Here is a 72,089-nt window from a genome sequence, read left to right as displayed (position 1 = left end):
TGGGAGCCTAGAATGAATTTGATTACCAATGAACTTGATTATCAAACAGTAGTTTTTTGAGGTAGTGTAGATCCTAGGTTGACTTCAAGGGTATCCTTGCTAACCCCTTTGTACTTGTACCATCTTGCACATACTAGAAAGTAGCCAAAGTTCAATACCCCCAGAGCAGTTATTGTGTAATAAAAGTAATCCAATCTTCCCTTGTTAAGATCTTCTGGTAACCAATTTCCGGTTGCAGCGTCCCTTGTCGTCCGATGAATTATTGATATCAGGAAACTACTCAAATAACTTGAACCTGCCATGCCACAGTAGAAAAGAGACCCTCCAATGCTTCTCATGTTCTCGGGGAATTGCTTGTAGTAGAATTCAACTTGGCCAACTGAAGCAAATGCTTCAGTTAATCCGGCTAGTACGAATTGAGGAACCAACCATAGAGCTGACATTGAGGAAATTGCACCTTTTCTTGGTACAATTCCTATTGTTGGCTTGGTTAGAGCTATGGTCCTTCGACGCTCTTCTACCAGGGCAGATACTATCATGGTAATTACGGAGAGAAATATGCCAATGCCTATCCTCTGGAGGATTGTGATGCCGCCTTCTTTTCCTGTGATCTTTCGGAGGAACGGAACAACTATTCTGTCATAGATGGGTATCCAAAAGGTCAAGCTCAGCATCAAGAAGACAACATAGGATGCAGCTGGGATCTGGAAATTGGTGTTTCCAAAGTGTCTGTCGGATTGAACGGCTTGAAAGACTGCAAAAGTATTCTGTTGGACTATAGCGATATAGTATATGATGGCTGCAGCCCATATGGGAATCACTCTCACCACGCATTTCACTTCTTCCACTTGCTGCATCGTGCAAAGTTTCCAAGGATTGGCAGAAGATCCATCTGGGTTAATTTGGTCTTGGGGGGTCACAGTTGCTGCTTTGTCAAGGAATCTGCAAAAGTTATCAATTTGACTGGTTAATTTTTACACCCAATTGGTCCAAATGACCATCAAATGCAAAATTCTTAAAGTTGGTTACCTGAATTGGTCTGTGTAAGAAAGCTTGGCGTTGATAGAACTAGTTGGCAGATGGTTGAAGAGGGACAGCCACGGTTGTTCTGGTGGATTTAACCCCCTTCTCTTAACAGCAACCACTAAAACCTGTACCACACTGGTCATGGGACTGCCAGTGGCTTTCACTTTCACATACATTTTTGAACCCATGAAGAAGAGTGCACATGCAATGAGCATCAGAATTGCTGGAATTCCTAAACCTATAGCCCAGCTCACATTGGACTGCACATACACAATGAGTGTAACAGATACCATCTGGGCAAAGGTAAAGGTAAAGAAGTACCAATTGAAAAAGCTATTGATTCCCCTCTTTCCAGATTCTGTTTTGGGGTTGAACTGGTCTGCTCCAAAGGCCAAGTTGCATGGCCTGATGCCAGCAGCTCCTATTATAAGTAGTCCAAACCCAGTAAGCAAAAATGCCATTTGTCCTGCTGTTGGCCCTCTGCATGTGTTCTCTGCTGATCCACAGTGGGGTGGGTGGAGCTTCTTGATTGCTGCTGTTAGTTGTATTACTAGCAATCCCTTTACAGAAACAAACAGATCAGACACATTATGAGAAAAGTTATACGAGATAAAAACTGGTATATAACTTGCAGTTGATGCAAGAAAAGGTACTTTGGTATGTAACATACAAAAACTGTTCATAATAATGAATTCTAATTTTACATTTTTTAAATTGTCAATTCAGCCTAGTAGAGACTTTAGTTCTCCTAAGACCTCAGTTCTTGGTATTTAACTATTTATAACAACTAAGCTTTAGCAGAAGACAATTTTGGTTATACACTAGTGTCATCTCTTACTGCATACAACTTGATGAAAATTTTCAGAATGAATGATGATAGTAAAATTAGTACCATAAAAGAGGCAATTGTTGCAAATCCCAAAGTCTTGTAGCGACCAAAGTAAGTGTCACAAAGGTAAGCTCCAAGCAAGGTGGAAAAATTGGTTGTGCCATTGAAGATGTTAATAATATTTGTAGCTGTAATGCTTTTCATGTTGAAGACAGTAGTAAGATAGATCAAGAGGTTGGATAAGGTGCCAATGGCTCCCAGCTTCTCAAAAGTTTCATTTCCTGAAATTTTATCCAAATGGGTCACGGAGGATTAGAAGATTAACAAACCAAAAATGAAAAAGGAAAGAAAGAAAGAAAGAACCAAGAAGGGTATGAAGCAAAAGACAAGCTTCCACCTATGATAAATGGCATGGATTTCCATCCTCTGTAGTTAATCTCAGGCTTATCAGTTGTAACATCTTTCGGGTTTTCCTCCATGGTTTCTTTATCATTCTTCTCCATTCTCGCTCTCTTTCTCTCTGGTATCTGAGGTGACTTAATACTCCTATATATTAACCAGTCAAGTGAACAAGTAGGAACAGGGAACTGAAGTGCTGAACAATTTTATTTTTGTATACAGTGACAAACTTTTTGACAATTTTATCACAATTTTACTATGCGGTAAAAATATAATAGTTGATTTATGATTTTATTAATAATTATTATGTGATTTTATCACAATTTTATTTATTAATAATTACTTGCTACATTAGTTATTTATAAAAAAAATTTATTAAATAATTTGTATCCAGTGTTATTTGAAAAAGTTTATGCGACTTTTTTTTTAATGCCACCAGACTTACTATTATTACTGGCCCGTTTAGTAGAGGAGTTTGAGTAGTATTGGTTGTAGTTTTTTAAAATATATATGAGTGAAAAAGTATGTAAAAAAAGGGTGTAATGTTGTTTAAAAACTGAAAATAATTGTTTGAAATGCCCTACCAAAAGGGTCTTAGTGTACGTTTGGTTTGTGCGTTTTGCGTTCACGTTTGGACGCAAACGTGTTTCAACTCTTTTTTTTTTTTCTTTGTGCGGTGATTGTAAATTTCACTTTTTGACAATTTTTTTATTAAAAATAGGTCCCATAATATTATTTACATATTTAAAAATTATTTTTTTAAATATCTAAAATTAATTTTTAATTTTCAGTTACATCCAAACGATCCTTAATATTTTAGTCCTTTCAAGTTCCAACCAATTATTTTTTTTTGGTAGAAAGTTCCAACCATTCCCAATCTCCCAACTATATTGTTCCTGCTCCGCTACTGTTTGGCTCACCTAGACTAATGTTTTCTCTTTCAAAGACCACTTTTTGTTTGAGTCTTGTTAGGTGCATGTGAATGCAAATTTGAATGTCTTCTGACGACAGCAAAGTCGTCATTGCTGACCTAAAGTCCACAGGTTTCCGATTTTTATGAACGGTTGAGAAAGTCCTATAGAGTTAGGATTATATTTAGTCATGCTGGCGGGTGTCTTAAGGTAATTATTTAATAATTCATTTAAAAAAAATTTTAATATCATTTTTATGAGAAATAAAAAAGTTGTCAAAATATTAATTACATTTTTTTTTTCATTTCTCATAAAAACTTTCTTTAAATGGATTATTAATTAATACCCTAAGGGTACTCATTAGCATTTCCCTTATATATATGCATGCCTCCGACACACATTAACTATTCATTTTAGGAATTTTTTTAATAAAAAATTAAAAAAATTATCAAATTAATTAGTTATTTTTTCATTTTTCTATTTAACTTTTTTTTTTTTGGGGTTAACAAGGTAGATATTATATTTACAACCAGCAAAAAAACATTACAACCTGCCCACAGAGGCTAGAGTATTGGCAACATGCCTTTAAAGTACAACCTATTTTTATTACAGTCAATCAATATACACATATCAGCAAAGGGGGGAAAATCAAACACAACAAAATTTTCCAACATAGTACAGTCCCTTTTAGCCAAAAAGTTGGCGCATTGATTCACCTCTCTATATACATGCCCCACCCGGACCTGCACAAGTCTTGCTATGAGGGACTTGCAATCATTTAACAAAGGCGAGTAACTTCGGTTAGGACAATTAGCACCATTGAGCTACTCTACAATCACCTTAGCATCAAGTTCCACCTCTAGCTGGTTTATGCCCAATTGAATGGCCATGATCAGCCCATCCCACAATGCCCAAATTTAACTTTCCACTTAAGTAAATCTTTGAGAGGGAAATGAGTACTATAATATTTGTTTAATATTCCACGGTACCTAAGCAAATGTTATAATGTATCTGTATGTTTTTAGACCCCTTAAAACACAATCGGATTAACCTAGTAAATTAACCAAGTGATTACTTAGTCCAAATTTCAGATCTAGGTTATCACAATCAAAAAATCATATCAAGTATAGCAGCAGAAAAATAAATAACACAAAAATATGATCACCTAGGAAAACCAAACTGATAAAAAACCTAGGGAGGATTTAACCTAGCTATCCTCAAGATAAACTTGAACCCACTATAGAAAGAATTGAAGTTTTATAATAAAACTAGCCGCGAACCCGCGCGTTGCGCGTGATAATTATTTTTATGGTGGTTTTATTAAAAAAAATTTTACAATTTAAACTAATCTAATAATGAGTAATGTATTTCGTAATTATATTTTTATTTATTATAGGAACAATCATAAATGTAATATAGGAACAATTCAAAACACCAAAAAAACGTAAACTAAAAAAAAATTAATAAAACTTAACAATGATTAATTGAACCAATATTAGGATAAAATTTTGTTTTCGATAATCTATTAAGGTTATTTTCTTTGTAGAAATTATAATTTCGGCCGCCCAAAACATATTATCAAATAAACAATTATTAGCAAAATCTAAGAATTAAATTTCTATACATGCATTGTTATAAAATAATAATAATTAAAATAAAATTGCAAAAGTTAAAATTTGTCACCTATCCGATTATTTTTGTTTGGCTAACTTTTGTTTTCTTTAAATAAATGACATTATAGAGTACTTCTAATACAACTATTAAGAGTACTTTGTCCACCACAAAGGATTAAAAAATAAACAAAAATTAGTAAAGTCTCATAGTTTAACAAATAAATTAAACACTATAAAAAATCATGCTATGTAACAGAATAAATACCAAATTATCCAAATCATGCTATGTAATAGAATAATATTATATTTTTATATGTTATATTTAATTCTTTAGAACGCAATAGGATAACATTTAATAATCAAAGAGAAATAAATATAAAATAAAAAAAAAAAAAAACAACAACAACAACAACAACTACAATTTAAAAAACAAAACAAAATCACATTAACCCAAAATAGAGTTTTAAAGAATATAAAATATTATCAACCTAAAGTAGAGATGGAAGAAAAATAAAAAAAATCCACCAAAAAATTTAGAGAGAGAGAGAGAGAGGGAGAGAGAGGGAACCTTTTTTTTTTTTTTTTTTGTGAGGGAAAACTATGCATAGAATAGAAGAGATGATGACAAATTTATAGTAAGATGGTGTGAATAAGAAGAGACAAAAATAAAGGAAGATGAAGGGAAAGGGAAGAATGATATTAATGTAGAGGGTAGTGGGGAGATGAAAAAGTAAGGGAATGAGAAAGATTAAAGAAGTAGTGGGATATGAAATGGTAAGGGAGAGAGAAAGGTTGGAGAAGTGTAAATATTAAAAAATAAATGTTAAAAACAATTATAGGAAAATTGGGGGAAAAAAAAACCTTAAAACTTAAAAGGCTTCAACGTTGTTGTTGTTGTTGTTGTTGTTGTTGTTGTTGTTGTTGTTTTTTTTTTTTTTTTTTTTTTTTTTTTTTTTTTTTTTTTTTTTTTAAAGCTAAAAAGGCTCACACAAAATCCTAAAGCTGAACTGAAAAGGCTTTGGGTTGGGTTTGATAGTGGAACTAAATAAATAAGAGGTGGGCTGGATTAATTATATAGATTTATTATAAGGTGATAGTGGAAATAAATAAATAAGTAGTGGGCTGGATTTATTATAAGGTGATAGTGGAAGTAAATAAATAAGTAGTGGGCTGCATTTATAGGGCTGAAAATTGTAAAAACTATTTTAAAATTGTAGGAAAATTATATTTTAAAAAAGAAAAGAAAAAAAAATGACATGGCAGCTGATGTGGCGCAACGTGAGAGCAGCATCATTAAATGCTATGCTTCAGCTTTTAGTAATATATAGATTTAGACCACTAACATTCTATTGCTACCCACAAGTAGAAACTTACTGATATGACCACGTGCAAACTCCGAGACAACGGACTCCTTTCCTGGGTTCTCTAGCAAGTACAAGCACTCCCGCTTTGATATCTTTAAGCTCTTATGGCAGCAACTGAATGATCATCAAGCTCTTGAAGAAATCTTCTCTTGATAATCCTAAACTTGTGTGAAGGAAAGCTTCTCACAAATCTCACAAGAGATTCACACAAACAGCAATATGAGCAACCTTTAGAGAGCCTTTGGGTACAAAACCCTAAAAATAAAAAGAGGCACACACGACACTTTAATCTCTCTAAAAACTCTCAAAAACATTTTAGGATTTCCCTTATATATATGAGTGTTTTACTTGAACCCCAAGACGTTTTAGTAGAGTTTGGGCTGTGTTGGAATTTTGCAGAAAAATGCATTCTGCCCGATTTTGGATTGATCGAGCCTAAGTTTCGATCAATCGAGCTAGGCCGAAATGCATAGTAATTTCTGCATCAGCTCGATTCCAACTTTACATAAAAGATACAACTTTGAGCAAGCCTAAACAAGACTAAACAACTTGTTTTGATCATGGTTTGCCAACATTACACATTAAAGTTATAAATATATAAATTCCTAAATCTTTAGAACCTAACAGTATCCGTCCATATAACCTTCCACTTAAGCAAATAAATATTATCTTATATTTATAACATTCAATTGTAAATATTTTTATTTCTCTAATATTTCAATTTTAATAAAATTTTTAGCAACTACTATCAAGAGCCATAGAAAGTTTGCCAAATGTGTAAATACCAAATATGTAACTAATGTGTTTGCTGATAAATATTTAAAATACAAAGTGTCCAGTATATGTTATCTTAAGTTTCCAACTAATAATTTTGTTCCATCCAAATCAAAATAGTTTAAAATTTTTTCATGTGGCTCATTCTTTGAAAAAAAAGAAAATACTTTTCATTTGGCTCTAATATAATACTACCTAGAGCATCCACAACAGTGGAGCTAAAAATTTAGCTATTTGCCACCACAAAAGGTTACTTTATCTATTTTACCTACACACATGCTGCAGCAGTGGATCTATTTTAGCTTTCAACACAATAAAATAAGATATCTCTTACAATAAAATAATATATCCACTACACACAACCATTACAGCCACACACACAACCGGGCAGGGAATAAATTTTTTTTAGCTCTAAGCTACAGTGCACAACCATTTATGGCTGTGCACTATAGCAATGAAGTTAAAAAAAAAAAATAGTTTTAACTCCACTGCTGTATGGTTATTTTTATGTTTTAGTGGAGCTAAAATAGCTATATAGTTTTTTAACTCCACTGCTATAAGTGCTCTAATGAGTATTATATATGAATTATAAAGGTGATTTTTTTACAAAATCTTTTTATATGAATTTATAATGTATTTGCACATCGCAAAGCACATCTGCTAATTTTTCTCAAATGATCACCCAATCAACCAAAAAAATAAGAAAAAAAAGAAAAAAAGGAAGAAAAAAAAAAAAAGATTCCACCTCACTTTCATTGATGCCTGATGGAGCACTATCTATTAAATTATACATATGGATATACAGTAAATCCAAAGTTGTTGTTTATTTTTATTTTTAATGCTTTATTTAGATACTTAGGCCACGTTTAGTACGTAAGTTTAAATACATGTTTTTAGTTTTTAAACAACATTACACAAATTTCTATACATTTTTTTTACCCATACATATTTTTAAAAAAACTGAAAATTATTATTTAAACATACGTATCAAACAAGCCCTTAGCATGAGATGTTTGTATGAATCAATCCAGAACAAAAAGTTTTTCATATGTTAATTGAGAACATATTGACAACTCCAAAACATCTCATGGATTATTATCTTCCCCGACATCCCTTTTAGGTTATCAAGCATTTTAGTATTCCACTTTATTTTTAATATATATATATATATATTTATAATTTTTATTTATGTGGCTGGCTAGCTTGTGAGATATCTGACATGTGGATTGCATGATCGTGGAGTAGGTGATCTGTGCATGTGTCCTTCTCTTCACACTTGTCGCATGCTTTTGGGATGGGATTATTAAATCAGACACGAAAATTTTCAAAACGTTTTTTATTAGTGAGACTCTAGAAATTTTGTTTAGAGGGTCATTAAGAAATTTAAATTAATAAAAGAGAAATTGAATATATTAAGTTATAGACCAATTTTTTTTTTTTGAATTTTTACAATTTCATTTTACAAGTTTTCAAATTTTGAATTGTTACACGATAGTTCATTATGAGTATTTATTGCAAATATGGGCAGCTATGACCATTTTATTTTGTTAAGTTTGTCTAAATTTGTATTTTTATCCAATTAATATTATATATTTGTCATTGTTTTTATAAAAATATTTAAATTAAATGACTAAACTCAACTCATTGGCTCTACATTAATTATTGATGCACACAATCATACTAATTTATATATAAAATAATCCACTACGCGTTTACTTAACCAATCAAATACTTGAATAATCATTAACTTTGCAATTTTTTTCTTGAATTTTTCTAACTTTATGACAAAAAGTTATTATAACATAATAACTATACACATTCATGTAACAAATCATCTCTATTTTCTAATTATCAAATTATATAAAGTTATATTATATTTATATTTTACACACAAACATCCATGTACACGTCATTATTCACACAAATGACATTATAAAAATAAAAGAAAGTAATACACAAAATCAATATTAGACGCACTTATACACATATAATAAGAAATTTATAATAAAGAGTGATACTTACAATTCACAAACATTTACTCTTTTTTTAGAGTTAGAAATAATTATAATAAGGGTGCATAAGATTTAAGTCAGGGTGTGCAAAAATATTTTTAAGAAAAAATTTATGTATTAAACTAACAAAAAAAATATTAAATATATATATATATTTTTATTTGAAGTCAGGGGGTTCATTTGAACCCCTAACCAAAGAGTAACGCCGCCCCTGTTTTTTATATATATATTTGCAAGATTTGTAGTGATTGGTGTATAAGAAAAATGGCAACAATAGTGGATCAAATTTTGTAAAAGTCATATTATATCTTTGTGGTGTTTTGTGTATATGTGTTGTGACTGGCGTATAAGAAAAATTGCAACAGTAGTGAATCGTCTTTTGTGAATGTCATTTTATATCTTTGTTGTATTTTGCGTGTATATATATATATATATATGTTGTGATTGGCGTATAAGAAAAATGGCAGCAATAGTGAATCGACTTTTGTGAAAGTCATTTTATATCTTTGTGGTATTTCGCGCGCGCATGTGTGTATATATATATATATATATATGCGTATAAGAAAAATGGCAACAATAGTTAACTGACTTTTGTGAAAGTCATATTCTATCTTTGTGGTGTTTCATGTATATGGTTCATAATACTCTAATCGAAATTATCATTTTAATTGATGTTATTGATTTCGTGTCGGAACGGCTAGAATATTTCATATCGGTATGCAAACTGGTATGAGAATAACTTATGTTCCACCTCGGCTCAGATTTCGGCCTATTTCGGGTCATTCTGGCCCATTTTGGCCGAGATGAGGATTACGGCTAGTACTAGATTTTGCCTATTTAAAGAAGGGAGAAAAAAAAAAAAAAAAAACCCCTGAGACCTCATCTACGCTGTTTTGGGCTTCAGTGTTTCTCATTCAGCTTCAACATTGTCTCTTTGAGCCACCACACTTTTCTATTGTTAACATTTCCTTTGTTAGAGAACACTTACTTGTTGGGCGTGTTGGGGTCCAGCCTTGATTGTGCGAGGATACGTTAAAACCAAAGAAAGCATTCAAAAAAAAAAAAAGCAGAGAAGTTTGTGGGGACTGGAGAAGAAGAATGGAGGAGATCAAATGGAAAGGACACGGTAAGTGAAAATGGAAAATACGTGTGGAGTAATGGAGATTGTAAGGAAACTTCTAGGAAATTTCCTAGTTCAAAAACTAATCCTAGATTCTTATTTATTTACAATAATGCCACAAGTAAAAAGTTAAAAAATATTCTCATAAATTTTTTATCAACTTTACTTCATTTGATTTTATTTTTAAGGTGAAAGAGTATACACTATATATTTATTAATTTGTTTACAATTATTCGGAATGTGAATTTTATTTGTAGAAGATTAAATTTTTGTTAATCCCACTTTATTTAAGATTTAAAAAAAATATTAAATTCATTATTTTATATAATAATAATATATATTATATTTTTTAAGGAACTTGAAACGCCTAAAAACGATATGCCGAAATAGATCGGTACTGAAATATTCTTTTTTATTGGACAAAATGAAACGAATTCCAAAACAGAATTAATAACATTAATTTTAATTAGTAAATTGTGCAAAAGATTATAAAAAGAAAAGGTTGAGTAGATAGGATAGCATTGCTGAAAGTACATTAGGCATTAATCCTTTTGATCTTTGTAAAACTCATTACTGAATTGCAAGTTTGCAACACGGTAATTTTATAATTGCTCAATATATTCTAGAAGTCGTGTACTTCTAAGGTTGACATAGAATTTAACACCTAACGACTTCATTCACTACTCAGCACTCAATAGTCAATACGACAATACCCACTATCTTCAAATTAATTCTTTTAGGATTTAACACCTAACGACTTTATTCACTACTCAATACTCAATAATCAATACCTACCATCTTCAAGTTATTTATTTATTTATTTTTTTTGGAGTCAATTCATCAAATTAATTAGTAATAAAAGAAAGAAAGAAAAAACCCTATAAAGCAGTATTATTATTATATTAATTGTCTGTGGAAGATGGCAAACCGCGTACGTGTCTCCTGGTTGAGCAAAGACAAAGTTAGGTCATTTCCATTATATTATGTAGTACCTACTTGCCTCAAACCCTTGCTTTCAATGCCAACGAGGATGTGTGTATATATATACACACAAAGTTACAATAGATTGATAATCTTGCTGTTCGAACGCTTTTCTTTTCAAATACTTTGTGTACGAGAATGTGCCAATAAAACTATAAGACCATTAACAAGAAAATAAACATTTGAATTCAAAATCATAAGAGTTTGTGACTAAAGTTTATTTATAATAACACGTCATTGGTTTACAAATAAGTCGAATATTAAAAGAAATGATTATGATACACTTGTTATTGTACTACACATTATCATTTTAAATACAAACATTTTGCATGAACTTGTGGACATGGTATGTAAGAGTGTCCAATCATAAATGTGTGGAAACGTCCATTGTTATCTTAAAGTTGGCTAGAAAATGAAAGAAAGTCTAGAGGGACATAATAATCAGATATTTTTTAAACAATTAGTCAGAGCCCCAAATCCGACTGGTAGCTAGCCTAGGTTATCCTAACTACCAAATTGTAGCATGATTGCAGTAGTGAACACTATCATGTGGACCTTTATGACTTTTTTTTCATGTGGACCTTTAGACTTGATTCATAATCTTTGTGAGTTTGTTTGCAATTATTTGAGCCAATGCCGTCATGGTTTTAACACACTTTTGGACTTTGTGTCTGGTTTTTTTGCTGAATTGTGGACTGTCTGTTTTGAATACGCGTTTACAAGGATAATGTTCTTTCTTTAGAAGGTCGGAAACCATATTCTCACGAGAACTATAACTCACATCATGGAGCTGGCATTTTGTGCGCCGAAAAAATGGAATGGGCTTCTCATAGGCATGTGAGCCCATGGACGTAAGGAGTGCAGCTCTCATAAGCATGTGGTCCACATTGGACCACATTCTTGTGAGAGGTGTGCTTCATATATGTTTGACGCATATGATCATTTTCCTGCATCATGAGTCAGTAAGTACTTAAACTTATGCAGATCAGTGCCAGATGTGGTTAAAGCTCGATTTCTAAGAATTGTATAATATGCATATCAAGTTATCCACAGTTCTTTTTTTATTTTTTATTTTATTTTTTATAATAATTTTTATTATAACGTGTATATAACAAGATAATTATTGAATGTCATATAATCTAAGTTTATTCATGATAATGGAGAAAATATTATATGTGGCTGACTCAAACTAAATTGTTGAGGATATATAGCTAACCCCAAAAAATTTGAGATTAAGGCATTCTTGTTGTTGTACATCCCTTATTAATTTGTTAAACGTGTGACTTTTTATGTCTGCGAGCAGCAGTAGAACCATGAATTTTTGTTTGAGAGGCTGAGATTAAACTTTCGTATTAGTTTCTAATTTAAGAAAAACTCAAAGTCCCATATTTGTGCACACATACATACAAGTCTATGTATGCATGTATTTCTCAATGCATAAGTATTTTTAGTAATAAATTTTTAATTCCAAGGTAAGTCATAACTCGTATATATACAAAAGTTATATGCCTAAAAAATTATTTTATATGAAAACTTTATCTAAACTCTATTGAATATACAAAAGTTTTCTAATTTGCTATAGACATGTATAACAAATATTCAAGAATTGTTTTTCCAAGTATCAAATACAAAGACAAATTTGAGTAGAAGCCAATATGGAATTCAAAATAGTGAATAAAACCTATCAATTGGTTAAAATAAATTAAAGGAAAGGAAAAAAAAAAAAAACCATAAGATAAGAAAATAGAAATTAAAAATGAGAGAGTTTTGTGCCTCCCAAAAGAATATTATGGTGACCGACCTGTTAATCATGTTAGAGAACACTATGCTACTAATACCATCTTTATTCTAGTCTCTTTTAAAGGGCATTGGTAGCCAAAGGTAGATATCAAAGAGAGCTTAAGCTAATATGGGAAGAGTAGAGCACCACGTGATGATGATTTGAGATTTTTTTTTAGTGGCTAGAACAGTGGCAACTCCAGGATTTTTTTTTTCTTTTTTTCTTTTAGGAGTCAATAAGAAGATAAGTCTTAGATAGAAAATGAATCTTATGGTCTACGATGTTTCTTTATTACAAATTTGTTCATAGTACTAGCAAGAAAATAAAATATAAACTATTAGTTTATTTGACATATAGTTTCATAATATAATGAACATAGTAATTATTATTGCTAAGATGAAATCTTGAAAATTATCCATAGTTTTCAAATACAATAAAATTATTAATTACCATTGCTCAGAATACTTCTATTTATTAGTTTGTTTTTAACTCTTTACAATTCTTGTATTTAACAATTCAACTCAACTTTGACAACTATTGTTCTTTGTAACTGTATAGTCTCTATTTAGTGTGTTTGGGTCTTGATTATAAGCCAACTTATTACTTCATATTTTTTCCTACTATTTGCGGGTCTCTTGTGATTTCTTACTTATTTTATACTTTAAGAGAAAAATTATATAAACTGTTCTCAAATAGATGCTAAGAAAATTTTTGTTGTGTTAATATTTACTTTTGTCTTCATTTAATCACTCTTGGCCTATCCCACGCCCCTAATCCCTACTCAACAAATAACAAATAAAAAGCACTTCAGATTCAGTAACTAATTTTTATTTTCAAGGTTTTAGATTAAATTAGCTTGTTGTTGGACCTTTTTTTTTTTTTTTTGGTTTAAAAATGTCAAAATATTAGTAAGAGGACTATATTTAAGGTTATTTTAGTTGTGATTAACAAAAATTTGGGTCAAAGTGTTCCAATTTTTATTTTAGAGGGTCAAAACAAAATAAATATTTTATATTTTATATTTTATATTTTATATATTCATTCTTGCCAAATCAGGGGTTCATTTGAACACCCTGGAACATGGCTAGCGCCGCCCGTGGCCTAGAAAGGAAAATGAAGTTGTAAAAAGATGTAGAAAGGGGATGAAGTTTCTAAAGAAAGCTATTGCTAAAAAACCAAAACTAACCAGTACTTACTGACCTGTTGGAACTTGGGAGGGGGATGGAGAAAGTTTTAAAAACTTGGGTCTAATTGGGAAGGAGACATGGACAAGTCACAGGTGAGGGGTTCGGACTTCGGGGTCCAATTTTATGGTTGGGGCCCAGATCTTAAAAACTAAGTTTGTGTCTCACATTTTGCCTATTAAAAATCTTGTTTTAAAATTTTTTAGAGGGGTCATGGCCCCCCCCCCTACTATCTACTTAGTTCTGCCCCTGCTTGCCTGCGAGATACTCTCTCCATACAAGTCCTAGACATAAATTAGCAACAAACCAGAATGAAAACCAGAAAGACATACATTGTGAACTGTCATTAATTTTGTTTGTTTTGACAACAAACACAAAATACAGAATTAATATGATGGAAAGTTGAAGTCTTCTTTTCAGTGCAAACGGGAGGAAATTGGTGAAGAATGAGTATCCACCTCCTTTTGAATCATGCATTATTGCACGACGCCTACAAGCTACAACAGATTGCTGTTAACTTTCCATTTCTATGCCCTATTTCATAAAGATATGTTCCTCCTATAAAGTGAAAATCCCTGTATTATCGTGAGTGTTCTATCTTATGTTCCACCAACTATAACTTAACACATGATTTATTATAATTGATGGAGTATAAAGTAGAACTCTGATAAGACAGTGCATTTTTTATTCTAGGTGTTTAACATTCCTTATTCTACTTCCATATTTTGGGGGGCCTATTCTTTATTCCCTCATATTTTATGATTCAAACAAGAGGTTTTTCTTTTTCAGACTGCATTTTTCCCATGTCAACTTCTTGAACACTGGTGTCGCTTCCTTTGTACTTGTACCACTTTGCACATATTAAAAAGTAACCCAAATTTAAGACCTCTATTGCAGCAATCAAGTAATAGAAGTAATCCAATCTCCCCTTGTTAAGATCTTCAGGCAACCATTGCCCAGTTGCAGCTCCAGAAGTAGTCCTGTGAATCACTGACACCAAGAAACTACTAAAGTAACTGGACAAAGCAATACCAACAAATAAGAAAGACCCGCCAATGCTTCTCATGTTTTCTGGGAATTGCTTGTAGTAGAATTCAACTTCACCAACGAGAGTAAATGCTTCAGAAAGTCCTACTAGTGATAGCTGTGGTAGCAACCACATGCCAGAAAGGGAAGAGATTGCACCTCTTCTTGGGTCTATACCCACAGGTTTAGTTATAGCCAAAGTTCTTCTCCTTTCTTCAATAAGTGCTGACACAAGCATGGTGATGATAGCAAGAACCATGCCAACACCCATCTTTTGCAGGACTGTGATGCCACCTTCTTTGCCTGTGAACCTTCTTAGTGTTGGGACTATGATACGGTCATAAACAGGTATCCAGATAGTGAGGGCAAGCATGGTGAAGATAATGTAGGAGGCAGCAGGGATGGTGAAATTGGTATTGCCAAGGCGTCTGTCAAATTGGAGGGCTTGGAATACTACGTATGTTTGTTGTTGGACTATGACAACATAGTATATACTGGCTGAAACCCATATGGGAATCACTCTCATCAAGCATTTTACTTGTTCCACTTGCTGCATACTGCAAAGTCTCCATGGATTGGCTGCTGATCCGTCAGATTTTACTTGGTCATCGGGGGTTATGATTGCAGCTTTGTCTAGAAACCTGAGAAAATCATTGCTTTGGTTAGTTAATGCATATCTCGTGGGCTATGCCAACTAAATAAAAAAGAATTTCTGTGTGATTGGACTTTTTTGAGTGTGTCCTAATCCTAAAGGTAGAATAGTCTTAATCAACACAAAACACCAGTACCACACGTCTCTCTCTCTCGCTTTCCTTTTTGAAATACTCACTTTCATTTTTTTTTTTTGGTTTTCTTATAAAGTAATAAAAATTTAAAATGGAATAAAGAAATTAGCATATGCGCATGATAGAATATGAAGTTGAACACTCAGAGTGGGAACAATGATTTTTGTTACACGTGTGATATATAATCAATTTTTAAGGTACGACACTCATAAAAAATGGCAAGAGGCATAGAGTTTTAAAGAATAAAATTTACTTTAGTAGATGAGTAGTTTATGTTACCTAAATTGATCGGTGTAAGGAAGCTTGGAGTTGATGGTACTGGTGGAAATATGGTTAAAAAGGGAGAGCCATGGTTGCTCTGGTAACTTCAATTGCCTCTTCTTGACTGCGGCCACTATAACCTGCACCATGCTTGCCAAAGGACTACCCTCGGGTTTTAGAATCACATAAATTCGTGTACCAACAAAGAAGAGTACACATGACAAGAGCATAAGGAAAGTAGGAATCGCCAACCCCCAGGCCCAGCTCAAATTGGATTGCACGTATACAATGAATGTTAAAGATACCATCATGGCAAACGTATAGGTGAAGTAGTACCAATTGAAGAAGCTGCTGGTTCCCCTCTTTCCAGATTCAGTGTTGGGATTGAATTGGTCAGCACCAAAGGCCAAGTTACACGGTCTAATGCCACCAGCCCCAACAACAAGTAGTCCCAGGCTGCTTAATAGAAATGCCATTTGCCATGGTGTTGGTCCAGGGCAATTCCCTATCTCCTTAGTTCCACAGTGGGGAGGATGCAGTTTTGCAATCGCTGCTGTTAAACACAGTACAAGCATCCCCTTTAAAGAAGAAGAAGAAGGAAAAAAAAAAAAAAAAAAAGAGATTAGAGATGTAAGGTATCAAATGGACAGAGTCATAAATGAAAAGCTAACATGGATACTCTATTTGAATTTCTTCAATTTCATGGTTCATATTAGGCATTACAATTATAAAGGTGTATTTACTGCCACGTCAAAATTTAAAATAACATGTCAGTTTGTACATTATTAAATCCAGGAAACATAGTTTAGTGAAGTGAAGCTATTATGACTTGGATCCAGTTGGAGGTCCAATATGTATTTAATGGTTTATCAAATGGGAAAATCGAATTCAGTACTCTGATGCTCAACTTAGTTTGGCATCGGTTATGGTTGTTTTCAATTCCTTAAAGGAGCATGCACACATGCTCATCTAAAACTATGTTTAAATTTCATATGAAAGATTGTGAATATATAATAGTGCTATAGCAGTACCAAAAAGGAGGCGACTGAGGCAAAACCCAATGTGTTGTAACGACCAAAGTAAGTATCACAGAGGAAAGCTCCAAGTAAGGTAGCAAAGTTGGTGGTACCATTGAAGATGTTGATAAGAAGTGTAGCAGTGATGCTGCTCATGTTGAACACGGTGGTGAGATAGACCAATAGGTTTGTTGAGGTGCCAATGGTCCCTAGCTTCTCAAAAGTCTCATTGCCTGCATTTTTGGTCATCAAACATAAGAAAGAAAAAAAAAAAAACGTACTTATGTTTTAGAATTATGCTGTGTCCCTCTCTCTCTCTCTCTCTTTTCTTTTCTTACCTATAACAAATGGCATGGCCTTAATTCCTCTGTAGTTTAACTGGGGCTCATCTGTTGTAGCGGCCTTGTCATTCTTCTCCATATCTCCCTGCTCCATCCTTTTGCTGGTTTTGTTATATGTTTGATTGTTGCACAAAATATGCTTGCTATAATGAGGATATATATAGCTGAGAGGATAGACATTAAATTTCATTATGCTTTTCAATTGTTTAAGTTCCTCCTCAATGGAGAGTCATTTCTTTCACTTTCGGTATTACTTGTCAGCAAGTAAGAGTTTTGGAATTATTGCTGTATTTCAAGGTTGTCAATCTTGACCGCAGTAGTATTATTGCAGGTGCATACAAAATATTTCCAATGTGTTCACGGCCGACTTTCTTTTATAAAAATGAGTTTAGAAAAATAAAATGAAAGTAAGGTAATAGCAATAACAGAAAATTAAGGCCACTCTAAGTAATCAACAACATTAATGAAATCACAAATAATTTTTTGAGTTCATGCGTAGAGCAGCTAAAATTTATGCTGTTTGATGTAGAATTTCAACTTTTATTGTTGGCCACTCTTATTAAAAACCATTTCATATGTCGATGTAAATTTCAATTAACAATCATAAATTTTATCAATAGGGAAAAAAAAAAAAATTGCCCCCCTTATACTTTATTGAAGTCATTTTAAGTTAAGAATTCTAAATTCAAATCTTTCTTTTTAATGCCTTGTTGAGATAGATGAATCCTTAATACTTATTTGTTATCAGTGTAGTAAACAATAATGAGTTTATACAAAATAGAAATAGAGAATGGAAAATAAAAGAAGCAATTACACAATAAAAAGATAAAGATTTTCGTGGTTCAATTTTAGGCCAAAGCTCATGGGCCATGTTTAAGACAAAGTTTTGCTAAGAAAATAGGGTGATTATAAAAGTAGCATAAAGCACTCTCACAAAACCAAAACTCTAAATATACTTGGAACACCATAAGATCTAAAGCTTGTGTGCAGTTTACTAGATGTAAAAATCTAGGTAAAAATGTGACTCAATGTCCCTTTTTTTTTTTTTTTCAATGAGTTGGCCTCCTCAAGGAAATTGACTGGTCTTACCTGGATTCAGCGTTTGCGTGTTTCACGTCTGCGCGTTTCTTTTTTTTTTGATGCACGGAGACAAAGTGCACTGTTCACGGGACCCACAACCATTTTATTAAAAAAAAATAAAAATGGGTTTCACGGCACTATTCACTCATTTAAAAATTATTTTGTTACAGTGTTTTCAGTTTTCAATTTTCAGTTTTTAGCAAAATAAGTTATATCAAACGAACCCTATTTTCCCTTTCCCTGTACTTTACTTCAGCCATGAACCACTCAATTCTAAAAGACTCTCAATTTGGTGTAATTTTTCTAGTCTCACACTTCATTGGCTTCCATCCATTTAATGGTCTCATAGTCACATTCTTATTCAATTACTTTCTTTTTCTTAATAAGGAGTTTTCTTACTTGAAGTTAAGGGAAAATAGTTTTAAAATCCTGAGAGGTTCAAAATTTTTCTTATCTTTATTATTTATATTTCAATTCAATTTCTATTTATTTATCTTGTGGCTTATGATTTTAATTTTTTTTTCTTTTTAATTTATAAAGGTAATTGATCATCTGTTGATTAATACACTTTTCTTGTTATATTGGTATGTTTAGTCATTCGATTCTTTAAAGAGGAGCTAAATTTGATGGCAAATGTTTTACTCTTGTAGCATAATGCCACATTGCCACTTTAAGGTCAAGATGCTGAGTCCTTCTATAAAAAAAAAAATATATATATATTATACATGTGTATTGCAAAATAGAAAATTTTTGTATACTTAAAAAGATTTGGAAAGATATAATGCTCTCATAGTGCTTTGATTTTTTACTTGAATGGTGATTCAAAATAATAATTTAATCTTGGCTCCATTAAAAAAATTTCTAGTTCCGCCCTTGTGTATATATATATATATATAATGTCGTTGGTAGTTACACGTACGTCTGTAGCTTACTTTTAAACTAAAAGTTTAATCTATGTTTAATACGGCTAACATTATATTAGTAGTGAAATACGTGTCTGTTTCTATGCTAAATAATCGTTTGAAGGATGAAGTAATTATTGGCTAGACGTCAAAAAGTCCGTTTGGATAGCACTTATTGTTGCTGAAAGTTGATAAAAACTGATTGTTGCTGAAAACACTGTAGCAAAATAATTTTTAAATGTGTGAATAGTATTGTGGGACTCACTTTTAATATTAAATATTGCGTGAACAGTGCGTGAACAGTGCACGCACAGTGAATTTTGTCCTCCAAAGTCAAAAAAGCCGGCAAAAAAAAAAAAGGAAGAAAACGCAACAAATAAAACGCAACGCAACTTTACTAGCTATCCAAACCGGCACAAAGACTCAAAAATTCACAAAGTTCAAAAAGTTTAGAAAGCTAGCAGTGTTGGAGAAGTCAAAAGCTGCCATTTATCTCTTCACCCCCAAAAAAAAAAAAATGACAATCATTAAATTTCTTTTACTTTCTCCCAATTTAATATAAAAATAGGTTACGTTCACAGTAAAATAAATTTTAGATACTCTCGAAATATAATGAATGGTAATTCTTCTTCTCATATTTATGATGAGGTCTACTTATTAAATTTATAGTAAAGTTCACTATTAATGTGAAAGGAGGGAACGCCATTTTATTATACTTTGGGAATACCTAAGAATTTTCCTTCATAATAAATCATAGGTGATAAGTTATTATTGATTCTAATTTAAATTTACAATTTAAATTACCTTTTTATCCATTTGTAACAAGCAATAACAATTAGCCACTTTGAATTTGTTATGAAAATATTTTAGACATAGCATTTCTCTTTTTAATATATCTTATTATTTTACACCCCCCCCCCCCAACTCTTTTATTAAGTAGATTATTTCAATTAAATTGTTGAGAATTTTCTATATATTGAATTATTTCATTTATCTTCTCTCTCTCTCTCTCTCTCTCTCTCTCTCTCTCTCTCTCTCTCTCTCTCTCTCTCTCTCTCTCTCTCTCTCTCTATATATATATATATATATTTTGGTCCCCAAACCTATGAGAGCTGTTGTCTTGGGCAAAGGATTTGGGCCCCCAATTTATTTATTAGTGGGTTTCCTAACAATCCTATGGGTATGGCTCCAAACACTAACTAGATAGTCCAATTTGTATCTTTTCTGTGAACTTTTGGACCTACACGCCTCACCCTCTAGTAGTTCTTCTTCTTCCTTCTTTACTCACACCCCCTCTCTCTGTTTCCACTCTTTTCCTAATTTTTTCCAGTTATTCTAGTTTTTTTTTTCAACCAACCCCCCTTGTTTGCCTTCCCTTTCCTTATATAGCCTCTCTTTAGTGGGATACTAATCATTATTGTTTCACCAATTCTCATGCATCTCCACTTTTGCCAGAATCCCAAGAAACCATCATGCCTTCTGAGGATTCTCTTGAAACTTGTTCCAAACGTTAAAGAGCGTTTGGTAGTGAGTTCCCTAAAGGCACTAACAACTCTTGGAAATTGACTTTGGTTTAATCATTTCTTCATCGATTTCCCACCACCTCATCAATTAGTAGTAGGCTGAGCACTATGGGATTCCCTCGAATGATAATTGTACGTTTTTAGACCTCTTAAACATAACCAGATTAACCTAGTTATTTAGCTAAGTGATTAACTTATGTAAATTATGCAGATCTAGGTTAACATAGATAAATCATATCATTGACACAGTGCAGAAAATAAAGAACACAATGATATGATAACTTAGGAAAACCAAACCAGTAAAAAACTTGGGGAGGATTTAACCTAACTATCTTCAAGGTAAAACAAATCCACTATGAAAGAATTGAAGTTTACACAATAGCGATTTAGACCACTAACAACCTATTGCTACCTCGTGTAGGAAACTTACTATCACGACCACGTGACGGCTCCGAGTCTACAGACTACTTCTTTCTTGAATTCACAGCAAGCACAAGTACTTCCACTTGTATATCTTTAAGCTCTTTTTGCAGCAACTGAATTGATCATCAAGCTTTTGACATAATCTTGATTGTTGATAACCCTAAGTATATGTGAAGGCAAACACCTCGAGATCTCACAAGAGATTCACATACACAGCATAAACAACATCACTAAAACGTGGTTAAGGTTTTTCTTTTTATACTTAAGGCAAAACATAAAACCCTACACGTCAAACGGGCTTGGGCTGAGTTGAAAAATTCTGCAGAAAAACAATTTGCATAAGTTTCGATTGATCGAGCCAGGAAGATTTACACAGTAAATTATGGAGTTTACTCGATTCCAACTTTACACATAAACATACTTTGAGTAAGTCTAAAAACAAGATTAAACGTTTTGATCATGGTTTGCCAACATTACAAAATGAAGTTCTAATACATTTAAACCTAAAGTTTTAAAACCCAACAAACTCCTCTTTTGGCAATCCGTGACAAAACACAAACTAGATAAAGTGCTCAAAGTTACAAAAATAGCCCATCACAAAAACATTGCCCAACAAAAATATATTCAACCTAACTACTATCTATTAGTTGCAAGTGTAGATAGTGGCACGACCGAATCAATCTGTATATTCTTGTAACACTTAATAAACACATAAACGCATGTGTGGAAAATACAAGTAAAACAAAATAAATTCTTGATTTCACATAACATAAACTACAAGACATATATCATAAATAACCTCATAAATATAAATCAATAATCAATGTAGCACAATGTGAAACAAGAAACAGAAACAAACACATCATAGTATCTCCTCCTATCATAGACACTCAAATAAAACACAATACAACATGAGCCAAAAAATATAAATACAAGATGAAGCACCTAGATACAATCTAAATCCACAGCTCTAAAACAACAAAAAGCTCCCCCTATCAACAAAATCTCCTATCCATGAGTTTGAAGTCGTTACCTTGTAGGAGGAAGCAAAATATGTTTTGCATTATTTTTCTTGGATTTGAAATCAAGGTTGGCCATACTATCTTTACGTAACATGTGTATGTACCTTGTTTAGCTTGGATGAGCTTATTTATTGCACTTTACTAGTTTGAGCTTTGTAATGCATATTGTGTGGGAAGATGGTTATAGTTTTTGATCACTTGATCTTGATCTTGAAATTACATGCCTTTGATTGTTGGACTTGAACTTATTAAGAAATGCATAAATAACCATCTCACCATTGTTTACTAGCCAATCATGAACATCTTAGTGCATATCATAAGATTTTGTACTCGAGAAAGTGTAGCATATGCACAAAAAGAACATAAGGTGTAGCCTCGGTTTAAATGCTAAGATTGGTGTGTACATTATTGGACTATGATTAATTCAATCAAATAAAATTGGTGTGTACATTATCTTGGCTAATTTAATAAGTTTCTGATCAAATAAAATTGGTATGTACATTATGGGGCAAATCAAGAAACTTACAAGATTGCAAGCTTGTTTTCTAGGAGATGTGGGAGTTATATAATGTAACTCTTTAGGCGATAGTCTCTATCAAATGTATGTGATGAATTTTGTAGAAATTGTGATTACTTACTATTCACATATTACCTCACATGTATCTTAAGTTTTTGCTAATTGCACATACTACACAAGTTACTCTATGCTAAACTTTGTACATGCTATTGTGTGTGATTTTGTTGTGGCCATCTAAGATTGAAAATTCCTTGATTTTAATGCAAAACGTGTTTGAAGTTTGAGATTTAAGGAAAAATTAATTGAAAATCTTATTTTTGGGAGATCTGGGTTCAATATAAGTGTTTTTGAAAAGCATTTCATCTCATACTTATGCATTTTATTCATAAAATACTATGTTTTGAGGAGTTTCTTCATAAAATTGTTTTGTTTTTCAAAAATTTGTTTTTTCTAAATTTTGAATCGATCAAACATATTTCTCGACCGATTGAGATTACGATTAAAAATTGGTTTGAATCTACCTGGCTCGATTGATGCTCGATCACTGTTGGATCGATCGAATTTAATTTTCAATTGATCAAATCTGTTTTTCAATCAATCGAAATTGTTCAGAGAGTTTTTTAAAAACAAGTTTTCTTCACGTGTTCTTCACTATTCAAACTTTTTCAAAAAAACGTTTTGGCTCTCTCTCTTCGACCGATCCAAGTCAAGCCAACTTTTGTCGTTTTCTCTCAAAAATTTTCAAAGGTTTTTTGTCTTCTAAGGCCGGTAAGACTCTTTTACCCTTCCTTTTTCAATTATTTTCTTTTTCCATGCATTTTTTTATGCATTTTGGGTAAATTTCAAACCTAAGGAAAATTGGGGTTTTTGTTGATTTCAATCATTTCATTCAAAATTGATCATTGGGATTTTGTTATGGGATGTTATTAAATTGTTCCTTGGTAATTAATTTGATCAATTTGTTGAATTGGGAAAATTTGAATTTTCTAGGGCTTGAAACCACCCAAATTGGGGATTTTGTCCAATTAAGCATTAATTTATGAAATTGGCTTCTTTGATTGGTTGATTTGGTCATTATATTCCATTATCTATCTTGTGTAATGATCAATTGGTCAATTTGTTGGGATTTTTGAAAGTGAATTTTCAAAATTTTGAGGTTTTTAATATAAACTCTATGCTCAAGCTAATTTGTGCTTTTAAAAGTATAATTGAACTTTTCTTACTGTATTAGAGCATGCATCATATGTTAATTTTGTTCATGCATCATATAGATTGTTATTTTCTATAATTGTTTTTGCTCTAACTGTGTCTGATACAGTCTGCCCTTAGGTTTTTCTTGTTTTTTTCTTTTGTCTCTTTTCTGTCTATCTTTTCTGATCTTTAGAATCCTGGTTAGGAAGACTAGAGCTCATAAGACATCCACCTCCTCTTCTGCTCCATCTTTTGATAGTGGGAGGTTCCTTAGTGAGAAAAACCAGGAAACTTATGAGAAGTTGAACATTCGTAGGAATGTATGGGCTGAGAGGAAAGTAGTTTTAGATGAGCTTGAACTGGAAATTAGGAGAAACTTTGAGCGTAGGGGCCGGTTGCCTTTGTTGGATGTTGATCATCCTCCTCCGGCTACCTTAATCAGAGAGTTCTACTCGAAACTCTCTGTCCACTCCTATGATTCCAACACTCTGGTGAGAAGTTGGGTACAGGGTGAAGAGTACACCATTACTCCTATGGTAATGGCCTTTGCTCTTGGGGTGCCTATGGTCTAGCATCTTGTTTATCTTTACAATGAGTCTTCTCCCCTTGATGACATCATGTCATATCTTACTAAGACATCTATCTAGTGGGGTTTTGATCCTTGGATCACCTCTCACGAGTTGACCAAGATTCATTATGTCTTTTTTCGGATTTCTTGCCATTCGATCTGGCCCTTCTCTCATTTGCATACTATACCTTTAGAGAGATGTGCATTTTTGTATGCTCTTGTCACAGACACTTCTATGAGTTTTCCTCATATTTTCATTCGTTCTTTGATTGAGGTTCATAGGAGTAGTTCTACTGCTCATGGTTTGTTTTTCCCCATTTTTATTCATCGAATTTTGTTATATTTAGGATTAGAGGAGTTTCCAGCTTCTAAACCTGTTCATATTATAGCTCCTATAGGTGCCACCTTCCTTAGGCAGAGGGCTACTCAGATGTGAGCTAACTCTAAACGTCCTATAGTAGATTCTTCCTCTGGTGCACCTCCTCCTCCTCCTCCTTCTTCAAGTGATCCAGTTGCTGATGCGTTCGTTGATCCGACTGCTACTGCTGATCCTCCACCTTTTACTTCAGATGTTTCTAGCATTCGTCGTGATTTGGACACTATCATAACCATTCAGGTGACTCATGGTTAACTTTTGGTGGACCTGCTTACCGAGCTTCAAGCCTTGAGAGCAAATTTGGTGAGCATTAGACGATCACCTCTACCGCCTCCTTTTAATGATGAGTGATTACCCTTTGACAATTTGTCACAAAAAAGAGGAGTACATATGGATAGGAGATTTTGTTGATAGGGGAAGCTTTTTGTTGTTTTAGAGCTGTGGATTTAGATTGTATCTAGGTGCTTCATCTTGTATTTATATTTTTTGGCTCATGTTGTATTTTGTTTTATTTGAGTTGTCTATGATAGGAGGAGATACTATGATGTGTTTGTTTCTGTTTCTTGTTTCACATTGTGCTACATTGATTATTGATTTATATTTATGAGGTTATTCATGATATATGTCTACTGCTGCTGCGTTCGTTGATCCAACTGCTACTGCTGATCCTCCACCTTCTGCTTCGGATGTTTCTAGCATTTGTCGTGATTTGGACACTGTCATAACCGTTCAGGCGGCTCATGGTCAACTTTTGGTGGACGTGCTTACCGAGCTTCAAGCCTTAAAAGCAGATCTGGTGAGCAATAGACAATCACCTCTACCACCTCCTTTTAATGATGAGTGATTATCCCATTGTATTCGAGGAGTCAAGGATTTGCTGGGAATTCCGGATCGAAGAAGAGGCAGATCAAAATATGGTGCGGAAAAACCCAAATCGATATGAATGGAAGATGCCTCTGGAACTTGTTTTTCTCGGTCAATTAAGGGAACAACCACAACGTTACGCCCCAAAATAGAACTATACAGAGCCCTTCCGAATGACCTATACCTATAATGGAGTCTACTACACTCTTTCTTGGCTAGTGTAATAGACTTCATTCGCTCGTGGAGGTGAGTGGAGGAAGAATCAAAAAATAGAAAGGTATTGCTTATAACAGTTGCTCGTTCATAAATTCACTCGACCACTTGTAAGTCTTGCTACATACACTACACGACACGAGTCTAGGGTGAAGTTGAAGTAGACACACTCAAGTGAAGTCGACTTCACAAGTGATTCAACATACCATATGGAAATAATAAAGGAGAAAAGGGTCTCACCCAGGTGGCTTTTTTTTTTTTTTTTTTTTTTTGAAAAAAAAAAAAAAACTTAGAATGAAATGCATGAATGTTATGCAATGCAAATCCTAGTAAAGCAAAAGCAAAAGCAAAAGCAAAAAAAAAATAAAAAAAAAAAAATAAAAAAACAAAGAAGAATGGTCACAAAGAGTAGAGCAATAAAGCATAAGGACCATGTCAGAAGGATTGAATTAGATTGAGCCTTTTGCATCCAAAATTTTTTAGTTGCAATTGTAGCATTGGAGTTATTATTCACATTAGAATGCTGAGCAATTCCAGGATTGGAATAAAGGTTTAAAGCCTTTACCAATTCACCAATAAGTACTATAGGATCATGTGCTTGAGGCATATGTACTTTTGGTTTATTTGCTTGCTTAGCAGCTTGTAACTTGAAACAGTTTGGACGAATATGCCCAGACTTTCTACAAAAATGACAAACCCATGCAAGTCTATCATGCAACTTGCCTTTAGGAGGGTTAGAAGTCTTAGGTTTAGATTCTTAAAGATCAACCCTAATCTTCCTAGGAGGTGTAATTTCTGCCGGTTTGACAGTCTCACTCATGGGAGGCTCAAAAGAAGAAATAAAGTTTGTGGAATGAGTTTCAAGTATAGAGGTGCTTTCAACAAAGCCTAAACCAGTTTTGTCTAAGAGAGACTTTTGAACACTCAACATATGATTAAGTTTGGAACTGGCAACAGATAATTCAAGTTCCAAATTCTTAACTTTATCAAGCAAAAGCATGTTCTTAGTTTTCGCATTATTTAACAATTCATTAGTATCAAACAGTTTCAAAAGCAAATTCTTCTTATCAAGGTCAAGAGACACAATTTTCTTTAAGTCTAAACTAACACTCATAGCATCCTTAGCAGCAACTTTACATAGTTTATTATAGGCTTTTTGTAAATCTGCATCCTCAAAGAGTTCCCCATCTGAAGAGTTCTCTTCAGCAACACTTTCATTAACTACAGCAATAGTAGTGAAAACAATGAAGTTTCCATCCTCATCACTACCAGACTCATTGTCAGAAACTTCATCATTACTAAGGGTTACAGCCATGGCCTTACCCTTAGACCTCAAGAATGTAGGACATTCTGATTTCACACGACCATACCATTGACAACCAAGATATTGTTGACCCATAGAATTATTAGAAGATTGACGTACTTTCTCTTTAGGCTTTTTAGTGTTATTCACCTTAGTGGGATCATTCCTCCTAAAATTTCTAGGTTCAGCATTGTTTGTACCTCTTTCCCTTCTGCTGTTGTTCCTAAGAAAGTTTCTAAAGTTCTTGGCAAGATATGTAATCTCTATAGTAGAGAGCTTATCATCAAATCCATTCACATCAACAGACTTAAGAGCTATTGATTTGGATTTGCTTGTCTTAGGTAGGTCCAACTCATAGGACTGAAGAGATCTTACAAGTTCATCAACAGGGATGGAGTCCACATCCTTACTTTCAGTGATGACAATCACTTTGGGTCTATAGTCCTCAGTCAAAGATCTAAGAATCTTTCTGACAATTTTAGGTTGATCATAGATTTCACCCAAATTATAAGCAGAGTTAACAATATCATTCAGTTTAGCATAGAATTCATCAAAAATTTCATCATTAGACATTTTAACACTTTCAAACCTAGTAGAAAAACAATCTGCACGAGCTTCGATTGATCGAGTTTAATTTTTGATCAACCGAGTCAGGCAGATTTACACAGTAAATCCTGCAATTTACTCGATTCAAATTTTACACATAAACATACTTTGAGCAAGTCTAAAAATAAGACTAAACGTTTTGATCATGGTTTGCCAACATTACAAAATGAAGTTCTAATACATTTAAACCTAATGGCTTAGAACCCAACAAAAATTTCTATGTCCCAATACATGTGTTGTCGGGCTGGGCTCACTCCAACCACGTCTAAGGTCCACTTCCATCTTATGGGCTGGCTTTGGCTACTTAGGCCGATCTTGGGCTTAGTTAAGTAGGCTGGTACTGGTTTTCTGGGCCTAAACCCCCCACAATAGCCCCTACAATCCTATTTTCATGAAGTGGGGATAGGATCGGGGATTCCTGCCTCGACGCTCAGCTAAGCTTTTCAAAAACAATAGTTATACCTCGGGAAGACAAAATGTGACTCCATTAATATCGTAGACATGACAGCTTGCTCTTTGTGAACACATGACAACATCTGACACATCGAACGGTCTTGATAATCTGACACTTTGATTACCGAGGCACGCATGAGTAGAAACAACGGTACGTATTGATTAGTTTTTTGTAGTTACATTAAATGACATTTTCCCTATAAATACTGTCATCCTTCTCATTTATAACTTTCTTTAGTTCCTTTCAAATTTAGAATCCTTCTTACTCTTTCTTCTTGAGCCCTTAAATTTCTCCTGAGACCACCCCTTTTATTAAGAAGTTACTTTGTAAGTCTTATTTATCCTGTTTCTTTTATTCTCATTCTTCCATTTTTATCTTAATAGGAAAAGATGGGTTTTTTTGAACCTTTTAAACATAAATGTAGACGTAGAATCCTTCAAAACTAGGTTTAATATCCCTTGTGACGTGAATATATCATATTGTCACGAGGGAGATATAGAACACCAAAGATTGTCTCATGTGGTCTTTTTTCCTTTAATGTCAATATTAAAGGGTGGGTTTAGATTTCTAGTAGATCCCTTTTTACTTAGAACTCTCAGTTTTTGTGGGCTTAGCCTCGACTAATGTTTGCCCAACTTTTATAGGGTAGTAAACTGTGTGGGGCATCTTAATCAACTGTACGACCAAAACCTTACACACCATGGCATTAACTTCCTTTATGCTATTCGGGGAAGCCTAAGGAATGGGTATTACCTTCAAACCTAAAATACCATGGTTAGGTTGATATTTTTTCTCCCTAATTCTAATAGGAATTCTGCGGCAGAGTTTGTGAGAGTGAGCGGGAACTGGCTCAATGGAGAACTCACTTGTCCGACCTCTCCCCGCTAGATAGGTCCATACCTTCTTTTTCGATTCCTTAGTATGACCCTGCAATGTGCATTTTCACTTTGAATTTTCTTTTATCTCTCTCTCTCTCTCTCTTTGTCGTTGTTGTTATTGTTTTATTTATTTATTTATTTTTTTCATACATTCGGTCTTTTACTATTGCCATACGTATTTTTGTTAACTTTGTTCGTTGTTCCTCATTGCAGACTCCAAAAGGTTCAAACTTGACCTGAGCGTTGTATGAGCTTGGGAGCTGAACTTTGTCTTGTGCTCAGAAATCTTTGTGCACTACGATGGGCAACTAAAAGCCTCTTACTTCGTTCTCGATTGCGTGCCTTCGTTCACTAGCTATCAAGACTTTTAGGGAGCTTTAATAGTAGGAAGCCCCCCTTTTGTCCTATCTTGTCGTTTGGTTGCTTGGATTCCTGCCGCACGAGCTTAGTAGTGGGGAGGCTAGACATCAAGGACCTAGAATAGTATGAGAAAACTCACTTGAACCGGTTTGGGATGGTTTGGGCAACATGGATTTTCACGGTTGGGTGGTGCATATTTTGGTCGAAGCCCCCACTAATTTGACCGCGGGGATGGTTCAATGGCACAATATGACTCTTGAACATTGGTTCTCGGCAGCACATTCGGTCATGGGACAGGTTGACCCTCAAATTATTCCTTAACAAGCCAATCCCCCCCTGCGCCACGTCAATGCAAGAAGAGGAAGGGGGTAGCCGACGACTCTGCTACTGAGTCTAGTACCCCTCCTACTGACTAGCCCCCTACTACCGCTATGGGTATTTCACTGACTCCGCAGCTTGAGGAAACCCCCTAAGGGGTTTGACCTACTGGTTAACCAGCTATGATCAGATCCCACGTGGCCTCTACTTCTTCAACCTCCATTTTTGGATAGGAGTGCAACTTTCAACTGGGAGACAAAGTTTTGCTCATTGACTTCTATGTTCGGACTTGGAGGAATGGCCTTGGGGGACAAGCCTTTGATAGCCTTGGCAAGGCTTTACTATTGCCTATTGCTTTGGACCATTACGCAGATTATCAGGATGAAGACATTGTCCTGAAGTTGAAGTAGCTCACTATAGCCGTGAGTAAACTTATTCCCCATTTGTTATCATCTCATTATTATTATATCTTTACATTTTCCAATTTTATAAGTGTTAATTCTTGGATCACATTTATTTTTCCCTATCATCTTTGTTACCATCCTAGGTTGCTGAACTGACCCATATGGTGGAAGGTCAGTTAAAGGGCATGATGGAGGAAACCGATAAAGAGAAGGCTTTGAATCAAGTTGCCAAGGCCAGCTTGAATGAGAAGACCTTAAAGCTGAACGCGGTAGAATGTCGGGCGACCACCGTAGAGAGGGCTCGAGAATTGGTTGAGTAGAAGGCTAAGGACTTGCAAAGGAAGCTCGATGAGGCCAAAGTCAAGCTTGCTGAGGTTTCGAGTATTGTCTCTGCCCTTGACAAAGAACTTGCTCACTTAAAAGAGACAATGAAGAACTGTGAGCAAGTATTTTATAACATGGGATTCAAGGATGCTGAAAACTCAGCAGAGGCAGTCGTCTTTTAGGCTTGGAAATTTGGATTTGCGGAAGGTTGGATGGCGGCAGTGAATGAGATCAGTCTCCCTAACACCTCCCCTTTCAGAGATGCCAATCAAATTGCCTTGCCCAATGAACATCCCATAGTAGTTCAAGTCGATGATTAATTTGAGGATGCTGATGAAGAAGAGGGGGGACAGCCCTAGCATGAAGGAGTTGTCCCAACAAATTGATTCTCATGTGGTGGTGATTGATGAGGAGAACTTGACTATAACCATTACCATCGGGATGCAAGGCACCCCCCAATCAACCCCTAGTTTAGTCCCTTCAGTTGCCTGTGAAGCTCCCATAACCACCTTTGTCGTGCCTTGAGAACCGACCACTTGACTTATCGAACCATTTTCTACTTTTTTTTAGGGCTAGTCAAACTTTTTTGTATCTAGCCAAGTGATTTTTTATTCGTGTATTAAACTTTATTTAGTTTACTTAATATTGAATGTTTGAACTTCTTTAGTTAAATTGTTTGCTTATTGCTCAACTTTATTTCCTTGTAACATTTAATCTGTTCTTCACGCTGTTGTAATGCTCCAATTAGAGTGTGATTGCATGACCGAGCCCCTTTCATACAAAGTGGAATCATGCCATCATACTTCAAGAAATCCCAAGTGTGAATGATCAGTAACACATATGCAGCATTTTCCTATTCCATGCCTAATGGGTTTATTAATTATAGTCCCTTGGACTACAGATTCAAACAATGAGCCATTTCAACTGAGGCCTTTCTAATTAAGATAGTTTTTGGTTCTAAGGAAGAGCTTGTTATTTTTTTTTTTTTTACTAGTTGATGAATAGGTTCAAATCAGGATAAGGTTCTTACCCTCAGAATATTTTGTTAAGGCTTCCACCTGATTGGTGATCGGAGTCAGACCGAGGCCTGGTTTCAATCCTTAGAAAAATTCATTAAGGTTTCCCTTTGATCGGTGATCGGAGTCAAGCCGAGGTCAAGTTTTCGTCCTTAGAAAATTCATTAAGGTTTCCACTTGGTCAGTGACCGGAGTTAGGTAGAGGCTAGGTTTTTGTCCTTAGAAAAATCTATTAAGGTTTCCACCTGGTCTGTGACTGGAGTCAGGTTGAGGCTAGATTTATGTCCTTAGAAAAATTCATTAAGGTTTCCACTTGGTCGGTGATCGGAGTCAAGCCAATGCTAGATTTCTGTCCTTAGAAAAATTCACTAAACTATTTAACAACACATAATGTAACAATTAACTTCATTGCATATTCTCTATTCAAGCTCATTTACAACCTGAAACACATCTTACAATTTCCATTCCACATTTACAGGCCACATTTAACAACGCATAATGTAACAATTGACTTCATTGCATATTCTCTATTCAAGCTCATTTACAACCTGAAACACATCTTACAATTTCCATTCCACATTACAGGTAATACTTTTTCAGATTACAAATGTTCCATGGTTAGGGTAAAGGTCTTTCTTCCATATCCTCCAAGCAATAAGCCCCTGTCCTAGCTACGGCCATCACCTGATAGGGTCCTTCCCAATTTGAGGCGAGCTTCCCATCACTCTGATCTTTCATATTCCCCACCGCTTTCCATAAAACAAGGGCTCCTGCTACAAATTCCCTGGGCTTTACATTCCTATTATACCCTTGGGCCAACTTCTGCTGATAATCAACAAGCTAGACAGGTACCATGTCTTGTCTTTCCTCCAAGAAGTCTAAATTCTCAACCATTCGAGTGTCATTATCGCTTCGTAAGAAGTCTGCAACTGTCATGCTTGACATGCTGATCTCAATTGGTATTACTACCTCTGCTCCGTATGTCATAGAGAAGGGAATCTCACCTGTTAACCTTTTCGGTCTAGTTCGGTAGGCCCACAAAACGTTTGACAATTTCTTGGCCCAATTTCCTTTCACCCCTCCCAGCATCTTTTTCAAACCATTCACTATTGTCTTATTCGTTACTTTCGCTTGTCCATTGCCCTATGGATAAGTTAGTGATGAATACCTCTTAATTATTCCTAGATTACTACAGTACTCCTAAAAGGCTTTACTGTCAAATTACAGTCCATTATTCGAAATTAGCACCTAGGGTATCCTGAACCTTGTAACGATGTTTTTCCACACAAATTTCTTCACATCCACATTTCTAATGTTCACCAAGGCTTCGACTTCCACCCATTTAGTGAAATAATCGGTAGCAACCAACACAAACCTCCTGTTTCCCATAGCTCGAGGGAACAGTTCGATTATATCTAGACCCTATTGTGCGAAGGGCCAAGGGCTAGTGACCGGGGTCAGTTTTTCGCTCGGTTAATGAATGGAGGGGCATGTCTCTGGTGTTGGTCATACTTTTTAACATAGTTGGCCGCGTCTCGCTGCATTCTCGGCCACCAAAATCCCTGGGTCATAGCTCAGTGAGATAGAGACCTTCCTCCCGAATGTCCATCACATATCCCTTCATGTAGCTTAGTTAGAAGTTGGTGTCTCTGTTCGGATGGAGACATAACAAATAAGGACCCCCAAATGAATGTTGATATAACTTTTTGTCCTTGGAAAGCCAAAAATGAGTTGATGTTCTCTGTACTTTCTTTAACTCTTTCAAATCAGTCAGCAAAGATCCATCAGACAAGAACAAAATATAAGGATCCATCCAGCTTGGTTTAGGCACTGTAGTTAATGCTACAATTGCATGATGCTCTATACTCGGATGCTCCAATAACTCTGCAGAGATCATTAGGGGAATACATTCATCCGACGATGAAGTCAAAGGGGCCAATGAAGCAGCATGAATATTTTGACTTCTAGGTATCCTGACCACACTTACTTTTTAAAAAGCCGTTTGTAGGTCCCCAAACAACTTCAAGTACTATTGCATACGGGCATCCTTTGCCTCAAAGCTCCCTTCAATTTGACTTACCATTAATTTCTAGTTTGAGCATACCTCAACTTCCTTGGCACTAAGCTTCTAGACCGCCTTGAGACTGAAAATAAGAGTTTTGTACTCGGCTTCGTTGTTTGAAGTGCGGAAACCTAATCTTAGTGATTTTTCCAATCGTAATCCCTTTGGAGATATCATTACAACCTTGATCCCAAATCCTCTTGTATTAGACGCATCGTCCACATACATGCACCATTTCTTAACCATAACCTGGCATATCCTAATGAGAACTCTTGCTTCGGTGGTGAATTCAGCTACAAAGTCTGCTAACACCTGACCTTTAATAGAATTCCTTGTCTTGTACCATATGTTAAACGTCCCAAGTCTGGTTCCCCATTTAGCTATCCTTCCAGTGAAATCTGACTTTCTCAAAAGTGACTGTAAGGGGTACTCGGTTAGCACCCACACTGTATGGCTTGAAAATAATGTGGCAACTTCCTTGTAGTATGCACCAACGCTAATGCCATTTTTTCTAACGGCAAATACTGAGTTTTTGCATCCACCAATGTTTTGCTGAGATAATACACTGGTCTTTAGATCTTCTCCTGATGTCTTAGCAATACTAAGCTCACCGCATGGTTGGAAACTGCCAAGTACATATACAAATCTTCTTTGGGCTCGGGTCGAGATAAAATAGGCAGGCTAGCCAAATAAGACTTCAAGTCTTTGAACACCGTATCACATTCCTCCGTCCACTAAAAATCCTTCCACTTCTTCAACAACTAAAAGACCGGTCTACATCGATTCGCTGACCTTGAAACGAACCTATTTAGGACGACAATCATCCCAGTGAGTTTTTGCACTTCTTTAGGGTTGGTGGGCGGTTTGAGCTTTCGAATTGTCGAAATTTGATCAGGGTTGACCCCTATTCCCCGTGTAGTTATCATGTAACTCAAAAACTTACCCAATCCCACGCTGAATACACATTTGTTTGCATTAAGGCGTAACTTATGTTGCCTCAATATTTCAAAAACTTCTACCAGATTAGGAACGTTCTCTTCATTTCTTCTACTCTTCACCACCATGTTGTCAATATAAATTTCTACCATTTCACCAATCTGCTCCTTGAACATTCGAGTAACCATTCGTTGGTACGTTGCCCTTGCATTCTTTAACCCAAAAGGCATCGTTGTGTAATGGTAATTACCCTCGGGCGTAATGAAAGAGGTTTTCTCCTGATCCTCAAGTATTAAAGCAATTTGATGATAACCTTGAAAGGCATCTTGAAAGCTCATTGTCTGGTGTGTGACTGTAGAATCTACCAACTGATCTATCTTTGGTATAGGGAATGAGTCCTTTGGGCACACTCGGTTGAGATTGGTAAAATCAACACAAACTCTCCATTTTCCATTTTTCTTCTTCACCGCCATCATATTAGATAACCACTTGAGGAAAAACACCTCCTTGATGGCCCCCGACTACTTCAATTTCTTCACTTCCACCTTCACTGCTTCCATGTGTAGCTTTGTCGATCTCCTTGGCATTCGCTTTTTCGGCGTGACTAGAGGATCTACATTCAATCGGTGTGTAATGAAAGTCGGGTCCACCTTCGACACTTTGTACGGATTCCATGCAAACATATCCAAATTTTGTATTAATGACAGAAGTACTTCTACCCGATCTTCTACTTGCAGACTTTTCCTTATCCGAAAGTACTCATCTGTATAAGGCAATATTTGCACCAGAACTAATTCCTCCATGTTGTCTACCCCTACTAGGCTTTCAGTGCCCTATAATTGATATAACTGCTCAATTTCAACTTGGTCCTTTTGTTTAATCCCATGGATTATTGCAACCACCAAGCACTGTCTTGCTACCTTTTGGTCGGCTCGCACCACAGCAACCTTACATTTAGTTGGGAATTTGATCTTTTGGTGCAACGTAAAAGGTATCGCCTCCATAGCATGAATCCAAGGCCATCCTAAAATTGCAGTGTATGGTGAAAAAGCATTAACCACTATGAAATTTACCTCGACTTCCTTTCCCTTGGATACTACAGAGAGTTTTATTTGCCCCTCAGGTATGACTACTTTCCCATCAAATCCCACTAGCGGTGTGTCATACTTACTCGAATCCTCTGGCTTCAACTCTAACCCCTTATATAGATTGGGGCACATGATCTTAGCCCTACTCCCTTGATCTACCATGACTCTCTTCACTAAGAATCCACCAATCTATGAAGTCACCACCAAGGCATCATCATGTGGCTGGGACGTTCCTTCCAAATTTGCTTCACTAGAAATGATTAGGACCGAAGTCCTCTTAAGCCTCTTTTTAGGTTGGTCCGCGGCATCTACTTCAAGTGGGGTCACTACACTTAATACGCCCCTTCGACGGCTCACACTTACTCCTTTGGAAGTTGCATGAATGATCTCAATAATTCCTGGGGTGAGGGAAGTGCGTTGTTACTTCAGTTTCTCGAGCCCTGGCTTGCACTTACCCCTTCTTGGCCGACCACAAATTCCTTCAAATGCCTTGCCTTTATGAGTTGCTCCAATTGATCCTTCAACACACGGCACTACTCAATAGTATGACTTTCTCCCTATGGTAAGTGTAATACAAGCTCTGATTCCTTTTAGCCAGGTCCACACCCATTTTCCCTGGCCATCTAAAGTAAGGTTCATTCTTGATGCACTTAAGGATCTTATAGACAAGGTCCTTAAACGTCACATTAACTCCTTCAGCCCGCTACGTCAAGTCCATACTCAGGACCCTTGGCTCCCTTCTAGTTTTGTACTGAAATATCTTGGGAAGATAATCTTTGTTGTATTGTGAATAGGCTGGGGCTTTGCCTTTGCCCTATAACTGGTTGTCTTCCAATCTCTTATACTTCTTAATCCTTCTTATAGGCTGATGCATGTTCTCAGGGGGACATATGGTTAGTGAGTCCTTCAGTTTTAACTCCTAGGGGAGCCCAAGCCAGAAGGTACTGGTGGCTACCCACTCATTCCCCCCTCCTATCTCGTTATATAATTCCCAGTACCTATCTGCATAAGATCGGAAGGTCTTCCCACTCCTAATTCTTATGGACAACAATGCATCAATTGGTTGAGGAACCTTGCTACACGTTATGAATCACGCTCTGAATGCCTGCATTAACTCCCTGAAATTACGAATAAAGCCTTTTCTTAAACCATTAAACCACTTCATTGCCGTCGATTCGAGGCTGGACGGGAACACCTTGCACATCTAACCATCGTTCTGGGAATAATGTGACATCATTTAAATATAGTGACTTACATGCTCCATCAGATCGTTTTTTCCATCATAAATGGTAAATGGAGGGTGGGTGAAACGCCTTGGCATTTCCGTATGCTTAATTTCGTATAAAAGGGTGAACATGTAGCTCTCCTTAACGCTTGGCTCATGGTGTCCAATGCGGCATTATAATGCCTATGCCTATCACGGGGGGATTCATGAGGATGCCCTATGGTTTCGTGAGATCTGTCCCTTGACCGATGTGAACTGCCACCTCGTGATGACTCTCCCCCTTTGTTATCGGGGTTGTCAGACGAGTCCTTCTAGTCCTTCCTATGGCATCGGCCTCTTAACTCAATCTCTAGGTCCTTAACTTGCTTTTGTAAATTCTCCAGCTCTCATTTTCGATTGCTACAATGAGATTGCTCAGGGATATAAGACACAGTTCGTTCCCTTTGCGAAGACCTTTCGTCTGAATCATGCCTAGTTTGATACCCTTCTTGCATGTGTTGTTGTTACTTTCTACGCTCCCTTTCCAACCTCCTACGACCCCTTAAGGAAGCCCTCAAATGATTTCCTTCAATAGAGCCTTCATCAGCATGCGGACCCTCCATAGTTTGACAATATCAAGCTAACTCAAAGCCTCTGGTTGAGTAGGATCCCCACAGATGGCGCCAATTGTGGTCCCCAAACCTATGAGAGCTATTGTCTTGGGCCAAGGATTTAGGCCCTCAATTTATTTATTAGTGGGTTTCCTAACAATCCTACGGGTATGGCTCTAAACCCCAACTAGATAGTCCAATTTGTATCTTTTCTATGAACTTTTGGACCTACACGCCTCACCCTCTAGTAGTTCTTCTTCTTCCTTCTTTACTCACACGCCTCACCCTCTAGTAGTTCTTCTTCTTCCTTCTTTACTCACACCCCTCTCTCTGTTTCCATTCTTTTCCTAATTTTTTCCTGTTATTCCAGTATTTTTCAACCAACCTCCCTTGTCTGCCTTCCCTTTCCTTATATAGTCTCTCTTTAGTGGGATACTAATTATAGTTTCACCAATTCTCATGCATCTCCACTTTTGCCAAAATCCCAAGAAACCATTATGTCTTTTAAGGATTCCTTTGAAACTTGTTCCAAACGCCAAATAATGTTCAGTAGTGAGTTCCCCAAAGGCACTAACAACTCTTGGCAACCAACTTTAGTTTAATCATTTCTTCATCGATTTCCCACCTCCTCAGCAATGGTAGTAGGCTGAGCACTATGGGATTCCCTCGAACGATAATTTCTATGTCCTAATACACGTGTTGTCGGGCTAGGCTCACTCCAACCGGGTTTGAGGTCCACTTCCATCTTATGGGTTGACTTTGGTTACTAAGGCCAATCTTGGGCCTTAGTTAAGTAGGCCAGTACTGATTTTCTTGACCTAAACACCCCCCCCACACACAGATATATATATATATATATTTATTTATTTATATATATTATAAGGTTGGTACTAGCATGTGCACAAATTCAAAACCAAGTAGAACTTGGTTTGCAGGTTCATTTCGTGCACATACAGTTGTGAGAATGAGAAATCACAACTTAGGTAGGGGATCAAGACACAAGTCTCTAGGTGATGACCCTACCGGTAATATCTTACACTTAGATCAAGGTTTTTACATTTTGGAGTTGTCACTTATTTATTCAAGGTTAAAAAGAGAAAAGAAATCTAGATATGTAAATGAAATACATACTTATTTTCATTAAGAGATTTCAAATTACATTGTATAGAATGAAAAACAAAAATTACAAGAAATTATTATTTATTTACAATGTAAAAAAGTTAAATGGATATAGTTCTTACTTACATTTGAAAATGTAAAATTACATTGGATAATTCACTAATTTGGAACCATTGCTCTAATATTGGAGCCTGGGTTATGAGATATGAAAGTGTTAGGCACCCACTTTGCCCCACTTAAGTTATTCTTTTAGGAGTTAATGGCCATATCATGTTATGTTAATTCAAATATTATTCAATCCTTATTACTTGATCCATAGTTTTAGAAACTGGATTGGGCCAAAACTAGATTTGCCTTCGATTCCTGATTTTTACTGGTTTTGGCTGGTTTTATTGGATTGGTACCCAATTCTCCGTTGAACTGGTCCAATTTTTAAAAATATGATTTGATCATCATGTGAACAAACAAAGAGCACATTAGCAAAAATATTTTTAACATTATAAAGTGAAAATCCCTTGTACTATAGTGAGTATTCTATTTTATTTCACCAACCAGGAACCACAACTTAACAAATGACTTATTGTAATTGATGGAGTGTAAAGTAGAACCTTGAGAAAACATAGTATTCTTTTATTTATTCTATGTGTTTAACTTTTTTTTTTTTTTTTTCCATTGTTGATGAAATTCTAGGCAATCTTTATTTCCTTATATATAGGGGAGTGTTTGGTGCAGTTGTTTAAACAACAGTTTACAATGTTTAAATACTAAAACACGTATTTTCACAACATTTTTTAATCTACACGTATTTCTATGACACTTCAATAACGATATTAGAAATCTATAACCAAATAATGTTTCAAACAAGAGGTTTTTCTTTTTCGGACTGCATTTTCCCCTCGTCAACTTCATGAACACTGGTCCCACTTCCTTTGTACTTGTACCACTTTGCACACATTATGAAGTAACCAAAGTTTACTACCACTATTGCAGCAATCAAGTAATAAAAGTAATCCAATCTTCCCTTGTTAAGATCTTGAGGCAACCATTGCCAAGTTGCAGCTCCAGAAGTAGTCCTGTGAACCACTGACACCAAGAAACTGCTCAAGTAATTGGACAAAGCAAAACCAACAAATAAGAAAGACCCACCAATGCTTCTCATGTTTTCTGGGAATTGCTTGTAATAGAATTCAACTCCAGCAATGACGGTAAATGCTTCAGAAAGTCCTACCAGTGATAGCTGTGGTACCAACCGCATACCAGAAAGAGAAGAAATTAAACCTCTTCTTGGGTCTATACCTACTGGATTATTGACAGCCAATGTTCTTCTTCTTTCTTCAACAACTGCTGACACAAGCATGGTGATTATAGCAAGAACCATGCCAACACCCATCTTTTCAGGACTGTGATGCCACCTTCTTTGCCTGTGAACCTTCTTAGTATTGGGACTATGATACGGTCATAGATCGGTATCCAGATAGTGAGGGCAAGCATGTTGAAAATAGTGTAGGAGGCAGCAGGGATGTCGAAATTGGTATTACCAAGGCGTCTATCAAATTGGAGGGCTTGGAATACTGCGTATGTTTGTTGTTGGACCAGGACAATACAGTATACACTGGCTGAGACCCATATGGGAATCACTCTCATCACGCATTTTACTTGTTCCACTTACAGCATACTGCAAAGTCTCCATGGAATGGCTGCTGATCCGTCAGATTTTAGTTGGTCTTCAGGGGTTCTTATTGCAGCTTTATCTAGAAACCTGAGAAAATCATTGCCTTGGTTGGTTATTGCTAGGGGTGTCCACGGGTCGGTTCGGGTCGGGTTTGTGCCCAACCCGAGACCGACCCGATAGAATCGGGTTGAGAAAATCCTGACCCGCCGCCGACCGGCGAGGGAGTCGGATCGGTGAGGTCGGTTTTGCGACGGAAACACGGTCGGTTCGGTCGGAACCATTCACGGTGAAAAACTGGCCAAAATGGTTGATTTCAGGCGAAAAAGGGCCAAATCCGGCGAAGATCTTACTGGATCTGGTGAGATCTCGCTAGATCCGGTGAAATTTCACTAGATTTGGACGAAATATCACTAGATCTACTCGATAAGTGGCCGAAATATGAAAATTTGAAGTCGGAATCTGGAAATTTGAGGCCGGAATCTGGAAATTAGACGTCGGAATCTGGAAAAAGTCACCGGATTCTGGAAAAACTTGCCGGATTCTGGAAATTTCTGCCGAAATCTGGAAATTTTTTGCCAGAAATTGTTAGTACATCGGTCGGATCGGTTTTTTCGGGTTTTAGGGAGGAAAACTGAGACCGATCCGCCGGAATCGGTTTCTGGAACAAATGACCCGCGGCCGACCGGTGACTTGATCGGGTCGGCCGGTTTTCCGGTCGGGTACGGTCGGAAACTTCGGGTGAGTCGGGTCGTCGGATTGGATGGACAGCCCTAGTTATTGCAGATTTCGCGGGCCATGTCAACTAAAGAAAAAAGGGTTAATGTGTAATTGGACTTTGTTGAGTGTGTCCTAAAGGTAGAATAGTCTTAATACACAAAACTTGGAAAATGTATAGATGTGTGATAAATAAAAATCTTACGTATGTTGTTCCACTTTATATTCCATCAATTATTGCTTACCAATATTACATGTCTTTGTATCTTTTTTTTCTTTCTTATTTTATTTTATTTGTTTGATATAAAGTAATCTAAATTTAAAATGGAAATAAACAAATTCGTATATGCACTTGGTAGAACATAAAGTGTAGCACTTTAGTGGTAATTATGATTTTCGTTACATGTATGATGCATGGTCTCACAATCAATTTTTAAGGTTCGAGACTAATAAAAAATGGCAAGAGGCATAGAGTTTTAAAGAGCCAAATTTACTTTAGTAGATGAGCAATTTCTGTTACCTGAACTGGTCCGTGTAAGGAAGCTTGGAGTTGATGGTACTTGTGGAAATATGGTTAAAAAGGGAGAGCCACGGTTGCTCTGGTAGTTTCAATTGCCTCTTCTTGACTGCGGCCACTATAACCTGCACCATGTTTGCCAAAGGACTGCCCTCGGGTTTTAGAATCACATAAATTCGTGTACCAACAAAGAAGAGTACACATGATAAGAGCATCAGGAAAGTAGGAATCGCCAACCCCCAGGCCCAGCTCACACTGGATTGCACGTATACAATGAATGTTAAAGATACCATCATGGCAAAAGTGAAGGTGAAGTAGTACCAATTGAAGAAGCTGCTGATTCCCATCTTTCCAGATTCAGTGTTGGAATTGAATTGGTCAGCACCAAAGGCCAAGTTACACGGTCTAATGCCACCAGCCCCTACAACAAGTAGTCCCAGGCTGCTTAATAGAAAAGCCATTTGCCATTGTGTTGGCCCAGGGCAATTCCCTATCTCTTTTGTTTAACAGTGGGGAGGATGCAGTTTTGCAATTGTTGCAGTTAGACACAGTACAAGCATTCCTTTTTAAGCAAAAAATAGAAAAGAAAAAAGATTAGAGATGCAAGGTATCAAATGGAAAAAGTAAATGATGAAAAGTTTACGGAAATTGATATTCTCTATTTGAAATGGTTCCTTTTTGAATGTTCAAATAGCGTTGAAAACACTATGAACGTTTAGACCTCCAAAATACAAATTACCAATTCAAGCTTTATATCAAACAATGTTTGTGCGGAAAATGATTATAAGCTTATACCAGAATTGATAAAAATCTAAATCAAATAAAATCACATCCACAGCAGAAATTAAATGGCAAAGATTAAGGGAAGAGAGATGCAAACACAAGGACAACACAACGATGTGTTATCGAAGAGGAAATCGAAACTCTCGGTGTAAAACCTTTCTGCTACCTTTTAAGTGATCAATAATCCACTAGAAAATGAAGTTGGGATACATGAACAGCAATAGACCCTCCAAGTTCAATATACCCAGGTACCTAAGCCCTCAAAACTTCTTGCTTCAATGAGGTTATGCCGAACATTTGTCTTTTCTAGCTTACTGGATTCCGCTATAATCCATAGCATGATAGCATCAACCAATAACTATTGGTCCTTTCTTAATTGGTTTCCAAAGCATCAAATAGCTTTCTCACAGATATGGGTATGGTGAGAAAATGATTTGGGTAAGAACCTCTCAAGGATATAACAATGGAGAGGATGAGAGTAGAGGAATTTGAAGAGTCTCTATGTGAAGATTGTGGATGAATCAATCTTGTTTTTCTCTAGGGTTTTTCTCTCAAAATTCTTTCTGGAATCTCTCTAAATTTCGTGGGTATAAGAGGTATTTATACTTAGGTGAGAAAGGAATGCGAAGAGTCAATTTTTTCCAAACAGGGTGGTCTGGCAGCTTGACTTTGCGACTTGACTGAGTCACGAGTTCAAGCCGCGAGATAACAGAACGGCCAGGCTGGACTTTTTGTCCTGTAGTGCTCCAGTTGGCGTGACTGTTCATCTTCTCGCACACTTCACTCGTGTGCTGCATTTGGCGGATTACCAGTCGCGAGTCACCCGTGAGTCCCAGTTGCGAATCTCTGCATCCTTGCACAATCTTGAGCATTTCTTCACACTCTCTTACTCACTACCCTTATATGATTCCCACCTAAATACAAAGTTACTAATTGCTAAATTTCAAGCAAATTTGGCACGAAATAAAGCCAATACAATGATTGATTAAATTCAACCTTACACTTTTCATGGTTCAAATTAGATATTATTAATTTAGAAGTGTATCCAGTGTCATGTTATTTGAAATTTTAGATAATATGATAGTTTGTACACTATTAGAACATGATGCTAAACTTAGTTTGGCATCAGTTTTGTTATTTATGTTTTCAATTTCTTACAGGAACATGCACACATGCTTATCCAAAACTATGTTTAAACTTCAAATGAAAGATTGTAAATTGTAGTGCAATAGCAGTACCGAAAAAGAGGCGACTGAGGCAAAACCCAACGTGTTGTAACGGCCAAAGTAAGTATCACAGAGAAAAGCTCCAAGTAAGGTAGCAAAGTTGGTGGTACCATTGAAGATGTTGATAAGAAGTGTGGCACTGATGCTCTTCATGTTGCAGTAGTGAAATAGACCAAGAGGTTTGTTGATGTGCCAAGGGTCCCTAGCTTCTCAAAAGTCTCATTGCCTGCATTATTGGCCATCAAATATAAGAAGAAGAAAAAAAAAATTAATGTTTTAGGATTATGCTCTTCCTCCCTTTCCCTTTTCTTTTCTTACCTATAACAAATGGCATGGCTTTAACTCCTCTGTAGTTTATCTGAGGCTCATCTGTTGTAACGGCCTTCTTGTTCTTCTCCATATCTCCCTGCGCTTCCCCTTTGCTGGTTTTGCTATATGTTTATTTGTTACACATAAAATGCTTACAATATATATATATATATATAGCTGAGAGGAAAGATATTGAAGTTTCACTATGCTATTCACTTGTTTAAGTTCCTCCCTCAACGGAGTCATTTCTTTCACCTTCAGTATTACTTGTCCGAAAATGAGAGTTTTGGATTTTTTACTGTATTTCAAAGCTGTCAATCTGGACCACAGAACTGTTATTAGTGCAGTGCAATGCAATAATTTGTTCTCCTTAAAAATTGAATTATTTTAAAATTATTATCCATTTTTGTTTTATTATTTTGAGTTTTTTTTTTTTTAAATAACTAAATCATGAAATCAATGAAGAATCAAATACCAAAAACAATGTTTATACATATCTATATTATATACTTCCTTCGTCTTAGTTTGTTTGTCTTTTATTTCATTTTGAGATATCTTAAAATATTGTCCTATTTCTAAAAATAAAAATCACAAATTTACTAATGTTCCTATTATTTCCACTGTGTCCAGGCCGACTTTCTTTTATAAAAATGAGTGTAGGAAAATAGAAATAGGTAAGTAAAATTAAGGCCACTCTAGTTGGGTGTTGTTTTGATTTGCTGATTTTATAACTCATAACTCTATTTTTATAACTCATAACTAAAAAATGGTGAGACTCATAGTTGAGAAGTCCGTTTAAATTTTCATAACTCTATTTTTAATTATATTTTTGTAATAAACTTACTGTTCATCCGCAATGGTAGTCTTTTTTGGTTTTATTATTATTATTTTTAAACAAAGCCCAGCCGCAATGTTGGACTTTTTTAGTTTATTATTATTATTATTATTATTTTTAAATAAAGCCCAGCCGCGATGTTGGACTTTTTTGGTTTTTTCATTACTATTATTATTTTTTGAAACAAAGCCCAGCCACAATGTTGGACTTTTTTGTTTTGCTTTTGTTTTTGCTTTTGCTTTTGTTTTTTTTGTTTTGTTTTGTTTTTGTTTTTGAAACAAAGTAACGCAAAACTAGGGGATGAGTGCCAAACGGGTGAGATTGGGGAAGTTGGAGTATTTTAAGTGATAAGTGATGAATGACGAAAATTGAGTAAGGAATGATGGGTGATAAGTGATAAAAAAAGAAAAAAAAATCCAAACAAGGCCTCAATAACCTCAATGACATCGCAAATCATACTGTGAGTTCACGTGTCAAGCAGTTGAAACTTATGCTATTTGATAGAGAATTTCACCTTTTAATATTGACCACTCTAATTGAAAACCATTTCATATGTGATAGAGAATTTCACCTTTTAATATTGGCCACTCTAATTGAAAACCATTTCATATGTTGTTAAGTTCAATTAGTAATCATAAATTTTATCAATAGAAGAAAACAAAATAAAAATTGCCCTTTCATACTCTATTGAAGTCATTTAAGTTCAAATTCAAATTCAAGTCCTTTTAAACGCCTTGTTGAGATAGTAGAAGTTTTAGGGTGTGTTTGAATATCGCTTATTTTGCTGAAAACTAAAAATTGAAAATATTGTAGAAAAATAATTTTTTAAATGTGTGAATAGTGCTGTGGGACCCATTTTTAATGAAAGTTTTGTTAAAAAAAAGGTTTGTAGGTCCTGTGAACAGTACACGGGACTCATTGAAAAAGTTGAAATGCGCTTCTTAAAAAAAAAAAGGGGAAAAACACAGACACAGATAAGCTGTATCCAAATGGGTATTTAATACTTACTTTTTACAAGTGTAGTTCTAAATAGAAATAGGTTTCAGCCTCTTTTTTTTTTAATGTGTAAAATAAGGGTGTAGTTAATTGGGGTTGCTGGCATTGCACATGACAAAGACACATTATAAAAAAAAATGTCAAATTATCAAAAAAGAAAAAAATAGCACTATAAATTGAACTTAATTTGCATGTTTTGGTTGTATCTGATTAGAAAATTTGGGAGGAAGAAAAGCTTTACTGTGACTTTTTAGCATGAATCCAACAGATAGAATAGGACTTCATAATTTTTTGGAATTGTAATTTTGCCATTGAATTATAGAAGTCCTCAACTACCAAAGATATTTCTTTTTATAGTGCAACAACTTTAGGCTTTCTGGTCCAGATAGACTGAGATGAGTGAAGCCCAATGCTCAACTCATAAATATCAAGAGGATGAAAGATCAAGATGAATAACTATTTCATCTAAATTATCCAAAAAAAAATCTCATCTATATTCTACGTGTTTGCAAAATAATAATAGAATAAAAATCAATAACAATCTCATCTATTAAATGTTAAAATCTATAGTATTTGTGAATTTCTAAATTTTAGAAAAACATGAGTTTCTAAATCAATTGGTTTTAACATCCAATTGACAAAAACTAGGTATACGGTGTTAGGAATATAGAAAACATATAATAAGGTGTAATTTGATCTTTATTTGATTATTTTTGTTAGCTAGAGGAATCCTATGTACTTTTCCTTTTAATGTATAGTATTTAACATTTTCCAAGAAGTTAAAACTAGGGGCCGGGTGTTCTAACCTCTATAACTATGTAATGTCCTCGCTCATTTAGCAATCTAGCTACGATCAATTAAATTTTAATATGTTATAATGCTACATCTCTTTCTAGATATATTTCAACATTTGTCATCTTTATTATGAGGGATTTCAAAATTCGCTCCAATATCAATGGTCTTGGTCTGTAATCGAATGCTATAAAAGATTTGTGCCCTCTCATCCTTCACCAATTGGCTGTTGGATGGATCGGTAAGGCACACAGTCCGACAAGTGATATTAGAGTCCGGACATAGGTTTGAGTCGTTGGAGCCGCATTGTGAGGGATTTCACAATTCGCTCCAATACCAATGAGCTTGGTCTACGATCGAATGCTATAAAAGATTTGTGCCCCCTCATCCTTCACCAATTGGCCATTGGATGGATTGGTAAGGCACACCGTTCGACATTTATGTACACATATTTCAAATGCCCACATGATTTTTTAAATTCTAATTCCTTAAAAAATCTCCCCATCATGCAAGTGATAATGATGCAGTAAATAGCGTGTGTTCATGGTCCAGCTTGGACAAAGCTTGAAGTTTAGTCTGGATAACGCTAATGCCATGAATGCAGCCATAATAATTAGAAACAAAGCTGCAAGCTTCCGTTGTTGACTATACAATTTTATAGGCCGATTAAGAAGTAGGAAAATCTTGTTACATGCTATTGCACACTTTGTACACAAATCCTTTGAAATCTTGTTTATTTATTTATTTTTCCAGTTAAAATTATGAAACCGTGTTTTTAAAATACGATTTCACAATTTTAACTAGAATTATGTTTTAAAACACTATTTTAAATGAATTGTATATGGAATGTGCAGTAGCAAGCGTGCATTAATTATTACTTTTTTTTTTAGAGAGTTTCAACCTATTTCGTTCGCTCCTGATGATAGCTCTTTGCAAGGTTGAATTTATTCAACCATGTGTTGACTTTATTCCATGCTAAATTTGCTTGTAATTTAGCAATTAGATACTCTGTATTTAGTTGAGAATTATAAGAGTTGTGTGTGAGAGAGTGTGAAGAATTCAAGTGTATATGCATTCAAAGAGCTTCTCGCGACTGGAACTCGCGAGTGACTCACTGTAACGACCCAAGGAAAAGCGCTAGTCACATCTGCACTGTATTTCAAAACGACTAGTCACAGTTGAAGTTCCTTGTAGTTGTTAATAAAGCTCAGATCTACCTAGTAAATGCCCTATGTGGGACTCATTATACACCTATATACATCACACAATCAATCAAATTGGGGTATCATAATCTCCCCTACTTAAATCTTTAACATTCTCGTTAGGGTCCACTTTGTGAGTAGTGTCTCTGAGCCCACACGTGATTACCGGACTGGCTCTGATACCATATGTAACGACTTAAGAAAAAATGCTAGTCACATCTACGTTATACCTTAAAAGGACCAGTCACTATTGAGAATCCTTGTAATTGTTAATAAAACCTAGATTTACCCAGTAAATACCCGATGTGGGACTCATCACACACCCACACACATATCACACAATCAATCAAATTGGTGAATCACACTCGCGACTTATGACTCGCCAAAAAGCCACACGTGTGAAGCATGCAGGAAGATGGAGGGTCACAATAGCTGGAGCACTACAGGACAAAAAATGATAGTCTAGCCAGTCAGTTATTTTGCAATTGAATCTTCCGACTCATCCCAGTTGCGAGTTAGTAGCCAGAACACTTTGTTTTGTAGAAAAATGACTTTTTACATTCCTCACGTACCCTACTATAAATACCTTTATACCCACGAAATGTAGAGAGTTCACAGAGAGAATTTTAAAAGAGAAACTCTAGAGAACAACAAGATTGACTCATCCATAATCTTATATCTTTGATTTTCAAATTCCTTTACTCTCACTCTTTCCATTGACATATCGTTGAGAGGTTTATTAGCCAAATCCTCATCTCACCATACTCATATCAGTGAGAATGTTATTTGGTACTTGGGAAGCAGTTCAGAGAGGATCAATTCATTTGGTTGATGCAATGGGTTTATTGCGGGATCCAGAAAGTTAGGAAAGATAGGGTTAGACTTAACCTTGTTGGAGTAAGAAGCTTGGAGGGCTTAGGTGCATTAGGTAGATTAGGCTTGGAGGGTCTATTGCTATTTGTGTATTTTAACTTTATTCTCTAGTGGATCATTTTACTGTTTGGCGGGCAGCGGAGAAGTTTTTTGCCAAGTTTTTCGGTTTCCTCTTTGATAACATGTGCCAGTGTTATCTTTATGTTTGCATCTCTCTAACCCTTACTCTTATATTTTAATTGCTGCTGTGTTGTGATTAATTACGGTTTAGAGTAGTTTGTTTATTTGTGCATTGCTTGTATATATCATTCTGCACATTTATTGTTTGAGTATAAGCTTATGTTTGTTAATTTAAAATTGGGAGTCTAAACATTCACTAGTGTTTTATACACCAAGTGAACTTTCACTTTTTATCATCAAATCAAGATATCAATCGGTTTTTGGTGTAAGCGGGGATTAAATCTCAAATCTCTTTTTCAACCATCAGGGACTTTAGCGGTTGAGCTAACTGGAACTCACGTGCATTAATTATTACTCTAAAAAGTGTGCTCTCACAGAAGTCTTGTTTGCATCAATATCTTAAAGAATTCACTTGGAACTATATGGATCGAAAGGAATGCGATTTTACTAATTGGCCACATGATGGTATTACGTAGGGACATCTGATGAAAACAGCAGTGATCCTAAAGGTTTGGAAATCAGCAAGAATCAAGCATCAATAATTAGAGAGAAGTATTTGGAATCTAGAATATCCAAAAGATTACGTTCCTTGATTAAAGATGATTTACCAATCAAGCACGAGTTCAATAGAAGAGCATTATTGTTGATATTTCAGTACGTTCTATAGTAATTCTCATTGAAGTCTATGGTGGCCCCAGATCGGCGGTAATTGCAAGAATGATGTCTATCTTTAGAAGAAGTCAGAACACAGAAGTTGGAAAGCAAGAAATCACTTCCTTAATTGATTCCTTTTATTTATTTCCCTCATTAGTATTTTAGTTGACTTAGAAGTCTTTAGTTATTTTGAATTTGAATTAGGATATTTAGATTGATTTCATCTCCATGTTTATCTTTATCATTATCATTAGTCCTGTTCTCCAAGTCTACAGTAGGGGGGCTTTCGTATAAAAGGGTGTGAGGGGGACAATGGGAAGAGGAGATTGTTTATATTATCCCTTTGAATATTATAATGAAACTTGTTGGTTTTCATCAAGGGTTGCTGGACTCTTCTATTCCCTTCTCTTCGTCTTGATCATGACTTGGCAAACTATAGATCAGAACACTCTTCTATTCCCTTCTCTTCGTCTTGATCATGACTTGACAAACTATAGATCAGAATAGAGTCGTACCCCTGATCCTTTGTTCACAATTCATTTTGATGCGTCTTTCTATGGTAGCTGCGAGGCAAGTGTACCTTGCCAAACCTCAATGATATTATGATACTCAGGCAATTGTTGTGATTGTAGTTGTTGTTGTTTTATCTTAGACTTTTAAGTAGAAAAATAGGAAAGATATGTATTTAGCATCCACAAAAGCTATATGCTAGACATAATAACTAAGTTGAAATAGTTGGAATTTAGGATTAGTGAAAGCCATCCACTCTCCACGCCAACAAGGTATTAAAATATCTATACAAGATAATTAAAAAAAAAAAAAGGAAAAGAAAAAACAAAATACAATGTTTAGTAGTCCACACTCCACACCAACAAGATATTAAAATATTTATATAAGATACCATGTTTAATACGATTTGGTTAACTTCATGCTTACATCCATGGATAACGCCAACACAACCATCAACAATATAGATTCCAACCACACTCAACCAAAAATCTTTCTTGCACTCACAACCACAAGCAAATTAAAAACATATAACAATAAAAAATTAGCCTAAATCCCATCACAGTCAAAACAAAATCTTGATCAAGACTGAAATAGTACCAAAATCCTACTACACCATATGACACTCTCTCACTTAAATAATAGATAAATTATCAATTCACACATGCAAGTATCTTTCAATCCAAAAAAAAAAAAATATCAAACCACTTTTTGAACCCCCCCCTTGAAAAAAAGTCTTTCGTTTCTNGTGTGTTTTGATTATGTTTTAATGTTTTTTTAGAAATGAATCGTTTGAGAAGCTGGCATCGATGAGCTTGATATCCAATATAACAGTGTACTTGACAACAAAATACAACTTGAGCGGTATATTTGTGGTTAATGTGGTTAACATATGGAGTGGTTCCTCCAACATTACATCACTAGCAGGTGCTTTTGTTGCTGATGCTTATCTAGGCAGGTTCCGTACCCTCCTCTTTGGCTCCATAGCGTCTCTTCTGGTAAAGTGACCTCGTCTTTTCTAATAGGAACGGGTATAAAATCACACAGTTTCATTTACTAGGATGATGAAGGGTGTAAAATGCAATGGGGACACTATACAAAATCTTAGTTTATATACATGCGTATCAATGCCAAACAGAATTTGCAACTAAAATATTCATTTTGTTTTCTGCATATACTTTCTCAAATGCCATACATTATATAAGTTCAATTAGTTCAATTAATAAACTATTTTTTTGAAAAATTGTCTTTGCTAAAATCAATATTTAATGTTTTAGTATAATGATAAAGAGTAATCTAGTACACATATGTTTTCTCTTTCTTATTATCTCTTTTGTAACCTAATATGAACTGATCTTTGATGCCAACCAAAAAAATCTTTATCCTAGTGAACTTGGATAGGTGGTGAAATCATCTCTTAACGTTAACAATTAGAAACTTAATATTAATTGTGAAATGCATGCATTTTATAAGGTTCTAAGACGCCTACTTATAATCATGGAAATCCAACTATTAACGCCAAGATTTGGACTATATATGATTGCATTTTATAGGGTATGGGGACTATGACCCTGACTGCAGCTATAAATCAGTTAAGACCCCCAACCTGCGATGGTCGACATCAATCCCACTGCCACATCCCCAAAGCTGGCAGCTGGCCTTTCTCTTCATAGCTCTTGCGTTTCTTTCGTTAGGTGCAGGCGGCATTAGGCCTTGCAACATAGCCTTTGGAGCTGATCAATTTGACATCAACACAAAGAAGGGAAGATCACAATTAGAAAGCTTCTTCAACTGGTGGTATTTCTCCTTCACCATTGCTCTAGTTGTGGCACTCACTGCTGTTGTCTACATTCAGACTAATTTCAGTTGGGTTTTAGGCTTTGCTATTCCTACTGCCTGCCTTGCTGTTTCCATCACTATTTTCTTGCTTGGCTGCCACTCTTATTTTTACAAGAACCCTCGAGGTAGCATCTTCACAGACATAGCCAAGGTGATCACAGCTGCCTGTAGGAAACATCATTTAACGGTTGGACCAGCCTCTCAGCACTCCTTTATGATCCATCTATAACAGGTTCGGAGTCACCAACATTAACAATGCTTACTCATACTGATAGGTTCATGTTCCTTGACAAGGCTGCTATGGTTGCTGACCCAACTGAACTTGACAATCAAGGCATTGCCAAGAATGGTTGGAGGCTTTGTAGCTTGCAACAAGTGGAACAATTGAAATGCTTAGTAGCAGTTCTGCCAGTATGGGTATCAGGAATAGGTTGTTTTATAGCCATGGACCAACAGAGCACATTTGGGATACTTCAAGCAATGCAAATGGACAGAGCCATTGGATCCCATTTCATGATCCCTCCAGGTTGGATGAACATCACATCCATGATTGCACTTTCTATATGGATTTTCATTTATGAACAAGTTTACATCCCTCAAGCAAGGAAAATAACAAGAAGGGATACGAGATTGACCATGCAACAAAGAATAAGCACTGGCATTTTGTGTCGATTCTGTGCATGTTGGTCGCTGGGATTGTTGAAAAGAAGCGCCGTGACTCAGCTTTGAAACATGGTTCATTCACTTCACCCACAAGTTTTGCATTGCTATTGCCACAGTATGTTTTATCAGGTATGACAGAAGCTTTCGCTGCAGTTGCTATAATGGAGTTCCTTACCAAGCAAATGCCAGAGAGCATGAGAACTACTGCTGGAGCTGTCTTCTTTCTTAGCTTATCCATTGCGAGCTATATAGGCGCTCTTATTGTCAATATCATCCATAAAGCAACCACAAAAACAGACCAATTGTCATGGTTGGGTGGTCAAGACCTCAACAAGAATAGGCTTGATTACTACTATTACATCGTTGCTGCCCTGGAAGTTCTGAATTTTGTTTACTTCAATTTCTTTGCTAGCCATTTTGTCTTAAGCAGCAGTGCTGGTTGTGAGAAGAGACAATTAGAAAACTCGATAGCCTGCCACCCAAGAACTCTGTCTGAATGTGAACCAAATGAAGAAGAAAAGGGCTTAGAGATGCATAACAATCACTAACCCGAAACATAACTCCACAATTCCCATGTAGACTTTTATTCACTTGCTGAACAACATTTTACAGTCGTGTTTTTTAGTTGGAATTAAACATTTTCTTTGCTCTCTTCTCAAATTCTTTGTGTTCTACATATTATACTCCTTGCCTATTGTATAAAGCAGTTTAGAAAATGTCTAATGTCATATATTGAGCTTCTACTACTTTTTTATATTTTAATTTGGTTTGGGTTTTCTAGATCAGGGAAGAAAGTATATTACCTATTAAAAAAGTCAATTAGTTTTTTTTTTTGTCCGTAATATTGGGAATGATTTGATAGTTTTCGCTCAATTAATAAACCTTCACAGGGAAAGGAAAAAACTTTTAAGTGGTGTTTGGTACGGGAGAATCCACATTACTCTTAATATCTAGATTACTATAATGTGGCATTTGATAAAGGAAATCTACATTACTCTTGACATCCAGATTTCTAGGAACGTGATTCCTTACAATCTGGATGTCTAGGAATATAGTTATTCCTATGTTTGGCTTTATTGGAAATCTCTTAAGATTCCTAAAAATGTGAGATGATAATGTTTAGTTTATTCCTAAGAATCTTAAATGAATTATTTATTTTTCTCATTCTATATTTGAATGTTTGGTTTAATATTTTATCTTAATTGCTTAAATGATAAGGAAAAATGGTTAAAATTGTCAATTTATAAAAAATACAATTTCTTTTAATCTGGATACCCACCTATTTTAAAGAAAATCCACATTTCTACTGAAAGAGGTTTAAAGGAGGAATCTAGATTCCCTTGATATCTGATTCCCTAGCGTGATTTGCAACCAAACATAAGAATCTTTAAACATTTGTAGAAATCCTAAAACATTACCATGTACCAAATGCCATATAAATGTGATGTCTTGCAATCTGGCTGCTTAGGAATGTAATTATTTCTATGTTTGGTTTAACTGAGAATCTAATAAGATTCTTAGGAATGTAAAATTATAATGTTTGGTTTATTCCTAAAAATCTTAAATGAATTATTTATTTTTCCCATACTATCCTTAGTTTTTTTTTTTTTTTTTTTTAATCTTCCTCCAAATAAATATTTACAAACAAAATGTAAACTATAATTTATGACAAATTTATTAAAACTATAGTCTAACATTTCAAAATGACAAGTACAATTCAAAAATGATTATTTAAATTCTTATTCTTTATGGAAAATCTTGTAATAAAAATAAATAATTTATTTTACTTTAGCATCTAACCAATCCCAAATAGGAGATATAAAAAGGGGAAAAATTAATTCTTAACAATAATTTTAAAAAGAGCTTAATTCATAACAAAACAATTTGCCAATGTATAGGTCTATAAGTTATTGATGATTTGTTTTATGTTTTATCTTCATTGCTTAAACAATAAGGAAAAATAGTTAAAATTGTTAATTTATAAAAAAAAAAAAATACAATTCCTTTAAGCTTGAGAATCTAGATACCCTCCTGTTTTAGAGAGAATCCACATTCTTACAAAAAGGGAGTTGACGGAGAATTCAGATATTCTTGGCATCTGATTCTCTGGTGTGATTTGCAACCAAATATAAGAATCTTTAAACATTCTTAAGAATCCTAAAACATTACCTCGTACCAAATGCCACATTAGAAGAATATATAATTATCTTTTTTGGGGGTGGGGTGGCGGGTGGTTGAGGAAAGCATATCCAGTTGATCAATATTAGTTGGACCAACTAGCTAGGGTCGGCTCTAAGCTTAGGCCTAAGGCTCCTATTACAAAAAGACTCCACCCACTTTATAAATAAATAAAATAATCCTATTGGAGCACTAACATCAGGGATACGAAAATAATTTATTTTACATTTTCAAACATCATTTTATTTATTTTACCATCTTATTTTACAATTTATTCAATATTTCAGTTTTTGTTTTTACATTCAACTCATTAAAATAATATAAACTAATACATTAAATTATAATATAAATAGAGAGAGAGAGAGAGAGAGAGAGAGATAAAAATAAAATAAAATATAAAATATAGTATTTTAGTTTACAAACTCATGAACAGTAAGTTCTAAATATAAAGACTTACTGTTTATAGATTGTAAAAAATTTAATTATACAACTCCAGATGAAGCTCTTTTTTAGATGGTCAATGGGTATTTTAGCAATTGTGAGGTTTTCCACCGTCAATGCTCTTATAAAACCATCCAAAATTTTATGATAATAATTGATTTTTTTTTTTTAAAGGGTGGGTTCCATGCAATCATCATAAAAAAAGGGTGGGTTCCTATAGATTTTCTAAAAAATAAACCAAACATGTGAATTTCACATACGGATAAATCTACATTTACATTTTTGGACATTCAAGTTCTCAAGCATCACATTTGAGCTGTTTTTTTCTTAATATATATATTTTAAAATATTTGGCAAAATAGCATCATTTAAAACTTATTCAGGAAAATAGCTTCTCTTGGAACTTATCTTTTCAAGAGGTGAGTCTCATGTTTTGAGTCACACTCATCTAATTGAGAGACGAGGTCCTTGATTGTTTTAAGTAAAGCCTTGTTTTATGCATAGACTCCGGATCCAAAGTTTTACAATGCCGATTAAGCCATTCAACTTTCCAATTAACCCATAGGTTGAATCTCCCAACTTCCCAATTGCATTCCAAAGTGCCAATTAGTTTCCATATTTGTTGAGAACAACGTGGACCAAATTTTGAAAAAATGACAACATAAGCTTTAACCGTGAGCACAAACTTGTCTAGAATAAAAGGAAAAGGTTGCTGTGGAAAGAAGAATTCGAAACATGCTTGGTTCAACCGATATCAAGACTATAGTTTGATCGATTGAGATGCGAATTCTGCAAATTTTAATTTCGGCCCAATAGTCCATAAGCCTATTAAGTGATTAGGGTTTCAGATCTATTTCACATCATATTTAAAGGAAACCCTAAGGCACGTTTTGTGAAGACTTTGGAAATGCTCTTGTAAAATCTAAAAGGTTCTGTGTCTTCTCATTTCAAAGTCATTACTAGAAATCATTCTCATACCATTAGAATCGGTAGATTTGAAGTTGTTGCAACAAGATCATACACAGCTAGTGATTTAAACCTTCAAGGGTGGTCTTGGAGTCACAAACTAGAGTGTTTGTGTTGCTAAACCTTAAAGTGGGATCTCAATATCACAAGCATGGGAGTTTGTATTCAGCAAATCCGAGATAGAAGAGTTCGTGGAGTCGGAGCTGCATGTGGTACTGTTAGTAAGTTCTACTTAAGGTACCTTTAGATTTAGGGTTTAAATCTATTGTAAACTTTCATTCTACCATAGTGGATTTATTTATCTTGAAGATAGTTAGGTTAAATACTCCTTAGGTTTTTACCTTGAAACTGTTGGTTTTATTGGTTCTCCTAAGTAATTATATTGTTGTGTTATTCACTTTTTTGTTGTGCATGATACGATTTATTACTATTTAACCTACATCTGATAATTAACCTAAATAACTGACTAATTTATTAGATTAAACAATTTGTTTTTAAGGGGTCTAAACAAACAAATAGATCCCATCAATTAAATGTAAAAATCTATAGTATTTGTGAATTTCCAAATTTTAGAAAAACATGAGTTTATATATCAATTGGTTATTACGTCCAATTGACAAAAATTAGGTATACAATGTTAGGAATATAGAAAACATATAATAAGGTGTAATTTGATCTTTATTTGATTATTTTTGTTAGATAGAGGAGTCCTATGTACTTTTCCTTTTTATGTATAGTATCTAATATTTTCCAAGAAGTTAAAACTAGGGGTGTTCTAACCTCTATAACTATGTATAATGTAATGTCCTCACTCATTTGGCAGTCTAGCAATACGATCAATTATATTTTAATATGTTATAATGCTGCGCCGCTTTCTAGATATATTTCAACATTTGTCATTTTTATGTACACATATTTTTTTTTGAGAAATTATGTACACATATTTCAAATGCCCACATGATTTTTAAAATTCTAATTCCTTAAAAAAAAAAATGTCCCCATCATGCAATAGTTAAGTGATAATGATGCAATAAATAGCGTAAGTTCGTGGTCCAGCTTGGACGAAACTTGAAGTTTAGTCTAGATAACGCTAATTCCATGAATGCAGGCATAATTATAATTAGAAACAAAGCTGCATGCTTCCATGGTTGACTATACAATTTTATAGGTCAATTAAAAAGTAGGGAAACTTTACAAAACAATTTATTATAGGTAAAATCTAGGTAAAAATGTGAGTCAAAGACTTTTATTTATTTATTTATTTTTTTTTTATGAGCTGACCCCCTCAAGGAAATTGATTGGCCCCCCCATGACATGGCCCCACCGTCCATGTCCCTTTCAAACCTCATATTGCTTTTCCAAACACGTAGCCACTAACAAATTAACTTCTTCCTTTATGTTTTTGTTAACATGTATAGTGTTGTGGGCTTTAGGCCCAACTAGATTACTTGTATAGTACACATTCTTGTACTATATTTTTATTTGTATTGCACTCATATGCCTCCTATATAAAGGCACTCGTATATATTCTTTCACTAAGAAATATGATATAGTTATTCAGTATTTCTAACATGGTATCAGAGCTACTGCTCTAATTTTCTTATGTCTTGCAGTCTTGTTTTGTTGGTATTTTCCGCTGCCTCAACTTTTATAGTTAGTAAACCCTTTCAGTTTCCTCTCTTGATTGCCCTGCCGCCATTAAAGGTCTTTAGGGTTGAATCTCCACCACTAGAAGCTACTCCTCCACCGCCAAAACCATTGCCATCATCAGATCTGTCACCTTTGACCTCTGACCTCCGATTAGGACATAAGACATATCACCGTGTAGATTTTTAATCCCTCTACACAAAGACGCTGAAAAATTCCTCATCTGACCATCCACGCCCCGCCACGTGCTGGTAAAGTTTTCAGCGAAATCTTCCACACGCCTCACTCGCCATTAGTATTGCTCCGATCTGTCGCCGTCACCGTTGTCGGAATCTTCGTTCTCCGACCTACATAGTCGGAAAAGAATCAGCCACATCGGAAGTCTCACACGCCGCCTTAATTTCTCTGCAACATCAACTACATGCCACACGCACTACACGCGCTGCCCTGTTACCCACTGACATCACTTGCTAACGTCATCTACCACGTCAGCCCTAGTTGCTTGCCTGCTGACGTCATTGTCCAATCATCACCCAGTCAGCGCTTACAACATCTTGCTTACATCAGCCTCTGTTGACTTTGACTGTTGACTTTGACTAACGGTTGACTTTGACCGTTGACTTCTCTCCTAGGGGTTGACTTTTTGCAGTTCAGGTGCTCCCTACCAAGTTTTTCTCGTAGATTTCATTTTTGCAGTCCGTTTTTGCATATTTTGCTTCTAAATGAAGAATAAGGACAAATCTTCTTCCTTTTGCAATAATCATCGCTAACAATCCAACAAACGTTTTTGCTATTTTTGCAAATGTTTTGGCCATAATATTGAGACTTTTTATCAATGCAACAAATCAGCTATTTCAATTTTTGTTTCTACTGTTGCTAACACTGAGAATGTCCAGCCAATGGCTTCCATCTCTGCACAATCTAAGTCTTCATAGATGACCTTAAAAATATCATCGCCAATGTTATTCGTATGGTTGGTAATGCATCTTATTCCTATTCTCTCTCAGCTTTATCTGGTATGTCTCCTTCCTCTTGGCTTATAGATTCCGCTTGTTGCAATCACATGACACTTTACTCGTCCTTATTTTCTGAACTCAAACCTGCACCACACCCTTTTAATATTCACACAGCAAATGGTTCCATTATGTCTGGCCATAATATAGGTTCTGTTTCGACCTCCAACCTCTCGGTTCCTGGGGTCTTTAATTTTCCTGACCTTTCTTACAATTTATTTTCTATGGGACAATTAGCTGAGTTGGGTTATCGCATTATTTTTTATTATTCTAGGTGTATTGTGCAGGATCTAAGGACGGGACAAGAGCTTGGGACTAGTCCTAGAGTTGGGCGTATGTTTCCCGTGGACAACCTTCGTCTTCCACTTGTTGCTCTTGTTTTTATTGTTGCAGCTACTACAGTTTCTTCAATTCCTTCCCTTGCACTTTGGCATGCCTGTCTTGGTCACACATCTTTCTCTCAGGTACAACAATTGACTTTTAGAGATTTGTTAGGTTCAGTGTCTACATAAAATTTTGATTGTGTTTCATGTCAGTTAGGAAAACAACCAGCTTTGCCTTTCAATACTAGTGAATCAATATCCACTGATATCTTTGACCTTATTCATTCTGATGTTTGGGGACCGTCTTCTGTCTCTAGTATTGGTAGGTCTCGATATTTTGTTGTCTTTGTTGATGATTACTCTCGCTATAGCTGGATTTTTAATATGAAACATCGTTTTGAATTATTGGAAGTATATTTTAATTTTGTAAAAATGGTTGAAACACAGTTTTCCAGGGGCATCAAAATTTTTCGATCTGATAATGCTCTTGAATACACTCAATATGCTTTCCAAGCTGTTTTGCATTCCTGTGGCACAGTTCATCAACTAACTTGTCTGGGTACCTCTCAGCAAAATGGTAGAACTGAACGAAAACTTCGTCATATTCTTGACACTGTTCGTGCTCTCCTTCTCTCTGCCAAAGTTCTTGCTCCTTTTTGGGGTGAAGCTGCTGTTCATACTATTAATTGCATTCCGAGTCCTGTTATCCAAAATCAAACTCCATATGAGGGCCTTTTTGGGTCACCTCTAGACTATCATTAGCTTCGTTCCTTCGGTTCTACTTGTTTCGTTCTTCTTCAGCCACATGAGCATAACAAACTTGAGCCTCGATCAAGGCTTTGTTGTTTTCTCAGTTATGGCGAAACTCAAAAGGGGTATCGGTATTATGATCTTGTCTCTCATCGTCTTCGTATCTCTCGCAATGTTGTCTTTTGGGAACATCGCCTCTTTGTCGAGCTCTCTCACTTCCGTGCCTCCCTGTCTTCCTCATCTGTCTTAGATCTTTTTCCAGATGAGGCACATATTCCTTCTGTAGTTACTCCTGATCCTTCTATAGTTGCTCCTGATTCTCTTATAGACTTCTCTGTCCAGCCACCAGATATCACTGATCCCTTTCTTAGTTCACCCTTTAATGAATAGGTTGAAGACGAGCTACCCAACCCTAACCCTGAGCTTGGGTTCCCTGCTCGTACTCCTCCTGAAGATCTTGCACAAGAAATTCCACCTCGTCATTTAACTTGAGTAAGATCTATTCCTGCACCTTTACTTGACTATTATTGTTACACTACCCTTGCTACACTACACAAGCCTCACACCTATTATGAGGCTTCCACTGACCCTTTATGGCAGATTGCAATGAAAGAGGAACTTGATGCATTATTTAAAAACCATACTTGGGATTTGGTGATACTCCACCCTGGGAAATCTGTGGTTGGTTGTAAGTGGATCTACAAGATTAAGACTCACTTTGATGGGTCCATTGAGCGCTACAAAGCTCGTTTTGTTACAAAAGGTTTTACATAGGAGTATGGGATTGATTATGAAGAGACCTTTACTCCAGTTGCTCGTATCTCATCTGTTCGTGCCCTCTTAGCTATTGCTGCTGCCAGTAAATGGGACCTTTTTCAGATGGATGTCAAAAATGCATTCCTTAATGGGGATTTAAGTGAAGAAGTGTATATGCAACCTCCTCTTGGTCTCTCTATTGACTCAAACAAGATTTGTCACCTTTGACGTGCACTTTATGGCCTTAAACAAGCTCCACGAGCTTGGTTTGCTAAATTTAGCTCTACCATCTCTCGTTTGGGTTACATGGCCAGTCATTATGATTCTGCCATATTTCTTCGTCGCACTGACAAAGGCACTATTTTACTTCTCCTATATGTGGATGATATGATTATAACTGGTGATGACCTTAGTGGCATTCAAGAACTCAAGGACTTTCTCAGTCAGCAGTTTGAGATGAAAGATCTTGGACATCTCAGCTACTTCTTGGGTCTTGAAATCACTCATTCTACAAATGAACTTTATATTACTCAAGTCATGTATGGCTCTGAACTCTTGTCTCGAGCTGGACTCATTGATAGCAAGACTATTGACACTCATTGATAGCAAGACTATTGACACTCATTGATAGCAAGACTATTTTCTAATCCCTTTCTTTACAAACACTTGGTTGATAGCCTAGTTTATCTCACTGTCACTCGTCTGGACATTTCCTATATTGTTCACTAGGTGAGCTAATATCTATCTGCTCCACGATCGACTCACTATGCTGTTGTTTTACGCATTCTTCGATACCTAAACGACACTCTCTTCTGTGGTCTTTTCTACTCTGCGCAGTCTCCTCTTATTTTTCATGCATTTTCTGATGTTGATTGGGCAGGAGATTCCACTGATCGCAGGTCCACCACTAGTTATTGCTTTCTTCTTGGTTCTTCTCTGATTTCTTAGCGAAGCAAGAAACAAAAGCATGTGGCTTACTCTAATACTGAAACAGAATATCGTGCCCTTGCTGATACCACATCTGAGCTCCTTTGGCTACGATGGCTTCTCAAAGACTTAGGTGTGTCTACATCCTCTGCTACTCCTCTTTATTGTGACAACCAGAGTGCCATTCATATTGCTTACAATAATGTCTTCCATGAACAGAGTAAACACATCGAGATCGATTGCCATTTTATCCGTTATCATCTTGTCCATAGTGCTCTCAAGCTGATCTCAGTCTCATCTAAAGATCAATTTGCAGATATCTTCACCAAGTCACATCTTAAGGGACACTTTCGTACTTTGGTTCACAACCTCAAGTTGGTCTCACATCCACCTTGAGTTTGAGGGGAGCTGTTAACATATATAGTGTTGTGGGCTTTAGGCCCAACTAGATTACTTGTACAGCACACATTCTTGTACTACACTCTTACTTGTACTGCACTCATATGCCTTCTATATAAAGGCACTCATGTATATTCTTTCACTGAGAAATATAATACAATTATTCAATATTTCTAACAGTTTTTATATATTATTTTTTACTAGCTTCTTTTTCATTTTCTAGTAATTTCCTTTTCTCAGTACTTTACTTCAGCCATGAACCATTCAATTCTAAGACTCTCAATTTGGTGTAATATTTCTAGTCTCACACTTCATTGACTTCCATCCATTTAGTGGTCTCATAGTCACGTTCTTATTCAATTACTTTCTTTTTCCTAATAAGGAGTTTTCTTACTTGAAGTTAAGGGAAAATAGTTTTAAAATCTTGAGAGATTTTCAAAAAATTTCTTGTCTTTAATATTTATATTTCAGTTCAATTTCTATTTATTTATCTTGTGGTTTATGATTTTCATTTTTTTTTCTTTTTAATTTATAAAGGCAATTGATTATTGGTTGATGAATACACTTTTCTTGTTATATTTCTATGTTTAGTCATTCAATTCTTAAAAGAGGAGCTAAATTTGATGCCAAGGAGCTAAATTTGATGCCAAATGTTTTACTCTTGTAGCATAATGCTACATTGCCACTTTAAGGTCAAGATGCTGAGTGGATATAATGCTCTCATAGTGCTTTGATTTGAATGATGATTGAAAATAATAGTTTAGTCTCGATTCTCCTAAACAAAAATTTATGGTTCTACCCCTATATATATATATATATATAATCTAGTTAGTAGTTACATGTAATGTATGCATAACTTACACATATGTCCATAGCTTACTTTTAAACTAAAAGTTTAATCTATGTTCAATAGCGCTAACATTATATTCGAGAGTAATTCTATGGTACCCCCAAAAAAAATGGGAGGGTACGGTATCCACTAGTAGGTAACTTGTTATAGCAAGTTACTTTTTTCTCACATTTGACAGTTCCATTCTCATATTGTGCAATTCTAACATTACATGTGACGGTTCTTTTCTCACATTTGGTGGTTCCCTTACTTTTTTCTCATATCTAACGGTTCCATCCTCACACTGTGTAGTTCCAACATCACATGTGATTGTTCTTTTCTCACATTTGGTGGTTCCCTTACTTTTTTCTCACATTTGACGGTTCCATCCTCACATTGTGCAGTTCCAACATCACATGTGACAGTTCTTTTCTCACATTTGGTGGTTCCCTTATTTTTTTCTCACATTTGACGGTTCCATCCTCACATTGTGCAGTTCCAACATCACATGTAACAGTTCTTTTTTCACATTTGGTGGTTCCCTTACTTTTTTTTCACATTTGACGGTTCCATCTTCACATTGTGCAGTTCCAACATCACATGTGACAGTTCTTTTTTCACATTTAGTGGTTCCCTTACTTTTTTCTCACATTTGACGGTTCTATCCTCACATTGTACAGTTCTAATATCACATGTTTCCTTACTTTTTTCTCATATTTGACGGTTCCATCCTTATATTGTGTAGTTCCAACATCACATGTGACAGTTCTTTTCTCGCATTTGGTGGTTCCCTTACTTTTTTCTCACATTTGACGGTTTCATCTTCACATTGTATAGTTTCAACATCACATGTGACAGTTCTTTTCTCACATTTGGTGGTCCCTTACTTTTTTCTCACATTTAATGGTTCTATTCTCACATTGTGCAATTCCAACATCACATATGACAGCTCTTTTCTCACATTTGGTGGTTCCCTTACTTTTTTTCTCACATTTAATGATTTCATTCTCACATTGTGTAGTTCTAACATCACATTTGACAATTCTTTTCTCACATTTGGTAGTTCCCTGATTTTTTTTTCACATTTTACGGTTCTATTATCACATTTGACAGTTCTTTTGTCATATATAGCGGTGCCTTTATTTTTATTTTTTTTCTCAAATTTGATGATTCCATTGTCATATTAAGCAGTACCAACATCGCATCCACTCTATTTTTGTCACATGTGACAGTTTTTTGTCATATTGGGTGGTTCCCTTACTTTTATCTCATATTTAACGGTTTCATTCTCACGTTGTGTAGTTCCAATATTACATACGACAATTCTTTTCTCACATTTGATGGTTCTCTTACTTTTTTCTCACATTTGACAGTTTCATCCTCACATTGTATAGTTCCAATATCACATTTGACAATTATTTTGTTACATTTAGTGGTTCCTTTATTTATTTCTCAAATTTGATGGTTTCATTATCACATTGTGCAATTCCAATATCAAAGTTGATAGTTCTTTTTTCACATATTGTGGTTCCCTTATTTTTTCTCAAATTTGATGGTTCCATGGTCACATTAAGTAGTACCAACATCACATCTGATTCTAATTTTGTCACATTCAGTGGTACCCTATTTGTTATTCTCAAATTTGACAGTTCCATTATTACATTAGGCAATACCAATATTACTTCTGACTACACTTTTGTCACATTCGATGGTACCCTATTTTTTTCCTTACAATTGATAGTTTAATTGTCACAGTAGATAGTACCAATATCACATCTAACCATAATTTTACATTTGGGCCCATCACTGAAGTCACTTTTTTACTTATTAATAATGAAATTTTTTAAAAATTATTAAAAAATTTAGATCTAAAATCTAAAACCCAAAAAAAAAAAAAAAAAAAAATCAACTGGAATTATCTTGGTTTCTTCCACAAATATTTGAATATACGAATTAACTTCCTGAAACTGAGAAAATGGCCAAAATACCCTCAAAATATTAAAATGATCAAAATACCCCTAATTCTCTCTAAAATGACCATGATGCCTTAGCATTATTTTCTATGCAGAAGACAAAATTAACAACTATTACAACACAAATAGGAAGAATTCTTATTTTGATAACTTCAGAGAAACTACTATAGCTTGATTTGAAATCTATTGATTTTAAAATTAGTGGCTTTAAAAAGCCTTGATTTGAAATTAGTTGAATTTTAAATTCCTTATTTAGGTCTTTTTATACAATGAAGGATTTGAAATTCCATTGTTTGGATACCTAAATTTGGATTTGGATTTGGATTTAAGATCAATAAAATGTTTTTTCCAATTTTTATTTTTCTTAAACTTTATACATTTTAATTTTAGTAACATTTTTTAATAAATACATGAGGTAATGAAAAAGCTATTGATAATCAATTGACAAGATGATGACTAAAAATTTGTCATCATAGCCAACTAAAAAAATGTCTTGCCAACTATTGACAACAAAAATGTTCTATATCAACAGAAAGAGAGAATCCAAATGCATGAGTTTTTTCACAACATTTAAAATCTCAAATTAAAAATTGTTTCAAAGTTATTAATGACTGCAAGGTTCTATATCAAGAGAGACGATAAAGAATCCAAAATATGTGTCTTTTACACAAAATGCAAAAGAACAAACTGCACTCATTTTTTTTTTTTCAATAATTTTTTTTTAAAACATTTTTAATATATACATGCAACAAACAAAGAAGTCATTGGTTGACTCCTCATATTTTGCAATATAAGTTTTGGAACCTCAACAAATTTCCACATCACCAATATTATTTATTTAAGTTTTATTTTAAAAAAAAAAAACTGCCTCTCCCCCTCTTTCATTTTTGCGTAGCTCAAATGCAGAGCCTTCACCTCCCACCTCTCTCCCTGACGTAATGGCCTTCACCTCTCACTTTTCTCTTCTTGTCAATTAGCTCAAACTCTTCTCTCTCCATTGTTTTCATAAGCAGTAGTTTGTGGACAAATAATCACAAACAAGATTCACATTGCAAATCCTTCCATTCATAAGCAGATTTGAATCTATTTTCATTAACTTAGCCAAGTAAGATACAATTTTGAGTACTCTTTGTACTTTTGAAAGTATAACCATCACATAAAGGATTGTTGTCCTTGCTCAATTGATTTGCATTTCACCCAAGTTGATGCTTAGGCTAGGAAAGTTTGGCCATTTGAATGTATAACCATCACATGGAGTACATTGGTTGCATTTCTCCCAAGTCTTTACTACCATCATTCTTTACAACTCTAGTTATTTTGGAGAATACAAGTCTTACAATTCCAACTAAATGTCAAGGCTACAACTTGTAACACACATGATCTCATAAATCTGCTTAAAAAAAAATTAGAACTACAAAGAAAAGTTCATTAGAAATACATACCAGTTATGTTCATTAGAAATAAAAAGAGAGAAGTTCATTAGAAATGCTTTTAATCTTTAAACCAAAGGGTCTTGAAAATATATCTTTCAACAAAAGTCCGGGATGTCATTTCACCTTAGACCTTACTAGTGACGAGAAAATAGGGTATTCTATTCTATCCCAGGTGTGAGTCACTTTCCCAAGCATATAACAATAATAGAGGAATTGTTCTTAAAAGACAACATTCATCCATTGTTCTTCAGAAGGCACATGTTCATGTTCTTATGGGCTCCATCTTATTCTATTTTATGTCTTCTTGGTTACAACTTCCCAAATTGGCAATACAAACTATAGAGAGGCCAACTTGGCCTTGATTTTGCCAACAGTATATGATGTGAAAATTTTAATTTTGAGACCATACAATATTTGAAGCAATAGTAAAGCTCTATACACATTAAATATTGATAGGTTAAGAATGTATTGACCCTTTGTGATAAATTAACCAATTAATTAGCCAAATTAATTAATTAATTCAATTAACATGCAATACGCGTGGTAACACAAACAAATCACTAAGTTAATATGCAGCAGAAAATAAAGTTAACATGGTGATTTGTTTATAAATGGGGAAAACCTCCAAGGCAAAAAACCCATTGGGTGAATTTAAGGTCATCATTCCCAAGAATCAACTATTATCACAACAAACGGTTATAAGTAAAAGAATCCCAGTACTTTATACCAACCTACAGTTGAACCCTTATCCCAATACACAATTGAACTTGTTTTGTAGTGACAATCTTTCATGTTCAATGCATAGGTCCCAGTACGAGACTAACCAATCGATGCATGGATCCAAGTACGTGACTAACCACCAACTTGAGAAGGTTGTTGGCTACAAAGTTCTTCAGTTCATCAACACAATGAAGATCACGAACCTTCTTGGTTACAAAACCCTGCGGTGTACAAACACAGCAGCTTCTTCAAGAGAAAGATGAATTATGGCCTATGTCTCCAATCACAATATGCTAGTGAAAAATCTTTGCATCAAGTTTCACTCACTTGTATCTATTGTGACGGCCCTTAAAATAATCCTTATATATGTTTAGGGTTGTGAGAAAAGAAATCATAAACATGTATACAAGGATATGTGTGAAATCAGATTTAGAAAACTAATTTTCATAAATTTCGATAGATAAGTTATCTGTCGAGCAACTATCGAGCATCGGGCTAAAGATCCATTTTAAAACTTGGTAGATGCTATCTGTCGAGCTTTAAAATCCAGCACTTCTTCACTTGTTTCTTGGATAGATTTGCATGGCTTTAACACTTGGACTTGAACTCTTGTTCCTTGAAGTATTAAACAAATCTTAGATCTACCCAATTACAAGTAAAGTGCGTTTTGTCAAAGGATTAGCCAATTCTAAATGTCATATGTTTCTAACATGATTCACATATTTCCTAACAAATATGATTAGCACTACAAACTATTAGGACATACACAATCCACCATAATCCATGATCATTGACAAACCGACCACAATGGTCCTATAACCATAACTAGTGAACAACAGATTGGTGAAAGGAGCATCTTGGTGGTTAGAATTCTCATTAAAAAAGTAGAGGAGGAAATCAATAACAGAGCAGAGGTTGACTTTACAGGGATTAGCTACATTCCAACAAAAGGATTAGAACAGTGATTTATTGTTTTCAATTAAAGATGAAATGATTTGAAAAAAAAATATATATTCAAGTATAATGAGTGCCCTATGAATTTCAAAACCTTGATCTAAAACTTAAATTCCACCACTCAAATGAAAAAAGAAAATTTAAATTTATCTGCTTCTTTCAGAAGCCTATGCCAAGAAATGCATAGCAGGTTAGCAAACTAAATAAAATCACACTAGCAAAAACATTATCCTTCAATTTTAAGGATTAGAATATTGAATCAAAAGAGCAAAAATGTTGCAATTCAGAATGACCAGATTGATGATTTCAAGTCCTAACAAGTTGTAATAAGTGCAAGTAAAAGGTAGTAAAAAAAGGGAACGGTATGAACATGCCAAGTAATGTTGGGACAAAACTGGCCTCTGCCCTTTTCAGGCAAAATAAGTACCATTCTACCCCCTTTCCCAAACTAATTAGGGAAATACCCTTCTTTTGAAACTCGACTTACTCAAAATCAAGTTTAAAAAAAATATATATATATATATGGAGCCCTATAGTGACATTTTTAAGGACTTATAGTGACGTTTTAAGGACCTATAGTGGTGTTTTTGTAACTCGAGCTCCATGAACTCGAGTTATATGCAATCTTTTTACGTATAACTCGAGTTCGTGGAGCTCGAGTCATAATTACCAAGCTAACCAACAATGAGGGAAAGAAAGTATACATATTTGTGCTCGAGAGAACCAAATTGAACTAGAAAAACCAACTTTGCAGCAACATGATGAGCAATGTTGGAATCTTTTTTTTTTTTTTTTTGGAATCAATTTAGACTTGTGAAATTCAACTTGAAATACACAAAATACAAGAATCAGCTAGCAAACAATAATGGAAACACATAATTCAAATGATTGCAAGAGAGGTTAACGAAAGCAGGAGGAAAGGAGAACTTAATGCCAAAAAAACTCCACTAATCACTGCCTAACACAAAGAAAAAAAAATCCAACTTCTTATGACCAATAAGTAGCACTGCCAAATTAAAATCCAAATTGGATATGAGGTTGCCAACACTGGATGACCAAGTATCACTAAAAGCAAAAGAATAACAATGGAAACAAGACACTGTGATTGAAAAACAAAAAACAAAAACAAATTAGCCTTAATTAAAACACAAGTGAATTGCATCACATCAAACCTATGCTTCAATTAATAGAAAACAAATTGAAATGTCCTATCAATCCCTTAAAAGCAGCCGTCCATCATCGACCATAAAAAAATAAATAAATAAATAAAACAATGTATATAAAACCCAATTGTATCATTAAGAGCATTCTCATCAGCTCTCTAAAAAAAATGTCATTTTGACACACCAAAAACCTACTTTATCATTTTAGCACATCATTTTACAACATACCATTTATCAGATGTTCTACTTTTCAATTTTATACATTAAAATAATATTTACTGCATATTAAAATAATATATTAATTACTCCCTATCATCCTCATCTATATCCCCATCGTCAACAACAACAACAACGGCCACCAACAACCACTGTCACAACAACACCGACAGCCATTGGCAAAAACCCACATCCACCAACGCCACCTCAAAAAAAAAAAAAACACACACACACACACACACAACCAGGGAGATCGGCACAAACCCACATCCACCAAACCCACCACCGGCGCACAAACCCACATCCACCAAATTAAACAAACCCACATCCCAAATCCACCAAATCAATTATAAAATTAATTACAATTTACACTAAAATCATAAATTGAATCGGACATACACCGAGAGTGACAATCAGATCAGGACAACCACCTCCGTCACCGTCGCTGATGGAAGTTTTCACTTCCAGCCACCATGTCCTTCACATTGGAGTTCCTCTTCATCGCAAAGTGGGTTAGTGATTAGTGGCGAGCCTGGGCGATTTCTGTCTCTCGACGTGGCGAGATTGGTGATGGCGAGATGGCTGATGGAAGTTTTCACTCCCGGCCACCGTTTCCTTCACACTGGAGTTCCTCTTCATTACAAAGTGGGTTAGTGATCAGTGGCGAGCCTGGGTGGTCTCTGTCTCTCGGCATGGCGAGATCGGCGTGGCGAGACGGCGATGAGAATGCCCTAGAGAGAGAGAGAGAGAGAGAGAGAGAGAGAGAGAGAGAGAGAGAGAGAGAGAGAGAGAGATGGGTTCCAGAATGCTAGACAGAGAGAGAAAACTGAGAGGAGAGAGAAAAAAAGGAATTAAATAAGCCAAACAGTGTTTGGCATTGTTGTCCGTACACTCTCATATTTGAGAGTGTACTGTAGCATGTCTCATATTTTTGAGACATTTAGCACACCTCATGAGAGGTTGTTTTTGGTGTTTGGTGTGCCAAATGTGTCAAATATTTGACATTTGGCACATTTAGCACACCTAATGAGAATGCTCTAAATATCCATATCTTCAAAATTTAATACATCAAACATATGCATTTGATTCTTTGAATGATATGCACCTCTTTTTTGTGATTAAACTTTAAATCAAATATTTGACATATCTTTTTAAAATCCACTAGAGAGCAATGATATGTTGTCAACACTGATCATTTGAAATTAGGGTTTTTATTTTGATCCTTACCTTCATTTGTGAATAAATCGCAATATGGAAAGAAGATTAACAGGGGAAAAAAAAAAAGATTTAGTGATTCAGCCAAGAACATGAGCGACTAAGAGGCAGCCAGAGAGAAAAAACCTGTCTGAGATGCGACTTGCGAGAGAGAAAAGAACTGATTTTTTTTTTGGGTTTTATATGTTAACCTGATTTACTGGTAACTGATATTCTATTAAAATTAGACAAATTGTTCAAATTAAAACAAGTAAAATTTAGTGGATAGGATTTATGTGGGTATCATACCCACCAAAAAAAAATGATGGGTACTATAAAATGACCCTATATTCACTAGTGAAACACGTCTGTCACTCTACTAAATAGTCATTTGAAGGATAAAATAATTGTTGGTTGGACGTCAAAGACTCAAAAATTCATAAAGCTAGGAGTAGTCAAAAGCTGCCGTTTATTTCTTCAAAAAAAAAAAAAAAATTCAAAATCAAAGAAGCTGCTTCAAAAAAAAAAAAATGCCAATCATTAAGTGTGCGGTTAGGATGAAAAATGAAAAATATTCACTATTCAGCTTATTTTTGCTATTATTCATAGGTCTCACTGTACTATTTCAACTAACTTTTATCTTTAGTTACATTACTTTCAGTAATAATTTTTCAGTTTTAGCAAAATAAGCGGTATCTAAACACACCCTAAATCTCTTTTACGTTCTCCCAAGTTAATATAAAAAATTGGTTACGTTCACAATATTTTCATAACAGAATAAGTCTTAGATACTCCTAAAATATGGTGAATGATGCTCTATTTTTTTACATTCATGATGTGGTCCACTTGTTAAATTCATAATGGGGTTCATTATCAATGTGAGATGAGGGAATACCGTTTTACTATAATTTGAGAGTACCTAAGAATTTTCATTTATAACAAATTATAGATGATAAGCTATTATATTGATTCTAAATTAAATCCACAACTTATATTACTTTTTTGTCCACTTGTATCAAGCAATAACAATTTGCCATTTTGAATTTGTTATGAAAATATTTTAGACAAAGCATTTTTCTTTAATATATCTTATTTCTTTTACATTTTCCCCCAAATCTTTTATTAAGTAGATTATTTCAATTAAACTGTTGAGAATTTTGCATATATTGAATTATTGCATTTATCTTTAAAAAATTATATGCTTAATGTTATTTTTATTGCAATATTTTAAAATATAAACTTATTATACTCGTACTAGACACGTATCGTGTATTTTCCGTTTTCGTATTTTTTCTGCTGCATTTTTGAAACGTACTTTTTAAAAAGATACCAATCTATACCTGTTTGTATACTTAATATATTATACACGTATCATATATTACTAACTAACTAACTAACTATATATATATATATATAGGGTTTAACTAACGTGTACTTTTAGGGTATATATTAGTAAAACATTTTAGGAAAGTTTTTACAGGAAATTGAAAAAGTTGACAAACTTTTTGTCATCTTTTTTAATTTTTAATAAAAATTTTCCTAAAATGAATGGTTAATGTGTGCCCTGAGGACATCATATATATATATATATATAGTTGGGCCCCCTTTCCAAAACCTTAGGCCCCCTTCTCCCTATCAGTCTAGCTAGCCTAATCCAAATA

At 35.0% G+C, this 72,089-nt stretch overlaps 5 protein-coding genes across 5 annotated transcripts in view; 1 reads left to right on the top strand and 4 right to left on the bottom strand.

Moving 5' to 3' along the window:
- Window positions 1-2,391, bottom strand: part of LOC112017634 (protein NRT1/ PTR FAMILY 2.11) — a 2,672-nt gene extending 281 nt beyond the window's left edge. The window contains exons 1-4 of the mRNA XM_024050092.2: window positions 2,253-2,391; window positions 1,919-2,136; window positions 1,030-1,586; window positions 1-942 (exon numbers count right to left, since the gene is read on the bottom strand). The exon at window positions 1-942 is cut by the window's left edge and continues 281 nt beyond it. Coding sequence (XP_023905860.2) covers window positions 42-942; window positions 1,030-1,586; window positions 1,919-2,136; window positions 2,253-2,358 — 1,782 coding nt within the window. The 5' untranslated portion in view covers window positions 2,359-2,391 and the 3' untranslated portion in view covers window positions 1-41. The remainder of the gene's footprint in view (window positions 943-1,029; window positions 1,587-1,918; window positions 2,137-2,252) is intronic.
- An 11,914-nt stretch (window positions 2,392-14,305) lies between these two features.
- Window positions 14,306-17,599, bottom strand: LOC112017645 (protein NRT1/ PTR FAMILY 2.11). Its single transcript, XM_024050105.2, has 4 exons — window positions 17,420-17,599; window positions 17,097-17,314; window positions 16,084-16,643; window positions 14,306-15,660 (listed from the first exon to the last, which is right to left on the bottom strand). Exons 1-4 carry the CDS (start codon window positions 17,514-17,516, stop codon window positions 14,757-14,759), a joined length of 1,779 nt encoding a protein of 592 aa, XP_023905873.2. The 5' UTR covers window positions 17,517-17,599; the 3' UTR covers window positions 14,306-14,756.
- A 9,259-nt stretch (window positions 17,600-26,858) lies between these two features.
- Window positions 26,859-27,977, bottom strand: LOC136063522 (uncharacterized). The gene has a single exon (XM_065764028.1). It carries the CDS (start codon window positions 27,975-27,977, stop codon window positions 26,859-26,861), a length of 1,119 nt encoding a protein of 372 aa, XP_065620100.1.
- An 11,527-nt stretch (window positions 27,978-39,504) lies between these two features.
- On the bottom strand, window positions 39,505-44,206 carry LOC112017630 (protein NRT1/ PTR FAMILY 2.11). Its single transcript, XM_065764034.1, is given in 7 exon segments — window positions 39,505-40,179; window positions 40,182-40,543; window positions 41,691-42,249; window position 43,368; window positions 43,709-43,854; window positions 43,857-43,922; window positions 44,015-44,206. Coding segments are annotated over 7 exon segments (1,755 nt in total). The 5' UTR covers window positions 44,097-44,206; the 3' UTR covers window positions 39,505-39,640.
- A 4,403-nt stretch (window positions 44,207-48,609) lies between these two features.
- On the top strand, window positions 48,610-53,188 carry LOC136063521 (protein NRT1/ PTR FAMILY 2.8-like). The gene is given in 7 exon segments (XM_065764026.1): window positions 48,610-48,691; window positions 49,360-49,537; window positions 50,826-51,042; window positions 51,598-51,679; window positions 51,682-52,089; window positions 52,092-52,544; window positions 52,547-53,188. Coding segments are annotated over 7 exon segments (1,968 nt in total). The 3' UTR covers window positions 53,095-53,188.
- Window positions 53,189-72,089: the final 18,901 nt, after the last annotated feature.

The sequence above is a fragment of the Quercus suber genome, unplaced genomic scaffold (genome assembly GCF_002906115.3).
Source record: "Quercus suber isolate HL8 unplaced genomic scaffold, Cork oak 2.0 scaffold_538, whole genome shotgun sequence".
Lineage (NCBI taxonomy): Eukaryota > Viridiplantae > Streptophyta > Magnoliopsida > Fagales > Fagaceae > Quercus > Quercus suber.
The sequence above is the reverse complement of the archived record's forward strand: the minus strand, read 5'-3'. Positions and strand labels throughout refer to the sequence as shown.

Bases quoted from the DNA above. Each gene is read 5' to 3' on its own strand.
- LOC112017645 (XM_024050105.2), bottom strand. From the start codon at position 17,516: ATGGAGCAGGGAGATATGGAGAAGAATGACAAGGCCGCTACAACAGAT. The intron at 17,315-17,419 runs GTAAGAAAAGAA...CCAAAAATGCAG, and splicing joins GGCCATGCCATTTGTTATAG to GCAATGAGACTTTTGAGAAG. The intron at 15,661-16,083 runs GTAACATAAACT...TGATTTTCTCAG, and splicing joins CCTTACACCGATCAATTTAG to GTTTCTAGACAAAGCTGCAA.
- LOC136063522 (XM_065764028.1), bottom strand. From the start codon at position 27,977: ATGTCTAATGATGAAATTTTTGATGAATTCTATGCTAAACTGAATGAT.